The sequence below is a fragment of the Choloepus didactylus genome, chromosome 6 (genome assembly GCF_015220235.1).
Source record: "Choloepus didactylus isolate mChoDid1 chromosome 6, mChoDid1.pri, whole genome shotgun sequence".
Lineage (NCBI taxonomy): Eukaryota > Metazoa > Chordata > Mammalia > Pilosa > Megalonychidae > Choloepus > Choloepus didactylus.
Window position 1 is genome coordinate 24,689,159 of NC_051312.1, and position 72,089 is coordinate 24,761,247.

The 72,089-nt window shown below is 37.7% G+C and overlaps 2 protein-coding genes, 1 long non-coding RNA gene and 1 pseudogene across 6 annotated transcripts; 2 read left to right on the forward strand and 2 right to left on the reverse strand.

The window, feature by feature from the left end:
- The first annotated feature begins 645 nt into the window (after nucleotides 1–645).
- LOC119538510 (glycine N-phenylacetyltransferase-like) lies at nucleotides 646–4,611 on the forward strand. The gene is made up of 3 exons (XM_037841512.1): nucleotides 646–801; nucleotides 1,663–1,834; nucleotides 3,629–4,611. Exons 1-3 carry the CDS (start codon nucleotides 678–680, stop codon nucleotides 4,029–4,031), a joined length of 699 nt encoding a protein of 232 aa, XP_037697440.1. The 5' UTR covers nucleotides 646–677; the 3' UTR covers nucleotides 4,032–4,611.
- Nucleotides 4,612–13,673: 9,062 nt separating this feature from the next.
- On the reverse strand, nucleotides 13,674–17,666 carry LOC119536040. Its single transcript, XR_005217348.1, has 3 exons — nucleotides 17,263–17,666; nucleotides 14,896–15,063; nucleotides 13,674–14,741 (listed from the first exon to the last, which is right to left on the reverse strand). It is a non-coding gene; the product is annotated as an uncharacterized LOC119536040 (long non-coding RNA).
- On the forward strand, nucleotides 15,549–44,026 carry LOC119536039 (glycine N-acyltransferase-like). Of its 4 annotated transcripts, none has more exons than XM_037838497.1 (7): nucleotides 15,549–15,801; nucleotides 17,321–17,415; nucleotides 22,387–22,494; nucleotides 32,545–32,595; nucleotides 38,493–38,619; nucleotides 41,249–41,420; nucleotides 41,872–44,026. In XM_037838497.1, exons 2-7 carry the CDS (start codon nucleotides 17,338–17,340, stop codon nucleotides 42,272–42,274), a joined length of 939 nt encoding a protein of 312 aa, XP_037694425.1. In that variant the 5' UTR covers nucleotides 15,549–15,801; nucleotides 17,321–17,337; the 3' UTR covers nucleotides 42,275–44,026. The 4 variants fall into 4 exon arrangements, with proteins under 4 accessions (XP_037694425.1, XP_037694424.1, XP_037694427.1 ...); XM_037838496.1 differs by having other exon boundaries at nucleotides 15,551–15,778; XM_037838498.1 differs by lacking the exon at nucleotides 15,549–15,801 and adding an exon at nucleotides 15,948–16,146.
- A 17,885-nt stretch (nucleotides 44,027–61,911) lies between these two features.
- LOC119536738 lies at nucleotides 61,912–71,230 on the reverse strand (annotated as a pseudogene).
- Nucleotides 71,231–72,089: the final 859 nt, after the last annotated feature.

Below are 72,089 nucleotides of genomic sequence, written 5' to 3' on the forward strand. Positions count from 1 at the left end.
CTGTGAGGACATTTCAGTGCAAAATATTCCAGCTATTTTTCTCTAGTTGGGTAGTTATTCCCTGTCTCCTTCCTTCATTTTCAAATAATCCCATCTCGTTGTTGATAAATTTGAGAAGATCTTTTTCAACAAATTTCATTTTTTGATTTTGCTGGAAATGAAAACCTTTTTAAAAGACAAAAGTGCATTATAGCTCTAAATTTAAAGCAACATGTGTCTTCATTTTGTTTAGTTTCTTTATATGTAGGTGAAGATTTTAATACAAGGATACCTGTATTAATTTCAGTATTGCCCTGTTCATAAAAAATTTGTTCTGAGACTCTTTGAAATAGAGCAATATTTACTCTTGCAACAGAAGCTTGCCTTTGTCGATAAGTTTCAATTTTCTCTTGGGGAGTATGGAACTGCAGAAAAAGGGTGCACCTTTGGTTGATTTGAAATTGTAATGTAATATATAAATATCCTGTTCAGCAATTTTTTAATCATAAATTGCATAATTGAGTCCCTAACTTTATCTCATGATACAAATGATTCAGGAGTAATGATAGTACATCAAGGAAAATATCAATATTTAAGCTTGTAAAAATAGCACAGTATAATAGAATACTAAACACTAGTATTCCAATCACTGGGTATAAATAATTTGATTTATTCCGCCTTGCCCAACCAAACAGGAGATGACTGATGACTTTGATCACTACACCAATACCTACCAAATTTATTCTAAGGATCCCCAAAACTGTAAAGAATTCCTTGGCACATCAGAAGTCATCAACTGGAAACAACATTTACAGATCCAGAGTAAGAGGACTGGAATATATGCTGGGCTGGCTGCTGGGACCTCTCTTCCATGCATTCACTTTTCATCTTGAGCACATTCTGCTACAACCTTTGCTTCCTACTGCCAAACCCCAAACTCATCCTGCTGTCTATTCCTTATATTTGCTTCCACCACATCTTCAGTGGAACAGAGCACAAAGGCAGCAAATTATGGGGTTGGTATAAAGAACTGTGAATAATTTAGTTTCTTGGGAGCTGAGGGTTCATGATATACTTTGCAGACATATACAGGATCCCTTACTGTGATTGTGTGTGAGAACAGAGTTTCCTTCTGGCCTTCCATTCCTGGAATAAAAATTGCAGCTCATTCTGCATAGAACACCTTTTAAGTCACCAAGGAAATCTGTCATGTTTATAAGCATGCTTTATGTACTCAGTCTACATAGGATGGCATTCCTGCTCTGCCTTTACTTGGGTGATTTCGAGCAAGTGACTTAGTTCATCTTATTACCCAGTTTCCCATATATAAAAATGGGGGTAATAAAAATACCTAAAACATAGGATCATTATAAAGATTAAATGAGATTGTAGACCATATACTGAGGCATGTAATAGGTGCACAATCAAGGTTGGCTTCTTTTTTTTAAATACCATGTCTTTTTTGATTTCACAGAGATACAGTCAGGATTTCTAGTATTATCTCTGTTTTGCATAAGAGAAAACATGCGTAAGGAGGGACTCAGCTGTGGACACATGGTTGGTGGCAGCAGAAACCCCAGAAGCAAGATTTTCCCTACTCTATCTCCTGCATTCTTCCTTTGGGCAGCTTCTGGTAGCATCTAAATGGGCAATTACATCTCGCCTTACTTTACCCCACTCTAGGTTCACAGTCAAGCCTGGATGAGGTGATCCAAAATCTTGCAGCCACTAAACTTGTCAAGGTCAAGAAAACCCAGTGCCTTCTCTATATGATGCCTGAGACAGCAAAGAAACTGGTTCCCTCATTCCTGGAGGCAAAGAATTTATCTCCTAAATCTGTCAAGCCCAAAGCCATGTGAGTTTGATAAATGGTGCTCTGCACTAGTCACATCTTTCCCTGCTGAAATGACCTCCAAACTTTTTTCCATTTTTACCTCTTGCCTCTCCTCAATTCTTTTTCTGCACATTAACCAGGAATGTTTATTTTAGTATATAATGTGGATTTTGTCATTCACCTGCATAAAATCTGCCAATGTTCCTCAGCTCACCTTGAACAAAATCCAAACCCTTTATGAGCCTTGAAGACCCTAGTTAACCAGGCACTCATTAGCTCTTGTCCCTTTTGCTCACTCCTTTTGGTAGCTCTGGTCTGGCCGTCTTTCTGTTACTTGACATTTGCATTCACTCATTCATGATTTTGGGCCTTTGCATTTGCTGTTAATCTGCCTAAAATACCGATCCCTCTGATCTTCGCATACTTGCCTCTTTCTAGTTGTTCATACTCTCAATTGTCATTTAGTCAGAGAGCACCTATTAAAACCACCCCGTCCCATGATTCTTCATCACACCACCCAGTTTTTATTTCCTTTATTGCAATTGTCATTATCTGAAATCAATTTGTGTATTTATCTAACTATTTGTTGTTTTAATCCTCCCCTGTGATACTATGAATATCACAGGAGCAGGGACCTTCTCTGTCTTGTTCACTGATATATCCTCAGCAACTAGAACAGTGCCTGGCACATAGTAGGTGTTAATAAATATGCATTTAAGTAATGAATTCACTTCACAGAATAAAAGGTTTCCAATAAAGAGAATTTAAACAAATAATATATAATATATAATATATAATATGTGTGTGTGTGTGTGTGTGTGTGTGTGTGTGTGTATATCCCCCATGTTGATTTCCAGTCTAACACTGACTAGAATTAAAATCTAATGTGAGGATTGGATCTGTAGATGCTCAGCCCCATGGCCCTCTGGATGTTATACTCCCAGAAGAGCTTTATTCACATTGCCCAGCATGTTACCACCCAAAAAGCACCACCACATCTGTAATCTCATTTGATGCTCCTGTCCACCCTGTGAGATAGTCAGGGTAGGAGGCATTATCCTCATTTTCCTGATAGAAAGCAGGCTCAGATGACAAAACGGCTTGTTCAAGGTCAGGTGGATGTTTAATGGAAGAAGTGGGGTTTGAAGCTTGATCTTCTAGTTGCACATCCTGGGCTCTGTCCAGGACACCCCCTGAAGCCCTTTACACTGAAGAAGCCTTCAGACTTCAGTATTTTTTAACTCAGAGGCACCTGTACTCCATGTCACCATCCCTCTTTGGACTATGGCTTTCTCATTCATTCAACATGGTGGCCAAAGCCCCTTCCATCACCAACATCTTAAGATTCCATGACTCTAAGCTCTGGCTTTACTGCTTACTACTGTAAGCTTTGGGGCACTCATTTACCCATTTTCTTATCTTTGAAATGGGAATATCACCTGCACTGTCTTATGTGCAGGGTCACAATAATGTCGCGAACAATGTGACTTAATTTTTAAAGAGTTCTCATTGTTTGTGAGGCACTGTCCTAGATACTTGTCAAGAAATAGCTCTTATACTGTCCATGTCTATTTTTTGAGGGAGGTGCCATCAATATCCCCATTTTATGGAAGAAGAAATGGAGGCAGACAGTAAGTTGCCTGCCCATGATCACACAGCTAATGAGCTTACGAACCCAGGCAGCTGGGCTGCAGATCTATATTCTTACTTATACTCCTATTTTGCCTCTCAAAACAATTTGTGGGAAAGTAAAAATAATACTTGACAGTATGATCGATACTTTGGGCTCTTCTTTTTTCTTGATTCCCTCCATAGCAACCATGAGATGTTTAAACACTCATCCCTGGATGTCACTCATGCTGCCTTGGTGAATAGATTTTGGCATTTCGGTGGGAATGAGAAGAGCCAGAGATTCGTTGAGCGCTGTATCCGGACCTTCCCCACCTTCTGCTTGCTGGGACCCGAGGGGACCCCTGTGTCCTGGTCCCTGATGGACCAGACTGGAGAACTACGGATGGGAAGCACCATGCCTGAGTACCAGGCACAGGGCCTTGTCTCCAATGTCATCCATATCCAGACCCAGGCTCTGGAGAAACTCGGCTTCCTGACATATCTCCATACAGACAAAGCCAACAAAATCGTCCAGAGGATGTGTCACACTCTGCAACATGTCCCCATGCCCTGTGACTGGAACCAGTGGAACTGTGTGCCTCTGTGAAGCCGGTCCCTGAAATGAAGACAGTGTAGGATGGGCCTGGGGGTATGGCTGGAGGAACTGATGGGTAGATAGAGAAAAAGGATAAATGCAACCCATGCTAAAGGATTAGGGTCTGTTTGGGCTCTGGAGAAACAGTATGAATGATGAACAGGACCACCACCCACTCTGACCTCAAATCACTCATGGACTTCCCTTCAGCTATGCTAACATCTTCCCAGGGTGGTTTCTGGCCTTGTTCAGCTTCCTGCATGTCTGGATCTCATGCCACTTTTTACTCAGCTGTATGCTGCCCTAAGGCTTCCCTTAGAACTCCTAGCTCAAGGGTGGATTGTTGCCAGTGGGTACATCTCTTATTTTCATGACCCTGTTTTTATGTTAAGAAATACATATTTTACACATGTGTGTAGAAAAAGTTTAGAAGGCTACTATGCATTGAACTATTAATGGTGAATTATGGTGGTGAAATTTAAAACTGTTAATTATTTTCAAAATTTAGCAATTTACTTGTTACTCGTAAAATAATAAAACAATGTTTATTGTGGTAACATATGTGACATAAAGTTTGCCATTTTAAAATATATAATTCAATGGAATTAATTACATTTACAATTTCAGTGCTAATATCACCACCATCCCTTACCCAAACTTTGTCATTACCCCAAACAGAAATTCTATACCCATTAAGCAATAACTTCCCATTCACCCTCCTCACCTGGCCCCTGGTAACCTCTAATCTATTCTTTGCCTCTGTGAATTTGCTTATTCCTAAATATTTTATATGAGTGGTATCATACAATATTTGTCCCTTTTGGTCTGGCTTATTTCACTTAGCATGTTTTCAAGGTTCAACCATATCTTAACTTGTAGAAGCACTTTATTCCCTTTTATGTCCAAATAACACTCTGTTGTATGTGTATAACACATTTGGCTTATCCATTCTTCTGTTGACAGACCCTTGGATTTTTTCACCTTTTGGCTTTGTGAATAACCCTGCTATAAACATTGGTGTGTAAATATCTGTTTGAGTCCCTGCTTTCAATTATTTTGATTATATATCTCAAAATGGAATTGAATGAGCAGAGCTTACCAGTTTTGCCAAGATGAGGTACTATCTTGTGGATGGTGTAGTTATCCATCTCCCTTTTATGACCTCCTTTTATTTTAGTGTCCAGAGTTTGAGTTATTTCCCTGGTGGTCCTTTGATCTCTTTTTAATAATCATGTTAATACATTGTACACATTAATATATGAAATTAGGTGTAATTAAATGTATATGATACCTGAGAGAGTTATTAAGGGATAACATTTTTCCCATTGCCACCCCCAAGAATGTGAGACTGGAACTGTTTCTATAAAATCTGAATTGTCCTTAATCTCCACCTCCCTTAAACCCACACCACAAAGGAATTTTGTGTTTGATTGTGGGAGTTCAGCTAGAGGGTCCATGAGTTGGAGGGTGTGGTGGGTAACTTCATGTGTCAACTTGGCTAGGTTACGGTATCCATCCATTTGTCTGGTCAGATTGTTGCTGTGAGGGTATATCGTAAATGAATTTGCATCTATAGTCAGATGATTTTATCCATGGCTATTGCATCTACAATCAGCAAAGAAGGATGCCCTCAGCAATGTGTTGAGTCTCCTCGTTGAATCAGTTGGAGGTCTTAAAACACCAGAACTGAGGACTTCAAAAGTCAGAAAGAAGAATTTCTGCCTCTACTTCTGCCAGCCAACTACTCTCAGGGACTCCAACTTCACCTTCATTGGAGTTTCCAACTCGTGACCTGCCCTGCAGAATTTGGGCTTGCCAATCCCCATGGTTGTATGAGCCAATTCCTATAATAAATATTTAATTATATATATTTTGGGTATGTAATAAATAATTATACATATTCTTTCTGGAGAACCCTAATACAAGGGGCAAAAATATTCCATTATACTGATACAGCACATTTGTACAACTTTTTATCATTTCTGCATACTGAAATTTCTTTTCTTTCCCTTATTCCTTTCTGAAAATTTACTTTCTTGAGGAAAATCCCAGGGACTGGAAGTAGTGAGATCAAAAAGAGCCAAAATTCTCCTGCCTATTGATATGAATTTCTCATGCCCTTTCTCTAGGTTGGCAGCACAAAATTAATGTGTCAAATTCTCTACAATTCCCTCATTTAACAGAAGCAGCAATAAATGTTAACTGATCACTTACTATGTGATAGGCACTGTTTGAGGCATTTGGATATGTACTGAGCAAAACAAGATACGTTGTGGACCCTACATTCTAGTGACCACTTATTGACATAAAAGTAAACATATCAGTGATATTCTATCAGCACTGAGGGTGGGGAAGTGTAATAAAGTGATTGGAAGTGCATACTGTAGAGCTGGACTGCCTTGATGAAAAGGATAGATCTGCCTTTACCAGCTCTATAACTTGTTGCTAATTATTTAACTTCTCTGTGCCTCAGCTTCCTCACCTATAAAATCGGCAAAATTTAGTGAACAAATTATAGATTAATTGCAAGAATAAAATGAATAGGCAAATATGAGTGAAATAAGACCAATGTCTGGCACATAGCCAGTGCTCCATAAACATTAATTAAAATTTTTACTATTAAACACAGGTATAGGTGGGATATGGAATAAAATCTGCTATTACCTATTGTATATGTAAAGAAGTCAGGAAATCGTTAGCAAGTTGGGAAACAATAAAATTTCCAGATTAAGTCTTACAAATTATATCTAAAATAATCTGGTATCAACTTAACATCTATCACCCCATATTTAGTCACAGAAAGTCCAGACAGTGGCACCAAAAGAAAATACACATTCATCTTGGCTGGGATACCAATGTGGATGAATCTGTTGAAACCACTTTTTACCCAGCAGGCAGACACCAACTACCCCTTTCCATATTCCCCATGAAACAAAATGATTATAAAGAACAGAAGTAGTTCTTAATAAAGTAAAAGAATACCACTGCTATTTTGTGTAGTAATGCAGAAAAAACATAAACCTTTGAAATGGCAGGCAAGGACATTCGCCAGGGCCACTTGAAATTCTACATGAAGTATTTAATGCGCAGTGATACCTCCCTTACCATCCTCTGTGACCCCAAATTCAGGGGCAGATATTCTGTCTCCACCACTCAGCAATAGTACAGCTACCAACTTCTCCTGAGCCATCTTTAAACCTCCAGAGGTCACTGAAACTAGTATCAATGTTTACCAATCCTACAATCTTGGTACTACTATTACATATTAGAGTTGTCTAGATGATGGACTGCCAGAATGGGCCACTGAGAGAGGATGAGTATCCTAGCCTGTCTTTTCATCTCAGCAGTCTTTGAATACTAAGTTGGTGGCCTGAATTCTCATTCATTCATTCATTTATTCATTTATGGTGCCCATGTCAATAATGGAAAAGTTTGTATTTCTTATCTTTATCTAATTCTAATATTCAGCTGCATCCAGATCCCCAAAGATACTGTTTTTGGGAAGGCCCAGTAAGACAAAAATCTCAGAATTTAAGACTTTTTGTTATAACTGAATTACAACAAGAAGGAAGAGGAAAAGAACTTACCAGGCAAAGTCTGGGCACCATCACAGCCTATTTGCTTACCATGTAAAAGTAACAGGTGTTCATATCTATACGAGTACAAATGAACATCCTCTTTGAAGACTTCCCTGTAGTCAGAGAGGGAGGAGGACTCATAGAAGAAAAAATACCTTGTCATAATGGTTAGGAAGACACGATTTCATGACTTTTATGAGCAGGGAAAGACGGGCTTTGAACTCATAAGTTACCTAATTTTAAAAAAGCTGTTTGAATGTGATGCAGATTATATGTATTTGAAAAGAGATAACTTTTTGTTCCTCAATTTTACTGAGTCTTTTTCCTTTCTAACTATGGACATGCAGCGCTGCTTTATTATGCAGCAGCTGATTTCCTTATGAGATTGATTGGCCTTCAGGAAGTCCTAGACCTGAGACACCTGATCTATGAGACTTGGCTTTTTAATGCCAGAAGTAGAGTTGATCTTGTGGGTACTTTCGGCTTCAGGGATGCTGAAACGGGTTTTGTAGAGGTGAAAGCCCCACCAAAGTCCATCTCAATCTAGTTACATTGTGCTCATCTCAGTGAGTCAAGAGGCAAAGCTGGGAACATGGGAAGTGACAGCAACAGAAGATAAAGGCAGATTTTACCAGACCATTTGGATTAAATCTTTCTTCTTTTCAAACTCAAGCACATAAAGCCATAAATTTTCCTCTCAGGACTGATTTAGCTACATTCCACAAATTTCATGTTTATATTATTATTCAGATCATAATATTTTCCAACTTATTCTTTCAACCATATGTTTGTTTTGCTTAATTTTCAAATATTTGATGATTTTACATATTTTTGTAAAATTAGATAATTTCTAATTTAGCTTTTTGTGGTCAGAAAATACACTCTGTAGGTCTTCAATAATTTTAAATTTGTTAAAATCTGCATTATGGCCCACAATATAGTCTATCTGTTCCATGTGCCCTTAAAAAGAATATAAATCTGTAGTTGTTGAGCATGGTGTTCCATAAATTTCAATTAGTATACTTCGATTGACAGTATTGGTCAAACCTTCTATATCCTTGCTGATTATGTCTATTTGTTTTATCAATTACTGACAGGAGTATTAAAGTCCCTAAATTATAAATTTTGGATTTTTTCCATTTCTCCATTTAATTTGATGTTTACTTGTAGTTTTAAATTCTATTATTATATCAGTGTATACCCATTTAGGATTATATCTTGATGAATTGACCCTAATATCACAATGAAATATCCCTTGTTCCCCTGGTAATGCTCCTCATCTTAAAGTGAAGTTGCCTGATATTAACAGTCATACAGCTTTTTAAATGATCAGTGCTTGTATGAGTTTCCTTTTCCATCCTTTTACTTTTTAATTACTTGTGTTTTCATACTTAGAGTATCTTTTAAATTGGATATAATCAGGTCTTATTTTACTTATTTTACTATATGCCTTTTAATTTGTGTGCTTAGTCCATTTATATTTAATGCAATTATTGATCTGATTGCTCTCTCATCTTGCTATTTGTTTTCTATTTTTCTCTTCTGTTCCTTTTCCTTCCTTCCCTGTCTTAATTTAGATTAATGGAAATTTTTTAGTGTTCTGTTTCATCCCCTTTATTGTTTTATTACCCAAACCTCTTAATTTTATTGTTTTAGTGGTTGCTCTCAGGATTAAAGCATGCCTCTTTAACAGTCTACTATGAACTAATATTATACAACTTATCTTACAATGTTAACACCTTAAAACAATACAGTGCCATTTAGTCCCTTTCAGTCCTTTGTGTTATTGTCAAAAGTTTTTTTTTCTTTCTTATACCTAAATATGCTATAAATCCTACAGTGTATTCTCATTATTTTTTGCCTTAAAGCATCAATTAATTTGTAAAGGAAGTTTAAAAAATTTGAAACAATATTTTCGTTTACCATTTCCAGCTCTCATATTCCTTTAAGTAGATTGATTTTCCGTTATATCATTTTCCTTCAGTCTGAAGTACTTGTTTTAATAGTTCCTTACAGTGTAGCTCGACTGTTGACAAATTATGTTTGTTGTTTATTTTTATCTGAAATTGGCTTTATTTTGCCTTACTTTGAAGGATATTTTCACCAGATATAGAATTCTCAGATGACTCTTTTTCCTGCAACAATTTTAACAATGTTATTCCATAGCATATTGACTTGTATTGGTAATGGCGAGAGGGCAGTCATAGTTCTTATCTTTTTGTTCCCCTGTATGAAATGTGTCTTTTTTCTCTGGTTGCTTTTAAGATTTTCCTTTTATTTTGATTTTCATCAGTTTCATTAGCATATTCCTAGAATATTCTTATTTTGTGTTTATCCAATTTAGGATTTGTTGAGCTTCTTGGATTGTAGTTGGATACTTTTCCATCAAATTTGCAAATTTTTGGCTACTATATTTTAAAAATGTTTTGCTCCAATCTCTCTCTACTCTTCCTGGGAATTTAATTACAGATATATTAAATTATTTGACATTATGCTTCATGCTACTGGACCTCTGTTCCTTTTGTATTCAGAATTTTAGAATATTAAAACTGGAATTAGCTAAATTATGAGATATTCATGAACCCACTTGGCCTATAGCTTTCAGGTCCTTCATTACTCTCCTCCAGAAAGTCATATGGTATCTCCTACTAGCTAGTTCTAACATCAAAGGAATGAGCTATCGTTCCTTCTTGACTATATAATCGACCCCTACATCACCTGAAACCTGGTGACTTCGTGTTCTGGAGAAGACATCTGAAAAATACTGTCATGGAACATTGACAGTGGCCTTTTCAGGATAATCTTGTCTATGAGTACAGCTGTTAAACTGCAAAGAAATAATATTCTGATACATGTTTCTAAACTAAAATGGCATGACTCATCCTTAATTTAAAATATTTGGACCATTACATTCATTAGAAATCTTAAAATGAAGTTTTCCAGAGAACCTCTTGTCTTAGTTTGCCAGAGCTGCTGACAAATACCATATAATGGATTAGCTTAAACAACAAGAATTTACTGGTTCACTAGAGGCTAGAAATCAAAAATCAAGATGTCAGCAAGGCCATGCTTTCTCTCAGAGTCTGAAGCATTCTGATGATGGCAGTCTTCCATCGCATTGCAATGTCTTTGGTCTCCTCCTGTGTGTTTCTCTGACTTCTGGATCCTTTTTATAAGGCCTCTGGTGATAAGGATTAAGACCCACACTGATTTAGTTGGCCATACCCAAACAGGGTCTTCAGAGATCCCAATGATAAATGAGTCAACACCTTGGTTCGCTTGGACATATTTAAAAATGCATTTACAAATGGGTTTACAACCACATCGATTAAGACTTATTCATATCTTTTGTGAGGTATGTGATTCAATCCCCAACACCTCTGAAAGAGGACAGTCCATAGAAATTGATTGCAGATCCAAGACACCTACAACGTGCAGGTGAGCTAGAGAGACTCCACCCAGAACTAGATTATTCCAGGTGCCTGGAACCACTGATTGTCATAGTCTCCTTTCACACTTCTGGTTTTTATCCTTTAAGTCTTTTTTCCTCTTTTATGGGTTTAGCATTACGCAATTCTAATTTATCTTCTAATGTTACTCTCACTAATATTAATGACCTTGATATAGCTAGTCTATAATTTAGATATCCAAAGCTATTGCTATTAAAGCAAATTTAGAGAATTATTAAAAACCTGTATTAATGCCAAACCTACAATAGATGCTTTTAAAATGAATTTTGATCAAGGATATTGTACTAAAAAATTGTCTTTGGATAATTATAGATACAGATTCTGGGTAGGGTTGCTACCACTCCACATATGTAAAGACTATGATTCAACCTTAACATATGAATCAATCCAACTTCAAAATATATTTCCCTTTTGTCAGTTGTCAATAATGGTTTCTTTTTAGTAATACTATACATCAAATAACAAAGAGACTCAAACGTTTGAAACCATGAATTATTCCTAACAAAATAAAAAGATGTTCAACAATTTAGGCACATAGAAAACTGGGGATTGGATAATGGTGTATTACACGCATATCATCAAAATGTTACTTCTTGTAATTAATATATTAATGAAGCAAACATCCTTGTGCTGAAATTGGGAGACACACATATTCTTGGGCTATAACTAAGACTATTACTATGTCAAAACCCAGACAAAATAAATCTACAGCTCTACTAAAATTTATCACACCTCTTGTGGAGTTCCTGGCTTCATTCCCTTGTGGGAATCTGACTCTTTTGCACCAATCAAGGATGAAGGTTACTTGCCCTTTGGGGATGTTATTTACACCATTCTAAGTCTTTGGCTCTCCTACACCCTTTAGTGGACTATTTCTCCTTAAAAAGAAGCTGAAGTGAAAAACCTTTCTGGGGTTATAAGTTAAAACTGGTGGAATGGATAATTTACAATGGGTGATGCTACCCATAGGAGATGGTCATGTAAGATGGTCATGTTATAATTATCTTTCAACTTAATTGGCATAAGTAACTCAGGCCATACCCTGGGAGCCAAAAAAATCAGTTTAAATTATTCAATACAAGTAGTTATGTAATGGAACTGTCTTGAATTTTCTTTCGACTGATCATTGCTAACACTTCCTGTTTTATCTAGGTTAGCACCAAAAGTGAGGCGGAACAATGTATATCTATTAAATTAAGAAAAGGCAACCTTAGTTTTTCTTTTGCCTACAATTTAAAAAGCTGGAAAGAGCATTACTTCCACCCTAATGATGAGGAAAAGATGGAAAAATGACAAAATCATAAATTTTCTTTAACTCATTAGAAATCTGAGATTACAGAGCAACCAAGAAGCCTGAATTCCAAGAACAGACTGACCTGTTCAAGGTAAGAAAGAACACACCAACTGTCTCACCTGTAGCAGAGCACAGAAGGAACAAGGTGGCTCCCAGACCAGCAAGTTAGAAGAAATCAGTTTAAATTTGATAGAATCGATAAGGTTGAGTGTGACCTTGTATGACAATATAGAATCCCTGAGAGCCCCAGACACAAAAGGAGTTCAATTGATTCACAGGCTCATTTCCATGCCTCTCTCTGGTGCTCACAATAAAGATTGGGAGCAGGGCAGAAGATCAGAAAGCCCCTTCCTTAGTCATGCAGAGACCGTCACTGCAGGCAAGACATGACCCCCCACCCCTGCCTGGACTCTCTTCTCCAGTGGAACAAAACCCATAAGCTGTTGGGAGAGGGGCAACAAATCCTGCCACTCTCATGGCATGAGTAAAGAGTCCCTGTTGCAGGGAAAGGGTTAAATTTTAAAAGCCCTCTGTTTCTGCAGAGGAGCAGAAAACTGTGCTGAGTCCAGGATCCTAGTCAATGATTATTAAATGTAAACAATCACCGCAGGAATGTAGAGTGGTAGTTAACACTCTTCCATACAACTGCTATATGGACAAGGCTGAGGTGGGCTGCCGTGGGGACAAGGAGCAGAGATGCTGAGAAAGCCCCTTCCCTAAGGCACACGGACCTGCCTAAGAGGGAAGTCACACCAGGGCAAGAGAGAATTGTACATCTCCCGCTCCATCAACCTGATAAGCACCACACAAGTAACAAATAACACGGTTTTGTTTCAGATTCTAATTTGTGACAACTTCCTTCAACAAGTCTTCAAGAAACAAGAATTTTGGAGACTCATTTTTCTCACTTTCAAGGTTAGAACTCTTATCTCTCCAGCAAAGAAGGGAAAATATTTTTGAATATTTTGAAGAAGCAATCCTGTTCTATTTTTCTCATTTCTATTGATTTCCACAGGTAATACTGGCTTGTACAATAGGAATACCTTCCACTTCAAAATCTGATTCCTGAGAAGATGGAGGTGTTTTGCCTCAATCCCTTTTTCCTTCTGTCAGGCATATGTTGGTATTTGGCTATCTGGCTACATTTTGATAATATTTCACTTTAGGGTAGTACTTATTTGTATCTATCTGGGGGTAATAGGAGTCCCAAACTGAGGCAAACTTCACCTAACACTGTGACATAAGTATGTATAGGATTATAGGATAAACTAAAGTCATGAAAAGTCCAAACTGAGTTAAAATGAGTAACAGATTTAATGAGGGTTTTTTGGTGGAAGATACACACTGTAGTATCATCTACTATCCATGCAGTAAGACAACACGGAATATTTTAAAGAAATCATTCTTTCCATCTTATGAGTATAAACCTTATGGAAAGAGACTGGACCTAAAACCCCAGGGAAATAGCTTTTTCCATCAAATATTTTTACATATACATTTGTATGTACAAAATACCCTACATAAGATAATTCCTGATTTGTTTAATAAAATATTTATATATGCTTACCATATACCAGGAACTTAGCTAAACAATTCAAAAATAACTCATTTTCCCCTCAAAACACTACAAAGTAAATAATATTACCTACAGCCCTTTACAGACACAGAAACTGAGGCATGGAAAGATGAAATGATTTCCCAAGGTCACAGAGTACGTAAGTGGCACATTCAGGATCCTAACCCTATTGGTTTGGCCCTATTGTTCACACTCTGAGCTAATAGGCTATGGGGCTTTACCAACATTATGGATATCTCGATCCATACTCTGCAGGACGGCACTTAGAATAAAGGCTGATGCCAGTGCTTCTGGATCTTTTCCCTTGTATGTGATCCCAAAGTATTCTAGAAGCTTTAATTCTGTTATCTCATATAAAACAACAAGAATAATAACCACAAAGTCAAAGAAGAGCAGGAAAAATCCTTGGTTACCTGTATGGTGCACTCTTTTTACAGCGGGGGAGATTTCCCACAGTGGTTAAGAGACTACTCCAAGATAAAAGGGGGACAGAGACACCTGAATCCAGATCTTCTACTCCAAGACCTGAGGCCAGTACAACGTTTTGTGCCTGACTGAGTGCGGGGCTGAAGGAAGGAGGGGAGTAGGGGTCTGTTCTCTGCAATCAGGGCACAAGAGGATCCTTTTTTGTTGCAGTCATCCTTCGTGAGAAATGAACCCTTTTGGGGCCAAGGGATCCACTGTGATGAAGTGACAACACAACCCCCAAGGCCTTTGGCTTTGGAGAAAGGGTAATGAGGATCCTGATAACTTCAACCCCAGGAGGAAAGATTGAGCATTAATGTTCTAGGTGAGCCAAGACACCTGGAGAGGACATAGAAAAATATGTGCTAACTGTTGTGCACTGGTCCATTGATTGGAGAGCACATATGCTTTTGCAACTTTCTATCTAGCTGCTAGCTGCCCCTGTCTGATTTCAGGGTTACTTCTTCCCTCCAAAATGGACTTACGGACTAACCTGGTAAACAAGGCAAAAGGACATGATGGAAAGATCAAAGGCCTGGACACAACAGACTTCCCTCCTGGGTGTTTTCAAAGTAGAGTTGGGACTCAAAATATCTTTTCCTGTAATCCTCCTTTTTTGTCCAGGGATGGTACAGCAAGTGTTAATGTAGGATAGTAGGCACTGTGGAATGAAAAGGCTCTGGGTTAAAATATGGTCTTATTCAGCCCCAGTGAGCTCAGTTTCCTCATCTAAAAAAGTGAGACTAAGAAGTGTCCTCATCGAATAATGTTTGTGTTATTTAACTGCAGCCTCACGATGGGCAGGGAAAAGGGTGCAAGTTAACCTAAAGAAGGAGACCCTAACAGCTTCAGTCACTCTATGTAACCAATTGCATATGTGTCAGAAAATAGATCAGATTCTCCAAATCAGATCTCATCTGAATCCTTAGCCACTGTCTTTCTCCCTTTATAGGAACTTGAAAAGAGGAAGGGGTGGAAAGGGTGTTGCTTATGCAATCTGCCCCTCCTTCCCACTCTCTGGCCTCCTGGTGTCCCATGACTCTGGTTTGCATAGAATTGGCAGGGCCTATGAGGGCGGAGAGCAGAGGGCACACTGCCAGCCTCTCAAACTTGCAGAACCAGCTTCCCGAACACAAAATTCAGAGGTGAACCACTGGATTCCGGTAGACCTGACATTCAGGAGTTTTGCCAGCTTAGTGCAAAGTCCACATTATAACCTTGCCTCAGCAATTTCTGGAGAAGATATACCAAAATGTATTCTGGTAAGACCCTGCTGAGCTGACTGCATCAGAGGGAGATTACGTCTTCTGAAAGTTTGCTGCTCTTCATTTGTTTCTCAGAATATATGTGAATATTCGTTGGAGACAGCTTTCCAGGTGAGGACTCATCTTGAAAAAGGGTAATTTATGACACCCACTCCAAAATAGACAAATCAAAATGCTCTTATTGATTTATACTAAAGAATATGCCTGCAAATATTCCGAAAGTAAAGAAATAACTCCAATTTTAGAAACATAAATCTAGCATCTCCTCTGAGGAGGGCACTTTGTTAGATGTTATGAAAAATTCTTGGAGGTTTCCACCCTGAATCATATATTAATATGGAGGAATTATGTGCTTTTTGAAAGCTGATATGTGAACAGAGAAGGAAGGAGGCTGGTCCAAGTAACATTTATTTAGCACATACTGTGTGGAGACACTATGCAAGCATGATCTTAATTAATCCTTCTGGTTACATCTAAAGGTAGGTGCTTTGTTCCTGAATGACTGATAAGCAATCAAGTCAAGCTTAAAGTCAGAGAGGGAATAAGTACATGAATAAGGACAAAAATACAACCAGATTTATAGCTTATTTAAATCATATAAAAATTTATTTTGAAGATTTCATTTATACTACTATTACCCCAACCTGCTTATTTTTGTATTTTGCTGTGTTCTCTTTTATTTATGTTTATATATGTGGTATAGATGAACTGCTTTACTCCCTACCTTTTCTGATTTGATTTTAATGCTCTCCCACCTCTCTACATATACAGGTATTGTATTAGTGCCTTGGAGTTGCAGCAGCATCATAGATTTTGTGCCAGACACATAGATTAACAATATAATCATTACTGGTGGCTTTTGAGAGTTGGGTGCAGTGGGAAATAGGAGAGAAAAATAGGATAATGTGGATACAGAGGATAATGGAGGGTGAAGAAGGAGGAGAATAAAAAGAGGAGAATTTATGTCCATGCACACATACTCGAGGATCATTTCACGGCTCAATTCCAGAGGGTACTGTTCATTGTGGAAGTTAAAGATATATCCCATTCCTTCAATACAGAAGAATTGCAAGCCAATGGACTGATTTAAATCACAGTGTGGTTGACAGTCACTGAAGATGTTAATAGAAGGAGGAGTGGAAGTAGTGAAAAGTAATATATGTTTAGTGTTTACTGTATGGAAGATGCTCTTCAAAGCACTTTGCATTTTTAATTCATTTAATCCTAACAAAAATTCTGTGAGTTAGATAGCGCCATTATCCCATCCACTTAAGAGGAAATCAAGGTACACAGAGGATAAGCAGCTTGCCCAAGGTTGTATAGCTTGCTGCCAGTGGAGCCAGGGAGTCACTGATAACAGCTTTAATTTCAAAAAATGCTATATATAATTTTAAGATGTGCTTGTTAATCTAAAAGAGAAAGTAATAGCTGAAATTCATCAAATGTAATATAGGGAACTGAAAAATTCAGAAAGAGACTCCTGTGCTTTCTGCCAGTCTCATTCTTCCTTGGCGTTGGTGAAGACTTCAGTGAAGATGATCTAGTGAAGAGATACTTAAAAAGGCCTGGTCATAAGCATAGATGATGCTACTCACGTTTCTAAATCTCCTCCATCTCTTCTCATTCCTGCCTGTTTCTTGGTCATCTCTCTAGGTAAGGTGTCCTTCAAAATGTTCTCATTGCAAGGTGCCAAGATGCTGCAGATGCTGGAGAAATCCTTGCAGAATAGCCTTCCTGAATCCTTAAAGGTGAGAATGGAAAATTCCGAGGGGAGTAAGGAACAACAGCTTCCTGTGAAAGAGGAGGAAAAGAGTCTAATATTTCTTGAGCATCTGTTCTGTGCCAGGCACTATTTCATGTTTTCTCTCATTTAATTTACATTATGTCTCTGTAAGGTGTTTGCAGAATATGGAGAAAACGGAGGGTCATTGAGTGATTTGCCCAGAATTTCACAAATAGTGAGCTGCAGTGCTCTGAGATGGCTAGAAATATGCTGAGACAACACTGCTTTTTGTTCTGAGCTGACTCACAAACAAGTCCCTTGTTTCTTTACCAGAAATATTTCACAATAAACTAGAAATCTGTCCAGAGCTCAAAGTTGAGTGAGAGTACATATTAATGTTTAGCTTATTTTCCCTGAAAGAACCCTGTCCAGGTGAGAGATTAACCATCACAAGACTGCTAGAAATGTGGTAATGGGTCAAATTCTATTTCATCAATCTTCAAAGGATTGTGCTTTATAAATATGTCGCTTAAGGAGACTTCCAAGTGATTACAAAGTGCAGTTCTTTTCATTGCAACGATATGAGTTGCAAGGGGCTGGATTCATGCACAGGTGGAGTGTGTTTGTGTATGGGGGCGTGCATGTGCATGCATATGCATGTGTGTGTGTTTGTGTGTCAGCATTACCAGGGACACCAGCTTATTTGAAGTGCCTTCTTCAGCTAATGAAAATAGATGACTTTTCACAACTAACTACCCAGCTCCAAAACCAACCAGCTTCAGGTCCAGGGATAGCAGTCATGAAGAAGAAGTGGTAATATTGGCAAACATTTATTGCATAATACGTGGTTTCAGATACTGTACTAAGTGCCTTATATTCATTAGCTTATATAAGCATCAAGCCCTACAATGTGGGTACTACTCCAGTCCCCTGTGTTAAAGATGATGGATCTGAGGGTTAGAAAACTTGAATAACTTGTCCAGTTGCTCACTGCTGGGCCAAGAATATAAACTAGAAAGCACATTTCAACTCTTTGCATACCTTACTGTTTTGAACAAAATGAGAATCAATATCAGGACCTATAAATTTTTAAACACTTATACTTGGAGTGGATGATCAACAGGAACAGATAGAAATGGCATAATCATTCTTTTAGTCCACCTGTGTCACCATTCTGGGAGGTTCTCTTGGTCTGGGCACTCCCTTTATAATAAATGTTACCAGTTCTCTTGTACTGGAGTTTGACAATGAGGTGGTCTCCCACTTTTCAGGATATCTTATTTTTAGGGAGAATTCCTGAGGGGTTGAATTGGGCTTACCAGCATATAAATATCCCATGTCTGAGACCGGAGCTTAGACCTTTCATGGAGTCTCACATGAAGACCCTTGTCTTTCACAACAAAGTGAGCTTCTTGGCCACATTCCCAAGGCAATTATTTAAAAAGTGGATGATGAATTTTCTGTACATATTTCCTTCTATGAGTGTTTAGATGCTATTCATTTAACAAGACCAATTTAATAAGAGAACAAATGAAGACGTTTCTCTCTATTATGAGCATACTGATGAATACATAATTGTCTCTGATCTATGATATAGTTTCAGCCAAATCATATTATCTGGCCTCTGAACTTCAGTATGATCGATGATTTTATTTTTCATAGGAAGGAAAATGATGACAATAAGCCTCAATCCAGTACAGAAGCCATGCCCTTTGCCACTCTACTTTGATTTCCCTCACATAGTCTAATCCTTCCAAGCATGCTAATCTTTGATGGAGATGCACATAGATTATGAAAGGAAATCTGAACCTTCTAAAATTAATTCATCAATTGAGGTGTTACCTTACAGCGTCAGAATGTAGGCATTATGTGGGCAGGGATCTTTGTTTAGTTCTCAAGTTGTTCCAAGCACTCAGTCCCTGGAACACAATAGGGACTCAATAAATAAGTATTGAATTTTGAATAAAATCCATGTATAGACTTTCCTTTTTTCATTTCCTTGGAAGTAACTTTCCTCTATTCAGTCAGAAGCACCCACTCCACTAGAGAACAACTAAAATTATTACTTCAAGAATCACAACAAATTAAACAAAAGAGAGACTAACATTCAGCATGTTTTCTAAAATAGTTTCATCAAATTGATTTCAGAATGTATTTGGAGTAGTCAAATCTTCTGAACCATATGGAAGAGCCAGGTTTTTTTGTAGGGGAAAAATTCATTCAACCATACACACATAGAGTACATAGCTAGAAATTTTTGTAAAGTGAGAGTTAAAGGGTCATAGAGCAGGGTGTTAAGTTTATTTCTATCATATATATATATATATATATATATGTATGTGTGTGTTGGAGGTGACATTATCCAGATGTAGTGTGAGGAGATCCAGGATTCTGTCCTCCTACAGAAAATGTCAGCAACAAATAAGAACTGGAAGAACCATCATTCTCAAAGCTCTAGAAAATAGTTAAAGTGTTGCAGTGACAGGACAAATGCCGAATCAAGAAAAAGACAACTTCAATATAGTAGTATCTCATGGCACCTTTGCTGGCCCTTCCCCTATCCTTGCACCAGCTTGGTATGGCTCTCACCCCTGCTCCCAGTATAGGTTCTTGGTTCTGGTTCTGGAGGGATCATAGTAATCCTTCTGAACATACCAGAGTGCATATATTTCTGTACCAATCTCTCTGGTTGCAGCCTGAAGGACTGAACCAGGACTCTCATCACAGACTCACCATCTCAGAACTTGCCTGCGTGTAGAGGTAGCTCATAGAACCTTCCTACAGAATGTGTAAGAAAATAGGCAAATTGCTGCTGCCTGGGACAAAATATTGCTGACTGTAGGATATATAGTGCAGCCCCTGGGACCCTGAGAAAACACTGTTTTGTTTTGTTTTGTTCTGTTTTGAGAAAGGAGACACTCAGATCCATGCAAATGGGGAAATTCCTAGGACAAGAGACATGCTCAGAAAAGAACTGGGGAAGATGTTACATTTTAGGTTGTTCTCTAAACTCATAGTTAGGCAAGTATGGTAGATTAAATTATGTACTCCACAAAGACATATTCTTATTCTAATCCATATTACTGTAAGTATGAACCCATTTGTGAATAGAACTGTTTGAAAATATAATTTTTAGTCAAAGTGGGCCCAACTGAATCAAGGTGGGCCTTAATCTGTATTAATGGAGTCCTTTACAAGCAAAAGAAATTTGGGCATAGTCAGTCAAAGAGGGGTCAGATGCTAGAAGTCAATAGAAAATGGAAGGGTAGACACAAGAGAGAGAGATCACTGTATGATGGCTATGGAACCCCAAGGATTGTGACCAGCCCACAGAAGAATGCTAGAATTCAGGGAAGATGCATGGCCTTGCTGACACCTTGGTTTTCAATTTCTAGTCTCTGCAAACATGAGACAATAAATACTTGCTGTTTAAGCCAACTCATGATATGGTATTTATCACTGCAGTATAAATAAATTATAGGCCCCAAATGCAAATGTGCAAAAAAGTAGCTTCTGTATTTTGCCCTTAACTGAATGGAATTTCCATGTAATGCCTCCTCTCATGGCTGGAAATAAAATAAATTCTTATGAATTCAGTCAAATCTAGAGAGGTTTTTTCCTCTCTTTCTCCACAGTCTAACATCAATACTTCATGTGGTATAGGGGTAGCTGGAGTGATGGATATAAGTGTATCCTTGGTTGTCATCTATCCATGGTAGCAGTCATTAAAGTGTCGGTCATTTAACTTGGGCAATGGTCATTGGTATATTTCCATTCATGCTGCCATCGGCTGAAGCCTCATATTCACAATTGTCATGAGGTCCATAATGATACATTTGCTGCATTCTTCAACTCCAAAACCTCAAGGACACTTACTACAGAGAGGCTATCTTCCTTTCTTCCTCCCTCTCCTAACTTCTCATTCCTCTTGAGGATAGAGTCTTAAACTGATACTTGAAATATTAAACAGCCAGTCCAACATGGTGGGAGTGGGGATCCAAGACTGGACCCAGTATATGGCGCTCCAAAAGCCCTTTCTCATGAGACTAGGCTGTAGTCTATGCTGCTGGTGGGAGTTCATTGAACCTTTCCAGAGGGTAATGTGGAAGTACATGTTAAAGATTTTAACTGTGTATATAGCCTTTGGATGAGTAATTGCCCTTCTAGATTTTCTAAATAAATATCAGGTGCTTATGGAGGATTTCTATTCTTAAATTGAAAACTTGGGAAGAGCTGAAATGGTTATCAATAGGTGCCTTAGTTTATCATGGATGCTATGACAAATACCACACGAGTTGGTTTAAACAATGGGAATTTATTGATACACAGCTTTGGAGGCTAGATGTTCAAAATCAAGGTCTTGACAGGTCATGCTTTTTCCCTGAATCTGTAGCATTTTGATGCTGGCTTGCCATAATTTCTGGGGTTCCTTGGCTTGCCTCTGTCACATGGCTTCTCCTTCTGTTTGATACTTCTCTTGATCAGCTGCCTGTGTCTCTGTATAGATTTACTCTCCTTATAAAACTTTAGCCCTATGAAAATAAGGCCCTCTCTGATTCCATTTAGCCACATCTAAATAGGATCTTCAAATATTCTATTCACAAATGAGTTCACACCTTAACTTATAATGACTCATCTTCAATGGTGCAATTTAGTTATGGGTTCACACACACAGGAATTCAGTTTAAACTTGAACATGTCTTTTTTGAGGGACAGGACTCAATATCAAACAACAGGCAAATGGAAAAAAAAAAAAAACTCTTACATCTACATGGTAGAATCCTATGCAGACATTAGAAAATTATGAGTTTATAATAGAAACAGGCCCACATTCAAGGGGAATAAATCAGATTTAAAAATACTATGTATCAGATATTTTTATTTTTGTAAAACTGGGTGTCTCTATGCATACAAATAAAAGAATATCTGGGAAAGATAATATTAAATCCTTCAATAAAGAGTGGCATTAACCTTCCTATTTCTTGGAATGTTACAGGTTTATGGGACCGTCTTCCACATAAATCAGGGAAACCCATTCAAGCTAAAGGTGCTGGTGGACAAGTGGCCTGATTTTAATACAGTGGTTGTCCGACCTCAGGAGCAGGTAAGATGTCAGTAATGGAATGAAGATGCTTTTATGTTTATTTGCTGAGTGTCTACCATGTGCCTTGCCATGTAATAGACAGGAATCAGGAATGAATCATGGGGAAGATAAGCAAGTCCCTGTCCTCAAAAAGCTCACAGCCTGGAGATGATATATCAACAAGGTATAATATGGTGTGAAGTATGTAAAAACAGAAGATCTACAAGATACAGAAATAGCTCAGGCATAATCTGATTAAAATCAGATGTGGACTTCTGGTTGCCCAAGATAGCAGCATAGATTCTCTAGGGTTCTTTCCCCCCATAGAATCTTTGAACAACTAGCAAAAACTGGCAGAACCATCTTCCTCAGCACTCCAGAAATGTTAAGAGCATTGTAGTTATAGGGAAAGCACTGAATCAAGAAAATGCAGCTTAAAATCATTAGAAGAACTTGTGATGCCCTGCTGCCCCTCCTTCAACTCTCCCCTGCATTGTGTACAGCTGGCCTGTGCTCTCATTGTGGAGTGCCTGTATGCTGTTGCCAGTATAACAGATGAAAACCTGAAGGACCAAACCAGAACATTCATCCCAGGCTTACCTTCCTAGAACTTGCCCTACAGGCAGAAGATCTTGTAGACAGTGAAAGTAGTTTAAGAGAAAAACAACCAAAGTGGATTGGGGTAAAGGATTTCCAGCATAAAGACATACAGTGGAACACCTGGGAGGGGAGAGAAATCTATTTCAAAGGCATTTCTGGGGACATGCAGATACTTATAAAAGGGGAATTCCTAAGTTTAAGAGTGCATGCCCATATCAGGAAGCATGTTCAGAAAAGCTATCACCTTGGTCTGATCTTTTGGTAGGAGGGCTAAACTCTGAAGAACAGAAGTCAAAAATAAGCCAATTTTCAAGGACCATGAAAGACATTTATTCCTCTGGACTATTTGTATTTGTAAGCTACTGGCACTCAAAAAAATCACTGTCACATTACTAACTGGATACAAAATTAAGAAACAGACACATCAGGGACTAAATTCAGGGGTTAATATATTAATTTATTAAAATGTACCATGTGCAACAGATTACAAAACAAAGAAACAGAAAATCATGGTCAATGCAAAGGAACAAGATAAAACTTCAGAAACCATCAATGAATAAAACCAGACTTCAGACATACCAGACCAGGATATAAAAATGATCTTCAATATGCTCAAGGAGATAAAGAGAAATACTGAGAAAGAACAAAGGTATTGGAAAAATGATGAACAAAAAATTGAGAAAATAAAAAAATAGAGAGAAATTATAAAAAGGAACCGAACAGAAATATTACAATTGAAAACCACAATAATTAAAATAAACAATTCCCAGGAGGGTTTCAACAGAAAATAGAGCTGACAGAAGAAAGAATCAGTGAATTCTAAGATTAAACAACTGAAATGATTCAGGTTGAGGAGCAGAAAGAAAAGAGAATGAAGAAGAGTGAACAAAGGCTGAGATCTGTGAGACAGCATTAAGTATTCAAATATATGCATTATGGGGGTCCTAGAAAAGAGAATATATTCATTATGGGGGTCCTAGAAAAGAGAAGGGGAGAGAGAGAGAGAGGGAGAAGCAAAGAGCAGAAGGAATATTCAAAGAAATTATGCCAGAACAGTTACCAAATTTAATGAAAGACATGAATATACACATTCAAGAATTCCAACAAACCCCCAAACATGATAAACTTGTAGAGAACTGTGCCCCAATATATTGTGGTTAAACAATCAAATGCCAAGGACAAGGAGAGTGGTCTGAAAGCTGCAGGAGAAAACCAGTATGTCATGAATGAAATAGCACCAATATGATTAAGTGCCAGTTTCTCATCAGAAACTATGAAGGCAGGGAAATGAAATATTTAAAGTGCTGAAAGAAAATAATTGCCAACCAACAATTTGGTTGACTCTCATTCAAAAAATAAGGGAGAGATTAAGACTTACCCAGATAAAAGCTAAGAAGTTTATCAGTAGTAGAGTTGCCCTACAAGCAATGATAAAGGGAGTTCTTCAAGCTGAAAGAAAAAGACATGAGAGAGTGAATTGAAATGGCATAAAGAAATAAAGAACTGTGGTAAAGGTAATCATATGGGTACTTACAAATACCAGTAGTATTGTATTGTATTTTGGTGTGCAATTCCACTTTTTACTTCTTGCTGGTCCTAAACTGCAAATGTATAAAAAGTAATGATAAATACCTGTTTTTGGACACACAATGTATAAAGACACAATTTGTAACAAGAAAAACAAAAGGTGAGGGGACAGAGGGGAATATAGGGAAATAGTTGGTGTGTAGGAACACAATTAAGTTGGTATCAAATCAAATATGATTGTCATAGATTTAGGGTTTTAAATTTAAGCCCCATAGTAACTTCAAAGAAAATATTGAAAATACACATGGAAGAAAATGAGAAGAGACTCAAAATGTATCACCACAAAGAATAAAATAAATAAGAAAGTACAGAGTAATAGACGAATTGAGGAACAAAAATGGTAGAAGACTTCCAAAAACCAAGGAGCAAAATGGAAGAAGAAAGTACTGCATTGTTAGTTACTTTAAAAGTAAATGAATTCAGCACTCCAGTCAAAAGTCAGACAGGGCAGAATGGATAAAAAGCATGATCCAACTATATATAGTTTACAAGAGACTCACTAAATTCAAACACACATTAGGTTTTAAGTGAAAGGATTGTGTTCTGGTTTGCTAATGCTACCAGAAATGGATTGGCCTTTATAAAGGGGATTTATCAGGTTACAAAGTTACAATTCTAAGGTCATAAAAGTGTCAAAACTAAGGCATCAACAAGAGGATACCTTCACTGATGAAAGGCTGATCACATCCAGAAAACCTCTGTTAGTTGGCAAGGCATGTGGTGGTGTCTGCCTTTGCTCTGGGGTTCTGGTTTCAAAATGGCTTTCTCCAAAATGTCTCTGGGGTAGCATCTCCAAATGTTTTCAAGTATCTCTAAGCATCAGCTCCCAAGCATCTCTCCAAAAGTCTCTCTCACTTGCTTTGAGTTCCTTCTCTCTGTGAGCTCTTTTATAGGACTCCAGTGATTTAGTTAAGACCCACCCTGAATGGGCAGGATGCACATCTCCATGGAAATAAATTAATCAGATATTTCCACCCTAATCAACAGACTAATCAGTCTGCCCCCACAAGATTACATTAAATAATATGGCTTTTCTGGGGGAAATAATATATCCAAACTGGCACTGATGGAAAAAAAAATATTCCACACATATAGTAATGAAAAGGAATCTAGGTTAGCTGTTTTAATATCAGAAAAATGGACTTTAACTGAAAAACAGTTGCAAAGGACAAAGAAGGATACTAAATACAGGTAAAGGGGACAATTCTACAAGAATACATAATAATTATAAATATATATGCACCTAATAGCAGAGCCCCAAAATATACAGATAAAATTCACAGATTTGAAGGGAGAGATACATAGTAATATTTTAATAGTAGGAGACATCAATACACCACTTAAAATAATGGATAGAACATGTAGACAAAGGATCAATAAGGAAATAGAAGACTTGAATGATACTCTAAACCACTAGATCTAACAGATGAATATAGAACACTTCATCCAACAGCAGAAGACTCATTCTTCTCTAGAGCATGAGTCATTCTACATGATAGCCCATATGTTAAGTCACAAAATAAGTCTCAATTTAAATTCAAATATATTGAAATCTTACAATGTATCTTCTGCAACCACAATGGAATAAAGGTAGAAGTCAAAAACAGATGGAGAACTGACAAATTCACAAATATGTGGAAACACACTCTTAAAAAGCCAATGGGTCAAGGAAGAAAACACAAAGGAAATTAGGAAATATTTTGACAGCAGAACATACCAAAAGTTATGGAATGCAGTGAAAGCAGTGCTGAGAGGGAAATTTCTATCTCTAAATGCTTACATTAAAAAAGGAGAAAGATCTCAATTCAGAGATGTAACCTCACAGCTGGAGGATCTGGAAAAAGATGATCAAATTAAACCCAAGACAAGCAAAAGGAAAGAAATATAAAGATTAGAGTGGAGATAAATGAAATAGAGAACTAAAAATAAAACAATAAGGAGAATCAACAAAACCTAAAGTTGGTTATTTGAAAAGATAAAAAAAAAAAAGACACACCTTTAACTAGACAGAGAAAGAAAAAGAAAGAGAAGGTGCAAATAACTAAAATCAGAAATGAAAAGGATTTTGAGATGATATTAACAAATGCATTCCAAAAAATTTGAAAATCTAGATGAAATGGAAAAATTCCTAGAAACACACAAACTACCAATATAGACTCAAGAAGAAATAGAAAATGTCAGCAGACCAATAACAAGTAAAGTGATAGAATGAGTAATCAAAAACCTCACAACAAAGAAAAGCCCAGGAACAGATGGCTTCACTGGTGAATTTTACCAAACATTCCAAAAAGAATTAACACCAATCCTGCTCAAGCTCTTCCAAACAAGAGGAGGTAATACTTCCTAACTAGTTCTATGAGACCAGCATCACCATTATACCAAAGCCAGGTAAGGTACCGATACCACAAAGAAAGAAAGTTACCAACCAATTTCCCTAATGAATATGGATGCAAAATCCTCAACAAAATTCTAGGAAATCAAATCCAACACACATTAAAAGCATTATACACCAGGACCAAGTGGGATTTATCCCAGGAATGCAAAGGTGTTTCAACATATGAAAATCAATTACTGTAGTTCACTGCGGAAACAGAATGAAGGCAAAAATACACACCAAAAACATATAAGTATCTCAATTGGTGCAGAAAAGGCATTTGCCAATTCCAGTACCCCTTCTTGATAAAAATCCTCAGTAAACTAGGAATAGAAGGAAATATCCTTAACATGATAAAGAGTTATATATAAAACACCCACAGCTAACATCATACTCAATGGTGAAAGACTGAAAGCTAAAAGCAGAACAAGGTAAGAACTGGCACCACTATTATTCAATATTTTTCTGGAAGTTCTAGCCAGAGCAATTAGGCAAGAAAAAGAAATTAGTCATCCAAACTGGAAAGGAAGAAGTAAAACATTCCCTATTTTGCAGATGACATGATTGTATATACAGAGAATAGTTTAAAAATCAACAACAAAGTTACTAGAGCTAAGAAATAAATTCAGCAAAGTGGCAGGGTACAAGATCAACACTGATAATTCAGTGATGTTTCTATTCATTAGTAATGAACAACCTAAAAAGTAAATCAAGGGAAAATGTTCCATTTGCAATAACATATATAGAATCAACTAACTATGGGTTAATTTACCAAGCATGTTAAGGGCTTGAACACAGAAAAATACAAAACATTGCTGAAAGCAATTAAAGATGACCTAAGTAAATGGAAGGACATTCTGTGTTTATGGATTGGAAGACTAAATATTGTTATGATGCCAGTTCTACCTAAAGTGATTTACAGAATCAATGTAATTCCAATAAAATCACAACAGTCATCTTTGCAGAAATGCAAAAGCCAATTATCAAATTCATATGGAATGATAGGGAGCCCCAAATAGCCAAAGACCACTTGATAAGTTGGAGGACCCACAAATCTCAATTTAAAAACTTGTACAAGACCCAGGAATCAAAATAGCATAGTACTGACACAAGGTCAGATATATAGGCCAATGGAATCAAATCAAGTATTCAGAAATATTCAAGAATGCCAAGTCCACCCAATCGAGAATGAATAGTCTCTTCAAAAATGGTGCTGGAAAAACTGGATATCTACAAACAAAAGAATGAAGGTGGATCTCTCCCTCACACCATATACAGCAATCCACTCAAAATGGATCAAAGACCTAAGTATAAGAACCAAAACCATAATACTCTTAGAAAAAACATAGGGAAACTTCTCTAGAGCCTCGTGTTAGGCAATGATTTCTTAGACTTTACCCCAAAACAAAAGCAACAACAGAAAAATAGAAAATTTTGACTTCAGAAAAATTAAAAACTTTTGTGTATCAAAAAGTGTCCCGGCCCGCGGGACGATCAACCGAGGCTCCAGCTCCTGCGAGGGAAGAATGGTATGGGACAAGAGACACGAAGAACGACAGCAAGACAGGTTTCTGATCAAGCTGCAAAACTTTATTGAAGAGGCAGGGTATATATACTCTAAGGTAGAGGGATTGGCTAGTACGAATGGGTGGCGGCCTAGGATTGGTGGCTGCAAAGGCGGGTGGCAGTCTAGGATTGGCTGCTGCTGTTGCTAGGGCGGATGGCAGATGTAAGACTAGCACAGGATTGGTGGCTACTGTTGCTGGGGTAGAAGGCAGATTGTAAAGCTAGCACTCTAGGCACGAATCTTAGGCACAAACGGCTATCACTTCCGTAGAAGGCTGGGGGCAACTTAAGCCGCTATTGCATCAGCCCTAGCGGTCATGTTGCATATCTCCGGCATCGCTGAGGGTGGATTTTATACATGCTACCTTAATCGTCCCCAACATCTCCTCCCTTTGTTTTTCAAAAGGATGGAGGAAGAATGCTGATCGAGCACTCTTTTGGCATTAACGTGCTGGGGGAAATAGAGGCCTCATTCCCCAAGTTGTTTGTGGCTCTGTTTTTCTGGGGAGGGGAGTTTTTGGCAGAGCAAAACCCCTATGCAAATGAGGCATATTTCTCAAAGAGCTCGAAAATGGCCTTTAATTGCTTTGGCCCTCCTTTGCAGTGCTTTGCCTCGCACCCAGCGGTACCAATCATAGCATACGCTAGAAGCATACTTTCGAATTATATGCTGCTCCCGTAGGAGGGGGTTTCTTACCCGTAAGGGTGGGTAGCAGTCAGATGATCTGGATCCAAACCCTGGTCAGCGAGGTGAAGCCGGTGATAATGCACTTGAATAGGCTTGCTTAGGGCAGAGTCAAGTTGATCCTTAACTAGCTGTATTATTCTTTTTATGGCCCAAGGAGCAAAAGATGTTATAAGAATTATGGTTATTAAGGGGCCTAATATAGGGAGGAGGTAGGGGAGGATTCCATTAAGCCCCCAGGAGATACCCCCTTGGGTTTCTCGCTCACGTTTGCGATTTTCAATTCCTTCCCTAAGTTTGGTCATGGAATCCTTAACTATGCCAGAATGGTCAGCGTAAAAGCAACATTCCTCACCTAGCACAGCACAAAGCCCTCCTTGCTTAAGGAAAACCAGATCTAAGCCTCTCCTGTTTTGGAGAACAACCTCCGATAGGGACGTAAGGGATTTTTCAAGATGGGTAATGGAGGTTTCAATGCGGGCTAAATCTTCGTCTATAGCAGCTCTTAGGTGGGAGAAGCCTTGGTTTTGGAGAACGATAGAGGCAATTCCAGTGCCTAGGCCAGTAATACCTAAAAGAGAAGCAATAGTAACAACCGTAACAAGTTCTCTTTTCTTTCTCAGCATGGCTGGAGATTGCGTGACCAAGTGGTGATAAAGGTCTTCCTCTGTATGAAAGAGGACATGGGGTAACACAGCCACTAAGAGGCACATTTCCCCTGTTTCAATTGGGGCTTTTGCTGATACGCAAGGAGTAAGCCCCGTAGAAGAGCACAGCCATTTTGCCCCTGTTGGGGGGATATAGAATTTACCAGGCGATGGAGAGGATGACTGCGCACAGACTGTTTTTAAGGAGGCAGAAATATTACCAATACAATGCCCAGAGTGAAGAACGGATTGCATAGTGAGGCCGATTTTTCTTGCATTCCAAGGGCATTGGGAAGGATTGTCTTCATTAGAAGTATTAAATGTAACATTAAGAGCTATAGCATCATAATAAGGAGGCTTGGCAGAGAAACACAGCCAACAACTATGAGTAAAATTAGGTTGGGAGGAGTTTAGAGAGAGAAAGGTGGCTTGGAGTAGTGGCCAAAGCGGGCTATCAAACGATATGAACGGGCTTGAGGACGACAATATTGGAATGTTAGTAAAAGGGGGGGTAGTGGGGTGAATTTTGGAAAGATTTGTACTGGGCGTGCTCGGGACAGGAGAGGTAGCTGGAGGCGCGAGCACTATATTTGGTCCAATGGCAGAAGGTTTTTGCTTTACTGCTTCCTTTTTTATTACAATAAGAGTTCCTGGGTCGGTTGATGAAAATAAGTAGATTCTAAAGCCCCATGTCCGACCGTTTAACCAAGAGTTATCAGTGGGGAGTTGTACTGTGAGATTTAGTTTTTCACAGTTTGAGTCACCAAATGTAGATAAGGTGGTGCGTTTACCGAGTGTGCAGCCAAGGGGGGACCATTTTAAAGTTAGGTAGTGATCAGGGGCGGAAGGTTTCCAATTGGTAGCTAATGTTTCACACCCCCAGTATGCACAATAGTACTGGTTGGGAGTATTGCAATATTGTTTTTTGGGGTTGGAGGCCGGGCACATGTAATATTGGGCTTTGTTAAGGCATGGTGTGCCGTCTGAACATTTAATTAGATCACTGGCATAAACAAGGAAGGAGGGGCGTCCTGCTGTAATTTGGGTTTGCACAATTTTGGAATCTTCCCATCGTGCTAAGGTCCATTTCCAAGGCTGGTGGGGATTGGGATCAAAGATAGCGATACTTGGCTCACTAAGCATACTTTGCAAGAGAAAATGTAAGGTGGCAACTTTAAATAGCAGTAGGCTTAACAAAGCCATACTAATAGAGGCTATTGGCTCTTCTTGTTAAGGGAGACAAGCTAGCAAGGTAATACACCCTACGACGCACAAATATGCTATAGCAAGCAGGAATCTTTCTAACGGATTCCAATCCTCCTCATAATCGGATTTCCATAACAGGAAATCACCGCCAGACAAGGCAGCTCTGGCTAGCTGGAACCAATCGTTAGGAATAAGTTCCTTTTCACTAAGGCTTTCCAGCAGGGCGAGTGTGAAGGGGGCGGTAGCGCCATAATCACTCACTGCCTTTTTTAATTTCTCTAGATATTTTAGACTAAGTTTTTTATATTTAGCTGTTGAGGTGGAACTAGCTTCCTCCTGCTCTCCTTCGCTAGAGTCGGGGGAATCTGATTTATTACTCTCCTCGCTATCGCTACTAGAATCGCCATTTTTGGAGCCGGCGACACCATTTTGGGAGCCGACGGCGCCATTTTGGGAGCTGGCAACGCCATTTTGAGAATCTTGAGTCTGACTACGCGTAACCGGAAAAGCATAGGCACGGCGAGTACAATGGAGGCGCGATGAGTGGGCGTTTTCTGGAAGCGAAAGGGCTGCAATGCTTTGAGTTGCCGACCGGAGGTCGGCGAGCAAATCGGCGGCATGCTGCCGCTCCTGTTTAAAAGTTTCTCTAAAATTATCGGCGTGTAGCCGGAGATTTTCTGTGGCTTCTTCTAAAGCGCGAAACTGAGATAAGGGTGTGACTGGATAAAAATGAGAATATGGTTTGAGAAAATCTTGTGCATAAGGGGGTGGCCGAAACGGAGGAAGGGAGTTATTTTCTAAAGAGGGAGAAATTTTAACCTCTGGTTCCTCCAAAGAGGGAGAAATTTTAGCCTTTGGGTCGATTTCGTGCTGATCGGGCGACAAACTGACTTGACTAGTTGGGGTATTTGGCCTATCCCTGTTAGAATTTTCATTTAAGGGATATTCAGGCATGTTAATAATTACTGAGCCGCACGCTGAAGCAGGGCGAGAGTGCTCTCTCAAAGCTTCCTCTCCTAATTTACAGAGGTTTTGAACGTCTGGAGCTGAAGAGTGGACTTTTAGAATTTCATTAATTAGGTTCCAATAAGAAAAGGCAGTAACCGGGACCTTTTCAGGACCAAAGGTTCGAAAATAATCTTTTAAACAATCTCTGACTCTTAGCCAGCACTGGTGGTCTATAGTACCTTCTCGAGGGAACCAAGGGCAGGTTTTTAACAGGAAATTAAAAAAGCGCGTGAGATCTTTTTTCTTTACTCGTGTTCCTCGTGCCTTGAGTGATTGCTTAACTTGACTAACATATAATTCGTGTTGGGAAATTCCTTGTCCCATGATGAGGGTGGGGGCTTACCTTTTGTTGCTTTCTTTTCTTCTTCTTCTTTCCTTTCGCCGGCACTGATCGACTGGTGAACGGATCTGTCTCGCGAGCGCGCTTCCCCGCGGCGATCCCGGGTGCGGTGAGTGTGAGAGCTCTCTCCTTGAGTGCGGCGTTCTGTCCCTCGCAAAGCTCGAGCCCCACGTTGGGCGCCAGTTGTCCCGGCCCGCGGGACGATCAACCGAGGCTCCAGCTCCTGCGAGGGAAGAATGGTATGGGACAAGAGACACGAAGAACGACAGCAAGACAGGTTTCTGATCAAGCTGCAAAACTTTATTGAAGAGGCAGGGTATATATACTCTAAGGTAGAGGGAGTGGCTAGTACGAACGAGTGGCGGCCTAGGATTGGTGGCTGCAAAGGCGGGTGGCAGTCTAGGATTGGCTGCTGCTGTTGCTAGGGCGGATGGCAGATGTAAGGCTAGCACAGGATTGGTGGCTACTGTTGCTGGGGTAGAAGGCAGGTAGTAAAGCTAGCACTCTAGGCACGAATCTTAGGCACAAACGGCTATCACTTCCGTAGAAGGCTGAGGGCAACTTAAGCCGCTATTGCATCAGCCCTAGCGGTCATGTTGCATATCTCCGGCATCGCTGAGGGTGGATTTTATACATGCTACCTTAATCGTCCCCAACAAAAAAGCTGTATCAAGGAAGTAGAAAGACAAACTACAGAATGGAGAAAATTTTGGGAAACCATATGTCTCATAAGTGTTTTAGATAGAGAATTTATAAAGAACACTTACAAATCATCAACAAACAACCCACTTAAATGGACAAAAGACTTGAATAGATATTTCTACAAAGAAGATATACAAATGGCCAATAAGCACATGAAAAGTTGTTCAACATTACTGGAATTAAGAGAATGTCATGTATTTGGAGAGGATTTAGAGAAATAAGAACCTTCATAAATTGTTGGCAGAAATGTAAAATGGTGCTGCCCTTATGGAAAACAATTTAACAGTTCCTCAGAAAGTTAAGGATAGAATTATCCTATGACTTAGTCATCCCACTTCTAGGCATATACCTGAAAGAATTGAAAGCAGGGTCTTGAACTGAAATTTGCACACTGATGCTCATAGTGGCATTTTCCAGAATTGCCAGAACCTGGAAGCAACCTAAGTGTCTATCAGCAGATGAATGGATAAAAAAATGTTGTATATACACATAATGGAATACTACTTTACTGTAAAAAGAAATGCAGTTTTTGATGCATGCAGACACATGGATGAATTCTGTACTATTTGTATGATTTTTCTGTAAACCTAAAACTGCTCTCATAAAAATAAATACATGTACACATACACGTATTCATTCTAGATGTGGTGGAGATTATGGGACATGGTGAAAGGAACTTACTGGTGGAGCTTCCATCTGAACCAATTTTGTAGATAAATATATTTTTGTCAGGCCAATAAGGAAGAGAGGACATTCTAACCAGACAATATAGCAAGGCCAAAGATGTGAAAGTGTGAATCAACTTGGTGAATGAGAGCGACCATATGGGCAAAATCATAATGTTAGAACTTCTGTATACATTTTGGATGAAGACTTAAAACAATTATTCAAACTAAATTCATAATACTTTTCAAAGACAAAATTCATATTATCACTTTAAAACACCCAGTAAAATATAAATTTATAAAAATGCAAATATCATACCAATACAAATGAATATTTAAACACACTGAATTAAACAATATTTAAAATAAAGAAATTTTTATTAATACTAAAAGCTGAAAATATTATAAAATTATGTGCTTTTTATTTTAAATGTGATCAGTGTTATTACTGACAAGTATATTTTTGTGCAACATCCTCTAACTTTTAAAATAAGTTTTCTGATTCTGTACTAATTGGGGTAATAATATTTTCCTCTGCCTCTTTCCTCCAAATAATCTGTTAATTAATAATCTGAGGGGAGCTTTCTGAATAAGTGATGTGTTCGTATTTCTGGAAATACAATTTAAGTACGGTATTTTTTAAAGAAAGCCTTTTTAATTGGGATCTTCCTTCTCTTTGGTTTCATTATGTGTAGATAGAGAATTTTATCCAGCTATTTACATAAACTTTAATCCCATTATGTTCGTAGTCAGTGTGTTCTGCAATTATTTGAAATCTAGTAAAATTTTTCCTGAAAGGTGGGGCAAGATTGTGACATACAGAGGTGTGGAATTTAGTTAGTCCTCTAGAGCAACTAGTAAATAGCCAGGAACAACTGTTGAGGGACATCTGTGACTGTCCACACATTGAACAACAGGCTGGAATGGGTGGAATGGCTGAGATCGCAGCATAAAAGTTGTAAGTAAAAACTGCAGAACTGGTGCCCCTTCCCCCCATGGCAGGCTAAGCTGCAAAACTTTGCTGCTGTGAGAGAAAGAAGCAGTCCCTGCTAGGAGCAAGTGATTATAGATCAACCATGCTCCAACTGGGATTTTTATTAACAAATGTGGACTGCTGAATACAAGCTACAAACACAGACAAACCCCTAGCAAGCAGCAAAGTACCTTGAGGTCATTCCCAGTGGAAAGGAGGTGGTGCTGACGGAAAAAAATATAGAGACTTTTGGAGACAGCTGAGTGTAGAATACTGTAAAATGGCTGTGTCCCAAGAAAAGGAGCACAGAGGACTGGGTACCATCTCTGGCCAATAGGCGAAACTGGGGGGCCTGGGACTGGCTTTGTAAAGGGGCTTTCTCTGTACTCCTTTTTTACTTTCTCAATCAGAGTGGCTCAGTGGAGAAAGCCTCAGGCATTTTCAGTTTTCAGCAGGCTGATTCAGGCAGGGGTAGAGTTAACAGAGTCAGAGAGACAAAGAAGTAATTCAAATGTAGACGATAATTCCCTAGGGGGTGTATCTTTTCTAAGAGTAAGGGGGAGGGGCCCAGCTCAAGGTGCAGCCCTTCCTCAGAGAGTTCAGACTCCAGGGCCTGGGGGATAACAAACAAACATACCAGAAACAACTTAAGCTTGGCTTCTGACATCCTCGGTTTCTGGCCATGACTGGGTCCACTGTGAATTAAAGGGACTGCACCTCTTTACACCAGTGGGGAGTGACAGGCTGACAGGAGCTATCTGCTGGGTGGGTTAGGAAAAGCACAGCAGCTAGAGGCCTCACAGGAAAGTCTGTCAATCTTCTAGGACACACCCTCAGGGAAACCTGATACTGAATACAGGCCCCTCCTGAAACCTGAGCCCATTTTGTTCTGGGAAAATCTGATTGGGGTAATCAAGGAAACCAGATGCCTAGACAACAGAAAACTATGAATCACAGTAGGAATAATGAAGATATGGCCCAGTCAAGGAACAAACTTACACTTCACCTGAAACACAGGAATTGAAACAACTAATTAAAGATCTTCAAATAAATATGGTAAATCAATTCAACAATCAATTCGACAAGTTGAGAGAAGATATGGCAAAAGAGATGAGGATATAAAGAAAACATTGGGCGAACATAAGGAAGAACCTGAAAGTCTGAAAAACAACTGGCAGAACCTATGGAAATGAAAGGCACAACATGAGCGATGAAAAACACAATGGACATACAACAGCAGATCTCAACAAGCAGATGAAAACATTCAGGAGATGGAGAACAAGACACCTGAAATCCTATACACAAAAGAACAGATGGGAAAAAAATGAAAAGTATGAGCAACATCTCAGGGAATTGAATGACAACAGGAAGTGCATGAATGTACATCTCATGGGTGTCCCAGAAGGAGAAGAGAAGGGAAAAGGGGCAGAAGCAACAATAAAGGAAATAATCACTGAAAATTTCCATCTCTTATGAAAGACATAAAATTACAGATCCAAGAAGTGCAGCATAACCCAAACAGGATAGATCTGAATAGATCTATGCCAAGACACTTAACAATCAGATTATCAAACATCAAAGACAAAGAGAATCTTGAAAAGTGATCCATCACATAGAAGGAAAACTTGATAAGACTATGTATGGGTTTCTCGGTAAAACCATGGAGGCAAGAAGGCAGTAGTGTGATATATTTAAGATACTGAAAGAGAATCACCACCAAGCAAGAATTTTTTATCTGGCAAAACTGTCCTTCAAATATGAGGGAGTGTTTAAAATAATCTCTGACAAATAGACAATGAGAGAGTTTGTGACAAGATACCTGCTCTACAGTAAATACTAAAGGGACCACTACAGACAGATAGGAAAAGAAAAGAATGAGAGGTTTGGAGCACAATTTTGGGTGATAGTGGCACAATAATGTAAGTAAACTGAACAAAGATGACCATGAGTATGGTTGAAAGAGGAAGGTTAGGAGCATGTGGGACACCAGAAGGAAAGAGGGAAGATAAAAACTGGGAAGGTATAACTCAGTGAAACCTAGAGTGTTCAACAATTGTGATAAAATGTACAAATATGTTTTTACATGAGGGAGAAAACATGAATGTCAACCTTGCAAGGTGTTAAAAATGGGGTGGTATTGGGGAAAAATATAATCAATGCAAACTATAGTTATACCAAAGCTAAATGCCTATAAGAGGGGGATATAAAGGAGGGGTATGGGATCCTTGGCATTGGTGATGTTGTCTGACTTTTTTATTGCACTTTATTTTAATTTTATCTTTTCTTTCATTGCTTTTTAGTTGTCATTTTTTTTCTTTTTTTTTTTCCTTTTCTTTTGTCTTCCTACTTTTTTTTGACTCTTCTTCTTCCTTTGTGGATAAATGACAATGCCCTTATATAGATAGTGGTGGTGGCGCTGGTTAGTGCATAACTATGTGATTATACAGGGAAACAGTGATTGTTTACTTAGGATGGAATGTATGGTGCATGAAGAAAATTGTCTTTAAAAAAACTGGTTGATGGATGAAACTTGAGGACATTATGTTGAATGAAATAAGTCAGACACAAAAAAGCAAATATTGTATGATCTTACTGATATGAAGTAATTATAATATGTAAACTTTTAGACATGAAATATAGGTTACCAGGATATAGAATGAGGCTAAAGAATGGGGAGCAGTTGCTTAATACGTGCAGAATGTTTAACTAGGTTGAACTTTAGTGTTTGAAAATGGACAGAGGTGATGGTAGGAAATTATAGTGAGAATAGTTAACACTGCTGAATGGCATGTGAATGTGGTGGAAAGGAGAAATTTAGAGTCATGCACATCACCAGAAGGAAAGTTGGAGGTTAAAACTTTGGAATGTATAACACAGTGAATCTTGTGGTGGACAATGTCCGTGATTAACTGTACAAATATCGGAAATTTCTTTAATGAACTAGAACAAGTGTATGACATTATAACTAGAAGTTAATAATAGAAGGGTATATGGGGGGAAATGTACCTATTGCAAACTACGTACTACAGTTAGTAATATTTTTATATTCTTTCATCAACAGTAACAAATGTACTATACCAATACTATGGGTCAATAAGGGAGGGAGTATTAGGGGTATGGGAGGATTCGAGTTTTCTTTTTTATTTTTATTTCTTTTCTGGATTAATGAAAATGTTCTAAAATTGACAAAAAGAATTAATTGTGGTGATGAATGCACAACTATACAATGGTACCGTGAAAATTGATTGTATAGTTTTGATGATTGCATGGTATGTGAATAATCTCAATAAAATTTAATTTAAAAAAAATTTATTATGGGAGCAGAATTTTCCCTTGTAAATTGCTTTTATCTTCCTCCTGTGAGGAGTTGTGTAAGTATAGTCAAACGATTTCTAAATGGTTTTTCATTTGACTTGAAATTTTAATGCAACACATGGTTAGAGAATAGTATTGTTCTGCAATTTTCCAACATAAATGGAATACTTGACTCTCTTATCTTTATCTTGTGATTGAATATCTGATTCAAATGATTCAGAAATAATTTTATACACCAATAAAAATACCATTATTTTAGTACTTAAAAGTATCACAGTAGAAGAGTCTAAAAATAAGCCTTGCAATCATGAAACACAAGGAATTTTATTTCCCTTTTCTTAATGCAAATAGGATATGACAGACAATCTTGATCACTACACCAATACTTACCATATCTACTCCAAGGACACCGAGAGCTGTCAGAAACTCCTTGGATCAACAGAAGTCATCAATTGGAAACAACATTTGCAGATCCAAAGTAAGAGGAGTGGGATATGCGTTAAATCTGTTCTGAGCAAGTCACTATATTATCTATACTCCCCTCCTCCAAGCTCCAGGCCCTCAGCATTCTGTCCATTTTCTGTCCGTCTTTTGATTCGGCTGCAACTATATCTGTAAAGGAAAAAAAACTCAAAGCCTGAAAAGAATGGGTTTCATAGAGGGAACTCATAAAATTACTTGGTAGTCAATAACTTATGATATATTTTGCAGACACATCCAGGATCCCTTAAGATGATTCGGTATGGGAGCAGAGCTTCCCTTTGGCTTTCCAATTCTGGGATAAGAGTGACAGCTTATTATGCATAAAGCACCTTTCAGATCACCAGGGACAATTGCTGTGGTTCTGTGCATGTCCTTTGGTGTCAGATTAACTCTTATGGGAACTTTGTTTTACCTGTCACTTGCTGCATGACCTTGGCCAAGTGACTTTTCTTCTCTGAGACTCATGTTCTTCATACATAAAAATGAGAATAGTAGTAATATCTAAAACACAGGGGCACTGAAAAGATTAAATGAAAACTTGAATAGAAACAGCTTATCACAATATCTGAATGTCTCAGTTAGCGTTTGCTGCATAGCAAACCACCCCAAAAGTTAAAACAATAATCGTCTACTAGCTCAAAAGTCTGTGAATCAGCAAGTAGGGCTGGGCTTTGCAAGACAGTTCTTTTGAAGGTTTTTCCCAGCTTTACTCTTGTAGCTGCAGTCAGCTGGTGGGTGGACTATGAGGGCTGGTTGCTGCAGCATGGCCTCACTCATGTGTCTGAATGACTGTTCTGGCTGACAGTGGAGGGCAATAGGGCCACATGCTACCAGCAGGCTAGCCTAGGCTTATTCATATGGCAGTGAAGTAGAAAGAGAGGACAAGCACCAATGCGCAAGCACGTTTAAACCTCTCCTTGCATCAATTTTTCTCTTGTCTCATTGGTAAAAACAAACCAATGGCCAAGGTTAGATTCATTGCGGGAGAGGATTAACCCAGGTGTCTTCGTTTGTCAGCACTGCTATGAAAAACACCACGAAACTCTTTTGTTTAAACAACGGGAATTTATTGGCTCACAATTTGGAGGTTAGAAGTCCAAAATCAAGGTGTCGGCAGGCCACGCCTTCTTTCTGAAAATTAGCTTGCTAGTTGTGGTTTGTTGGTAATCAGTCTGTTCCTCCATCACATGGCAATCTGTTTCATTGGTCTCTCCCTGAGGCTTTCCACTTCCACGTCCAATTTCCTTCCCTTTTAAGGACTTCAGCCATATGGTATTAAGCACCCCCCTCATTCGGTTTAGTTATATACTAAGTGATAACATAGTCAAAGATCCTATTTACAAATAGGTTCACACCCACAGGACTGGAGGTTAAGACTTGAACATGACTTTTGTGAAGGGCATGATTCAATCCCCATCACCATGTGCTATTCTTGGATCATACTTGTGCTCATAAATGTTGGCTATCTTTTTTTTTTTTTTATTTGGGGCCCTCAATAATTTTTTTTTTAATTCAGTTTTATTGAAATATATTCACAAACCATACAGTCATCCATGGTATACAATCAACTGTTCACAGTATGATCATATAGTTATGCGTTCATCACCACAATCTATTTCTGAACATTTTCCTTACATCAGAAAGAATCAGAATAAGAATAAAAAATAAAAGTGAAAAGAGAATACCCAAACCATCCCCCATCCCACCCTATTTGTCATTTAGTTTTTACTCCCATTTTTCTACTGATTTTTTTTCAATTTTTTAACTTTGTTTATCAAAAAATTAAAAACAAACAGGCAAACAACAACCAAAAAAACCTCACAACATTTCAAACAAAGCAATGGATTAAGGAAAACAAATAACCTAAAATAACTACTTTGCTTCCAATATGTTCCTACCATACCCCAAGAAAATTAATAAACCATGTCCAAACAGAGGAGTAAGAAAAACAAATAATCTAAAATAACTACATTGCTTCCAACATGTTCCTACCATACCCCAAGAAAATTAACAACCCCTAAGAAAACAAAGGAATAAGAGAAAAAAAAAACCTAAAATATCTCTATTGCTTCCAACATGATCTTACTATATCCAAGAAAGTTTACAAACCATAATCATTCCTGAGCATTCCCATAACATTGAGATTACCCTCCATAGTTTATCTGTTCTTATTAGATTATCATTCCCCCTCCACTAATTGGTATCTCTAGGTCCCCTACATTCTACAGTATAAAACATTGTACATTTTTCACAGAATTCACATTAGTGGTAACATACAATATCTCTCTTTTTGTGCCTGGCAAAATAAGCCAGGCTATCTTTTATAACTCATAATCTTGATGATCAAAACTGCTTGGTATGTGGTCTGGACAACTTGGTCCTGGTGTTGCTATTGCTACTAACAGTGTGAGCATTGCTGAATCAACCTGTGGGCATGTTTTCACTTATATGCTACAGGTGAATTTGCACAAATCCCAGCTATGTGACTATGGCCACACAGCACCAGCAGCAAGTCTGGAACTAAGGTTTTCCAACTCGAAATCCCAGACACTTCTTACTAAACTAGAGAGTGTCTACCTAGGATATACTTAAATAATGATGTCTCTCCTTATAATCCCATCTAGGTTCACAACCCTCCCTGAACGAGGTGATACAAAATCTTGCAGCCAGTAAATCCTTCCAAGTCAAGCACAAACAATGCTTTCTCTTTATGGCACCTGAGACAGTAAAGAAACTGGTTCCTTCCCTTCTGGATGAAAAGAATTTATCACCCAACAGCAGCAAACACAAAGACATGTGAGTTTGATAAAAACCACTCTGCACTACTTATATCTCTTCCTAATGAAATAGCCTCCCAATTTCTCTTCCTACTTTCACTCTAGTCGCCCTACAACCCATTTTCTGCAAAGTGGCCAGAATAATCTTTTTTAACAATGTAACTTATGCTATGTTCCTCCCCAGTTTAAGAAACTTTGTGATTTCCCTTCTCATACTGAGTAAGATCCAAATACCTCAAGGCCCTAAATCAGGCCTCTGTTTAACTCTCCGATGTAGCTTCTCTTTCCTTTTCACTCCTCCTACAACACTGGCGTTCTTTCTGCTCCTCTCTCATCACAAGCTCATCCGTACTTAAGAACTTTGCATTTGCTGTTTCCTCTGCCTACTCTCTCTCTCAGGACTACAGAGGTAAGAACAAATATAAGGCTTCATATTCATGGATTGTGCTTTTCTCTTGGCCCCTCCATAGCAACCATGAGATGTTTAAACTCTCATCCCTGGATGTCACTCATGCTGCCTTGGTGAATAAGTTTTGGTCTTTTGGTGGGAATGAGAGGAGCCAGAGATTCATCGAGCGCTGTATCCGGAACTTCCCCTCCTTCTGCCTGCTGGGCCCCGAGGGGACCCCTGTGACCTGGAACCTGATGGACCAGACTGGAGAAATGCGGATGGCAGGCACCTTGCCCGAGTACCGGGCACAGGGCCTCATCTCCCATGTCGCCCATACCCAGACCCAGGTTATGGTCAAAACTGGCTTCCCCATCTATTCTCATGTAGACAAGAGCAACAAAATTATGCAAAAACTGAGTCACACTCTGCAGCATGTCCCCATGCCCTGTGACTGGAACCAGTGGAACTGTGTGCCTCTGTGAAGTTGGTCCTGATATCAAGACAGTGTTGGGTGGGCCTGGGGGTGTGGTTGCAGCAGCTTATGGGTGGACCCAGAGAAGGAATAAACCGTAATCATTGGTAAAGGAGTGGGCCCTATTTGGGCTCTGGGGAAGCAGTGATGAATGATGAGCAGGACCACAACTATCCCTGCCCTCAAATCGCTCATGGACTTCCCTTAGGTTCCTCATTATGAAGCAGGACAGCCAACACTGCAGTGGCCCCACATTGTTTATCTCCCAAAACTTCCAAATTTCTGTGACTTTCTTTCATCAGTTACATGTTGCTCCACATTGCTTCTCCTGGAAAACCTAGTGCATGGGTTAGTAGAAACTTGCCAACGTTGCCAGGAGACAATAATATTTTCTGAGCACTATGGCTTGTTCTTTTCTCTGACTTTGGCCACATTTTTAGTGATCAGAGGGTGAACTCTCCTCAGCAGGTCTTTAGAGACTATCCTTTCCTCTTTGATTGCTGTTTTATAGGTACCTTAAATATGTTCAACACAAATGTGCATGAGGTATTAATATAAACACACACACACACACACACATATATATATATAAATATTTACATGATACAGCAGGTTAATATTACCATTTCCTTTCCCCACTTCCATTCCATGGAAAAGGATCTATTATTGTTTGTAAAGCCTGAGCTTCTAAACCCAATCCCCCATAGATAAAGTTATGTTGTGTTTTACTCCACAACTTTAAGCTAAGTGGTCCAAAAAGGGGAGGCCATGGGGTGATTGTATGGAGAGGGGAAAATGGGGGCACCAGACCCAGGAAGGTGGGTATTTATTGAGAAGAAACAGGGGTTATGGGGAAGGTGAGTACAGCATGATTAACTCCTGTTCTTCCTGACCTCAGCACACTCTTCAGAATGTCAAAACTTCATGCAGTTTGGACAATCATCTCACGGGAGGGTGTGGTTATTGGTGGAATCCATCAGCAGGGAAATTCATCTTGGTTGGGACAGGTTGGCTGCAAGTTTCCCATCCCAACACTACTGGATAAACAGCTCTCCACAGTGGCATGGGCAGCAAAGAGAGCCCAAGAAGGAAGATGACCACCCAGATTAAAAATTTGTTCCTTTCTGGTCCCGTTCAGCCTGAAAAGTAGGGAAAAGGAGCATTCTTGCTTTTGATATTACTACATCATAAATCCTGAGGTTATCAATCCTACATTTGCATGTTGTCATTAAGGATTCTTGGAGGACTTTATTCTTCAGTGCATGGTGCAGGGTTATGACTTTTGCTCTAGTCCACAGCTTAGAAAAATGGTGAAAAACAATGCATTACACCAATGCTTTCAGCTTGTGAATTCTATCATTCTACTTATAAGTTGTTTAAAAATTTCAGTTTTTAACAATTCTCCTTATTAATTTGTTCCGATTAATAAATGTAATTAAACACCTTAAAATGTTTTAAGTCGTATGTAGAAATTTGATTTCTCTTTTAAGGACTTCACTTATTATTAAATACTTAGTAATTATTATTATTATTATATATGAATGAAATATTATTAAATACTTAGTAATTCTTATAATTACAATAAAACCATATTTTAAAAATCACATGTAAGAGACCAATTTTAGATCCATAGATACAAGCATGTTGAAAGTGAAAGGATGGAAAAAGTATTTCATGCAACTAGTGAACAAAAGAGAGCTGTGATGTCTATATTAATAACAGACAAATAGACTGGATCAAAAACTGTTACATGAGACAAAAAGGACATCATATATTGATAAAAGGGTCAATTCAACAAGAATATTTAACAATATAAATACATATGTACCTAACTACAGAGTGCAAAAATATATGAAGCAAACATTGACAGAATTGAAAGAAGAAATGGTTCTACAATAATAGTTGGAGAACTATAGATATACCACTTTCAATCCTTTATAGAACTTCTATACAGAAGATTAATAAGGAAATAAAAGACATGAACAACACTATAAGCCCACTACATCTCACAGATATACACATATTGCAAATCACCCAACAACAGAATACACATTCTTCTCGAGTGCACAAAGTTCATTCTCCAGCATGGATCATATATCAGGGCACAACAGAAGTCTCAATGAATTTTAAAATATTGAACTAATAAAAAGTAACTTATCTGACTACAGTGGAATGAAGCTAGAAATTAATAACAGGAAGAAATCAGGAAATTTTACAAAGATGTGGAAATTAATCAGTCTATAGTAAACAACCAATGGCTTAGAGAAGAAATTACAAGGCAGATTAGAAAATATTTAGATATGAATGAAACAGTAGGAACAGACTGAGCACTTGATTTTGGGGCTTCCTTTTATGGAGCTTGTTTCTGCAAAGGAGAGGCTAAGTCGACATATAAGTGTGCCTAAGAGTCTCCCCCAGAGAACCTCTTTTGTTGATCAGATGTGGCCTTTCTCTCTAAGCCACCTTGACAGGTAGACTTGCTGCCTTCCCCCCTACATGGGACATGACTCCCAGGGATGAGCCTGGACCCAGCATTTTAGGATTGAGAAAGGCTTCTGGACCAAAAGGGGGAAGAGAAATGAAACAAAATAACGTTTCAGTAGCTGAGATATTTCAAATTGGGGGTTGAGAGGTCATTCTGGAGGTTATTCTTATGCATTATGCAGGTATCCCAGTTAGTTTTTAGTGTATTAGAATAGCTAGAAGGAAATGCCTGAAACTGTAGAACTGCAATCCAGTATCCTTAATTCTTGAAGATGATCATATATCTATATAGCTTACATGATGTAGCCATGTGATTGTGAAAACCTGATGCATCACACTCTGTTTTATTCAGTATTATGGACAGATGAGTAGAAAAATGGGGACAAAAATTAATGTATAAGGCGGGGAGGAGGGGTATGGGATATTTTGGGTGTTCTTTTTTACTTTTATTTTTATTCTTAATTTTATTTTTATCTTTTGGAGTAATGAAAATATTCAAAAATTGTGATGAACGAACAACTGTATGTTGATACTGTGAACAACTGATTGTACTCTTTGGGTGATTGTATGGTTATATGAATATATCTCAATAAAATTACATTAGAAAAAACAGTAGGAGCAGCTCATGGAGCCTTTGCCGACTCATCCCTCCACCTCTACCTGGTGTGGTGTGCAGCCAACTGTGATTCTATTGTGAGTCCCTTGCCCTGTACCAAAGGGAGCAGAGTAATCCCTATGCACATACCGGGGTGTCTGTGTGTCAGTGCCAATCTATCCAGTGGCAGTTAGAAAGACTGAAGAAGGAAATGTGTCTCCCTGGCCCTCTTGAACTTGTCCTGCAGGCAGAAGTGACTTGTGGACAGCTAGAGCAGTGTAAGAAACAATTAATTCAAAGTGGCCTGGTTCAAGGGATTACAAGTTTAAGACAACCCATAAAGCACCCTGAAGGGGTGACAGTCTACTACTAGGAAATATAGGTGACATTTGGATGCCAGTAAAGGGGGAATTCCTAAGCCCATGAATGAGCACAAACCAAACCCAGGACAAGTGGCAGGCCCAGAAAAAATGGAGAGGACCCTGCCCTTCACTTTTGCCTCAGTCCGTTCTGATCTTCATAAAGAAGGGCTAAAACAAAGCAAAGCACTAGCCAAAGCAGAGCCAACTTGCAAAGAATGGGAAAAGTGTTTTGTTTTGTTTTTGCATTGGTTTGTTTGTTTTTCTCAGTTCTTGGCACTCAAAGAAATCTCTGTCATATCACTACCTGGTAACAAGTTTGGGGAACAGTCAGCTCTGGAGCTAAATCCCAGAGCTAACACATTTGAATATTAAAAGGTACCGTGTGCAAAAAAAGTTCACAAGACAAATAGGAAAAGTTGACCTCTCCAAAGTAACAAGATGGAAATTCAGAAACCATCAATGAAGAACACCAGACATTGAATTTACCAGATAATGACTTCTAAAATGATCCTCAATATGCTCAAGGAGGTAAAGGAAAATACAATGAAAAAAAACTAAAGGATACCAGAAAAATGCTGAATGAACAAAATAGGACTCTCGACAAAGAGTTAGAAATTTTAAAAAGGATAAAACAAATACTGGAGTCAAAGACCACTGAATGAAAAATTCCCTAGAGGGTTTCAACAGCGTGATTGAAGCTAGCAGAAGAAAGAATCAATGAACTTGAAGACAAGATAATTGAAACAATTCAGGCTGAATAGCAGAAAGGAAAAAAGAATTTTTAAAAGTGAACATAGCAGAAGAGACCAGTGGGCCACCACCAAGCATAGCAGAATATGCATTATGGGGATTCCAGAAGGAGAAAAAGGAAGCAAGCGGCAAAAGGAATATTCAAAGACATAATGGCAGAAATCATCCCAAATTTAATGAAAGACATGACTATACACAGTCAAAAAGCTCAAAAAACCTCAAGAGGATAAACTCGAAGAGAACCAAGTGCAGACAGAGAGTGGCTAAATTTCAGAATGACAAGAATGAAGAGGAGTAGTAAAAAGCTGCAAGAGAAAAGCAATGTGTTAAGTAAAAGGGGCCCAATAAGATTAAGTGCCATTTTCTTATCAGAAATCATGGTGGCAAGAAGGCTGTAGGATAAAATATTTAAAGCGTTGAAAGAAAACAACTGTCAGCCAAGAATTTTTATCTAGTGAGACTACCTTTCAAAAAGGAGGAAAACTTAAGATATTCCCAGATAAACAAAAGCTGAGGGAATTTATCACCATTAGACCTGGTAAAGGGAATTCTTCAGACTTAAACGGGAAGGGCAGTAGACAATGGGTCAAAGTGGCATTAAAAAATGAGGCTTTCCAGTACAAGTGACCATATGGGTAATTATAAATACTCACTAGTGTATTGAGGTTTTGGTATGTAACTCCACTTTTTACTATTTAGAGTTTCTAAAATGCAAATGCATTAAAAGTATGATAAATCTGTGGTTTTGGATAAAGAACTATAAAGGTAGAATTTGTAAAATCAACATGTTGAGGGTAAAGAGCCAGGCATAAAAGGACAAATACTGTTGTATGATCTCACTGATAAGAAATAATTAGATTAAGTGAATTCATAGAGTCAGAAACTAGAATAGAGATTACCAGGGCCTAGCACAGGGGTAGGGAATGGAGAGTTAATGCTTAATTGGAACAGAGTTTCCTTTTGAGTTGGTAAAGAATTTTGGTAATGGATGGTGGTGATGGTAACAAAACATTGTGAATAAATAACAGCCCTCAGATATATATTTGAATGTGATTAATACGGGAAATTTTAAATTGTACACATGTTACTGGAATAAAACTTTTAAAATAGGACTTTACAACACAGACAGTAAATCCTAGTGTAAACTATGGACTATAGTTAATAGTACAATCATAAAAATATTCTTTCATTAATTGTAACAAAGGTACTGCACTAATGCACAATGTTAACAATGGGGAAAACTCTATATATGGGGGCAGAGGTATATGGGAACTCTGTATTTTCTGCATGATTGTTCTGTAATCCTACAACTTTTGTAATAAAAAAAACTAAATTAAATTAAAGTAGAACAATGATCACCATCTACTGAGGAAGCCATGCCAATGCAAACAGAAAGAAAGAGAGAGGAGAGAGAGAGAGAGAGAAAGCATCTGACCTGAATCAAACCTCTAGACTAGCTACCAAGTTTCAAAAGCTACAGTGGACTTAGGGGTATGTTAAATAACCCAATGGTGATGCAGTTACAAAAATTCAGATTCTGGGAAACTCTACAGGACCAAAGACCTAAATTTAAAGGAAATTAAAAAAGATATAGAGGGGCAATCCATGAACTAAAAGACATTTTAGAAACATATCAACTGATTGGAATTTGGGCCATATTTGAACCTAAGTCAAAACCCAAGAGAATAAAGTATAGGGCAATTGGGGAAATGTGGACTTTCATCAAAAATTTCATTACTTTAAGAAACTACTGTTGATTTTTTGCATGTAAGAATGGTATCATAATTATGTTTTCTAAAAAAATCACAGTTCTTATCCTAAGAGATACTTACTGAAAAGGTTATTGATGAAACTGTGTACCTGAAGTTTGATTCAAACTAATGAGTGAAGACAGAAAGAAGATGGGGATAATGATGAAATAAGAAAGGCTAAGTAAACTTCACCTTCTGTGTGAAACCAAAGGAAAAGATGTTTAATTTGTTCAAAATTTAAAATTTCTGTAGCAAATATAATCTAACTTAACCTGTCTAGCCAGTACATTTAAACAACTTAAACATTAAGAGCATAGAATAGGGAATGAGATCTTGTAATTCTGTATAGCTTAATGTAATACCCTGATCCTTTCCAGAGTATGTTGGGCAGATAATAAAAAAGTATTTTCAAGGTCCCTTGAGGGATGGAAGAAAAAATACGGCACTAATAAACTTCCCTGCCTGGAAAATTCCTGATATTATCTCAAGCATTATGGAGTCACAATTTAATAATCCAAGCCCTTGATCTTTTTTTTCTTTTTAATTTGTCCTAATTGTTGTTTTGTTTTGTTTTGTTTTGATACCCCAATCTATTTTTGAAAAATTTTCTTACACCAGAAAGAATAAGAATACAAATTTTAAAAAAAAGTAGAAAAGAACACCCAAATCATCTCCCCCATCCCACCCTATTTTTTCATTTAGTTTTTGTTCCCATTTTTCAACTCATCTATCCATACACTGGATAAAGGGAGTTTGATCCACAAGGCTTTCACAATCACACTGTCACCCCTTGTAATCTAAATTGTTATACAATCGTCTTCAAGAGATCAAGGCTACTGGGTTGGAGTTTGATAGTTTCAGGCATTTACTTCTAGCTATTCCGGTACATTAAAACCTAAAAAGGATTATCTATATAGTGCATAAGAGTGTCCACCACAGCGACCTCTTGACTCCGTTTGAAGTCTCTCAGCCAGTGAAACTTTATTCTGTTTCATTTCACATCCCCTTTTTGGTCAAGAAGATGTTCTCAATCCCACAATGCTGGGTCCAGATTCCTCCCTGGGAGTCATATTCTGCGTTGCCAGGGAGATTTACACCTCTGGGAGTCAGGTCCCACATAGGCGGGAGGCAAGCCCTTGATCTTGAGGCTTGTTCTTGCAAAACTTATTTCTGTAATGGGGAAGCTAAGCCTACCAGTAATTATGCCTAAGAGTCACTTCCAGAGAACCTCTTTTGTTGCCTAGATATGGCCTCTCTCTCTAACGCCAACTCTGCAAATAAACTCAATACCTTCCCCACTACATGGGACATGAGTTCCAGGGATGTAAGCCTCCCTGGCAATGTGGGACTTGACTGCCAGGGATGAGCCTGGCCCTGGCATCATGGGATTGACAAGCCTCTCTTGACTGAAAGGGGGAAAAGAAATGTAACAAAATAAGGTTCCAGTTGCTAAGAGTTTTCAAATAGAGTCAAGAGGCTATTCTGGAGGTTGCTCTTATGCAAGCTTCAGCCAGATATTGCATATTGCCATGGTATACCAAGTCCCAACCAACAGTATTCTTGAAAACCCTAAAGAATACCCCAGGGCTCTAGCTGAGATTCTATAAAAGTTTCGCTCACTATGTTTATTTATCAGAAACTTAAAGCCTCCAGATTGTTCCTATGCCAGATAAGTTCTGAAATTCAGAAGTACCAGTCTCTCCAAGAACATCAATCAGTTGCATCCCCCTACCTCATAATGTCAACACCCAATTTCAATATGAGGAATTTAGAATGGTCATTGCCCTAATATCTCTGAAGACTGAGAGAATGATCTAATGAGAGAAAGGAGTTGTAACAGAGAAGATAGGATTTAACAAATGATTATGACTACTGACTCATTATATAGATATTTCTTTTTAGTCCCTAATGTCTTAGAACACATAGAAGGAAATATCTGAAATCGTTGAACTGTAACCCATATTGTGCTGGTTTGAATCTATTATGTCCCTCACAAAAGCCATGTTCTTTAATGCAATCTTGTGAGGGCAGACTTATTGGTCTTTTGATTAGGGTGGGATGTTTGATTAGGTTGTTTCCATGGTGATGTGACCCACTCAACTGTAAGTGAGACCATTTGATTAGATCATTTCCATGGAGATGTGACCCTACCTTTCCATTAATTAGTTCAGTGGGGTACTTTAAGAGAGCTCACAGAGAGGAGAAGCTCAGAGATGCTGAGAAAGACATTTTGGAGAGAAGCCAAGCCTACATGGATGCTTGGAGATGCTGGGAGATGCAGACAGAAGGACATTTGGAGATGCTAAGAGATGAGGCCCAGAGTATGCCCTGGAGAAGCTAAGAGAGGACTCCCAGATGCTTAGAGAGAAATGCCCAACAAGAGCCAAGCAGGGATCTGAGAGAAGCTAAGAGAGACAGAAGCCCAGAGACATTTTGGAGAGAGCCATTCTGAAGCACAACCTGGGAACAAAGGACTAGCAGATTTCAGCCACATGCCTTCCCAGCTAACAGAGGTGTTCTGGATGCCATTGGCCTTTCTTCAGTGAAGGTATCCTATTGTTGATGCCTTACTGTGGACATTTCATGGCCTTAGAACTGTAAATTTATAACCTAATAAATCCCCTTTATAAAAGCCAATCCATTTCTGGTATTTTGCATTTTTAACAGCAGCATTAGCAAACTGGAACACATACCATCATTGAAATTTGCTCTCTAACTACTTGTTAAGCTGTATTTTATAATTTATCACTCTTCTGCATATATGTTATATTTCACAATCAAAAAAAGGTTTTTAAAAAGAGGAGGTGGGGCTGGGGAAGGATACATAACAACAATGACAACACCAAAGAATGGCCAAGTATTAAAAATTGTTGAAGCTTTGTGATGGATACATGAAGTTCACTGTAACAGTCTATTCCATAAAGGTTTTTCAAAGTAGAAGGCCGAACATGTTTTATCATATGAATGTAGAAAAGAAAATAAAACAATATTTACAATGTAAAAAATGCTTTCTACCAAAGAAAAGTCTGGAATTTGATGGCTTCACAGGTGAATTTTATCAAACATTCCAAGAAGAATTAACACCAATCCTTTTCAAACTCTTCGAAAGAATTCAAGAGGAAAGAACATTTCCTAACTCTTCCAATGTGGCCAGCATCACCCTTATACTAAAGCTTGGTAAGGATATCACCAAAAAATGTAAATTACAGATCAATTTCCCTTTTTAATATAGATTCAAAAATTCTCAACAAAATACTAGCAAAACAAATCCAATAGCATATTAAAAGAATTATACACCGTGATCAAGTGGGATTTACCCCAGCTATTTAAGGATGGTTCAACAGAAGAAAATTAATTAATGTAATACACCACATTATAGAATGAAGGGAAAAAAGAACATATCCTCTTAATTGGTACAGAAAAGGCGTTTGACAAAAACCACTGCCCTTTCTTGATAAAAACACTTAGAATAGGAATGAAAGGAAATTCTTCAACATTATATGGAGCATATATGAAAAACCCACTGCTAACATTATAATTAGTGGTGAGAGATGGAAAGCTTTCCCCCTAAGAGCAGGAAAAAGACAAGGATGTCCACTGTCACAGCTGTTATTCAACATTGCACTGAGTGTTCTAGTCAGAACAATTATGCAAGAAAACAAACTAAAAGACATCCAAATTGGAGAGGGAGAAGTAAAACTATCTCTATTTGCAGGTGACATGATCTTATATTTAGAAAATCCAAAGGAATCCACACAAAAAATTATTATAGTTAATAAGTGAGTTCAGCAAAGTGGCAGGATAAAAATTCAGTATGTAAAAATCAATTGTGTTCCTATGCACTAGCAATGAACAATCCAAAAAGGAAATTAAGAAAACAATTCCACTTACAGTAGCATCCAAAAATAAAAGATCTAGAATTAATTTAACTAAGTACAAAAGACTTTTATACCAAAAACTACAGAAAACTGGTAAAAGAAATTAAAAATGACTTAAATAAATGGCAACATCCCATATTCATGGATGGGAAGAGTTAATATTGTTCATATGTTAATATTATCCAAAACAATATACAAAGTCAATGCAAAGCCTATCAAAATGCCAGCAGCCTTTTTTGTAGAAATGGGAAAATCAGATCCACAACTATATGTGGAACTGCAAGGGGTCCTGCAAAACCAAATAGTTGTTGGAGGACTCACACCTCCTGATCTCAAATTTTAGTACAAAGCTACTGTAATCAAAAGAATGCATGCTGCCATTAACATACTCAAATATATTAATGGATCATAGTTGAAAGTCCAAAAATAGACTGACACATCTATGGCAAGAGTACAAGAGTGCTTAGTACATGCAGTGGGAAAAGAATAGTCTCTTCAACAAGTCATACTGGGAAAACTGGATATCTGTATGCAAAGGTATGAAGCTAGACCCCTACCTCACACAATATACAAAACTCAACTCAAAATGAATGAAGGACCTAAGTAGTAGAGCTAAAACTGTAAGAACTGTAGATGATAATAAAAGAGCAAATATTTATGACCTGGGATTCAACAATGGATTTTTAGATATGACACCAAAAGCACAAGCAACAAAAGAATGAACAGATGAATTTCATTTCATTAAAGTTAAAAGCTTTTATTCCTCAAAGGACATTATCAAGAAAGTGAAAAAACCTACAGAATAGGAAAAAAATGTTGCAAGCCATGTATTGGATAGGGGCTTACTATCCAGAATATATAAAGAAATTGTAAAAGTTAACAAAAAAGACAAACAACATGATTAAAAAGTGGGCAAAGGAGTTGAATAGACATTTCTCTAAAGAAGATATACAAATGGCCAATAAGCGTAGGAAAAGTTGCTGAATATTATTAGCCATTAAGGAAATGCTACTCAAAACCAAAATGAGATACTGTTTCACACCCCAAGGATGGCAATTATTTTAAAAATGGAGAATAGCAAGTGTTGGAGAGGATTCCAAAAAAGTGGAACGCTAGTGCATTATTGGTGGGAAGGTGCAATGATGCAGCCACTGTGGAAAGCAATATGGTGGCTCCTCAAAAAGTTAAATATAGAATTACCATATGACTCAGCAATTCCACTTATTGGTACATACCCAAAGAAAGTGAAAACAAGGTCTCAAATAGATACTTGTACATGTTGCATGTTGATAGCAGCATATTCACAATAGCCAAAAGCTGGAAACAACCCAAGCGAATAAACAAAATGTACATACACATTTTGGAATATAGAAGTCATGAGACATGCTGCAACATGGAAGACATTCGAAAACATTATGCTCAGTGAAATAAGCAGGGCACATAAAGATAAATATTTGTGGTATCACTTATTAGAGTTGACTTGAAATAGCAAATATACAGAGATTGAAATCAGATTTGAAGTTACTTAAGCATGGGGGACGAGGTCAGGGGAAGAGTTTTCTACACAATAATATTTTTAATTAATAAAAAAAGAATTGTCATGTATTTCATTAATCCAGATCAGTTTAAAAGCTAGTTGTTAATTTTTGGGAGGGAGTTTTTTTTTCAATAAACTATCATTTCACATGTAAGATGCAATTGCTTTTAGAACTCCCAATTCTCTCTTGAAAAACTCTCATAAGCCATGTTATTCACTAAATTTAAACTGGAATGGACCTTTGTGATCACTTATCTTCATCCAAAAACACTAGACACTTTGGTCCTTCAAATGTGAAAGAACTTTGCTTTTTCATACTTCTGTTAGTACTGCTTTGAGGGAGTCTGTACTCTGAAGAAGAAACTAGATCCTCTGAGAAAAGCTAACAAAACAAAACAAAACAAAAACTACACAGATGGAGAACATAAACTTTTATGGTTCTTCTAATACTGGGGCAGAATCTTAATAAGAATTCCAATTACAGTCACAATTCTAAATCAATTATCCAATTATGCCTTTTAAGTTAGAGTTCAAGGTTGTTATTTTTAACAGGCAAAATCTCTCGCATATTCCAAGTCTATAAAATTCTAAATAGTCATAACTTTCTCCTTAACTCAAACATATATATACAATGAGTCTCCGTTGGCCATTTTGCTCCCCAAGGATATCTGCCAATGGCTGGAGACATTTTGGTTATCACAGCTGGCAATGGAGTGCTAATGGCATCTAGGGATGTTGCTAAACATCCTACAATGCACAAGGTAGTGCTGACATTGAGAAACCCTGCTCTAAACATTTGAATATTCAATTCTAAATCTTCCAAATGCTATAAGATGCTTGTCTACTTAAAGAAGATATGTATCATCCCAGGTTATTTACTGCCAGATAATTACTTAGGCTGACTACATTATTTTTCAGGAAATTGATAAAACACGGTGAACACCAGTGTTAATGTTATGTCAAAAATTTTATAACTTCAAGGGGGAAGTGATAATTTAACCCACTTCCCTGGTTTGTTATTATTTTCATGTCTTAATTTTTCTGTCCATTCATAAAAGTCTATAACTCCTATCTTGATTGCTCAATTGCTTGGATCTTATACTTTCCAGGTTAAAACTATAGATCGGTAGACGTTTGGACTTGATGGTATCCTAAGACTTTGGTAACTGAGGGACACATATTCTTTCATATCCTTAGGACATTACGACTCCTAAGAATATTTAAAGGGATAGGCAATTGAATTTTAGAGGTTTCATATGGCTTTGGAGCTTGCAGTTACAATTTACTAGTTTAAAAATGCCTCCTTAAACAGGTCGTCAAAGTTAACATCACCAGAAATGGGTTCCGTCATGCATCTATGGATGCAATGCACTGACAGAGAACAAAACTGTCAATGTAATATTTCTACAAAAAATGCATACCCTGAATATGGTCATCAGGAAAAAAGAAGTAAAACATCAGAAACAATAAAACACACCAAATTTGATGGATATTCTACAACTGTCCTGTACACATAAAAAATATAAATGCCATAAAAGTAAAAGAAAGATTAAAGAACAATTCCAGATAAAATGAGTCTTAAAAAAAATGACAATGGAAAGCAATCTGTGTTTCTGTATTGAATGCTGGATCAGAAAATAAATTTCTATAAAGGTATCATTGGGATAATTGGAAAAATTTATATACTCTCTCTATGTAAGTAACTAATTGAATATCAATTTTAAATTTTCTAAATTTGATCAATATTGTGGTTATGTGAGAGAATGTTCTTGTACATTTGCAATGTATGCTGAAACATTTGGGGTTAATAGTCATAATACCTGCAAGCTTAAAAAATGTGAAAATTATATATGTAGATATAAAACAAATATGGCAAACTATAAATAATTGGTTAATGTATGTTAAGACTATCCAGGTGGTTTGATGTGGTATAATTGCAGTTTTTTTGTGGTTTGTAATTTTTTAAAATAAAGATTCAAATAAAAAAGAAATGGCTTCTAACTGATGTATTTAGGATTAATTTTTATATTTTTAATGAGCCAATAAACAAGCCAATAATATCGCACGACTTTTGGGGGACTTCATTTTAATTTTATCTGAGTATCTTTTCAGGTGTCTGTCATTAAGGACTCATGGCTCTTAGATTCAGCATGTTTCATTATGGTCATTACCTTGCATTATTACAACTTTGGCCAGTAGAAGCCCCTATTTAGTTGGTTTCTGTATTCTTTGAACATGACATCATTAATCTTTGAAATCTTTATTGCTTTCTGACACATAAAATGGCCCAAACTTACTTTATATCTCCCATAGGAAACATGTTACCAGTCATTTCTTCAAGTCTTGGTTACTTTTAGCAAAAAGATAGTATTAGAGATAAGGATCTCTGTGGCTTAAGATACTTCTATGTGGAATGAGAAGAACAGTACATATTGAATGAATTGGTAGGATTAAATGCAATGATTCATTTAAAGTGCTGTGCATATTGTCTGGCCCACAGTAGATAATAAGTGTTACCTACCATTGTTCTATTACTAAAATGGAAAAGAAAATGTAATGGATTATCTGATTATTCCAATTCTACTTCCAGAATTGGCAAGAAGTTTGTTGACCTCTGGTTAGTTTAATAACTGTAGAGAAAGCTCAGGCCACTTATCCACAGCAGTCATTGTTTTTATTCCCCACCAAGCTCCTCTCACATTTTTAATATTTGTTTAGTTTTCCCTGAACTGGAGTTCCCTACAAAGTTACACATTTTATGTGTCTCATGGATACTGAACACAAAGGAATTTCTTAAAAAGGAATTTCTTAAAAAAGGAGCAGCCCAGTGTCCTCAAAGATTGAGTTAAGATATTTTATGAAAAATAAAATTTCCAGACTTTGGTGAGTTTATTTTTGTATCCTTTCAGCATGCAGATTTGCTTATTTTTAAATACATTTATTTTTATTAGAGAAGTTGTAGGGTACAGAAAATCATGCAGGGAAACAGAGTTCCCATGCCCCTCTATTCTTAATGTCTTGCATTAGTGTAGTATTTTTGTTGCAATTGATGAAAGAACATTCTTGTAACTGTATTATTAACTATGGTCCATAGTTTACATTCGGGTTTACTGCTTGTGTTGTGCAATTGTAAGGTTTTGATGTTTATTTCTAATTTTAGCAACATATATGCAATCTAAAATTTCCTTTATAAACTATATTTGACTATACAATTCAGTGCTGTTAACTATGTTCACAATGTTCTGCTACTATCACCACCATCCATTACCAAAACTGTTCATTACCCCAAAAAGAAACACTGTACCAATAAAGAATTAAATCTCCTTTCTCCACCCCAGCACCTGGTAACTTCCATTCTAGTTTCCGATTCTATGAATTTGCATATTCTAATTATTTTGTATCAGTGAGATCATACCATATTTGTTACTTTATGTCTAGCTTATTTCACTAAACATGAAGATTTCACAGTTCATCCATGCTGTTGCATGTTTCAGAACTTCATTCCTTTTTATGGGTAAAAAATATTCCATTATATGTACACCACATTTTGTTTATTCTTTCAACTGTTGATAGGAACTTGGGTTGCTTCCATCTTTTGACATCTGTGAATGACACTGCTATGAACATTGGCATGCAAATGTCTGTTGCAATCCCTGCTTTCAATTATTTTGGGTATATACATAGAAATGGGTCATATGGTAATGCTGATGAACCACCAAACTACTTCCACAGAAGTCCACCAATAATGAAAGAATATTCCCATTTCTCCACATCTTACCCAGAACTCGTTATCTGCTATTTTTTTGTTGTTGTTTTTTTTAAGTAGCCATTCTAGTGGGAGTGAAATTGTGGTTCTGACTTACATTTCCATAATGGCTAACAAATGATGTTGAGCATCTTTTCATGTGCTTTTTACCCATTTTAAAAATTGGGTTGCTTCTCATTTTGTTCTTCAATTGTAAGATTTCATTATATATTCTGGATATTAAAGCCTTTTTGGATATGTGGGTACCATATTTTCTCCCATTGTATGGGTCATGTTTTTACTTTCAGGATGAAATCTTTTGAATCACAAAAGATTTTAATTTTGATGAGGTAACATTTATCTGTTAAGTTTCCTTGCTTTTAGTGTAAAGTCTAAGAAATCATTGCCTAACACAAGGTCCTGCAGGTGCTTCCTTGTTTTCTTCTAGAATTTATAGTTTTGGTTTTTATATTTAAGTCTTTAATTCACTTTGAGTTCATTTTCTGTATATGGTGTGAGGCAGGGATCCACTTTGTTCTTTTGCATATGGATATCTAGTTTTCAAAGTACCATTTATTGAAGAGACTATTCTTTCCCTTTTGGGCAGACTAGGCACCCTTATGGAAAATCAGTTGGCTATAGATGTAAGGGTTTATTTATGAACTCATAATTCTGTTACCTTGGCCTTTATGTCTGTCCTTGTGACAGTACCATGCTGTTTTGAATGCTGTGTCTTTGTAATAAGTTATGCAATCAAGAAATGTGAGTCCTCCAAATTCATTCTTCTTTTTCAAGATGGCTTTGGCTATACAGGACCCTTTATCCTTCCATATAAATTTCATGATTGATTTGCAAAGAAATCCGCTGGAATTTTCTTTGGGATTGTGCTGAATCTGTAAATCTCTGGGTAGAACTGACATCTTAACAATATTTAGACTTCCAGTCCATGAACACAGAATATCCTTCCATTTATTTAGGGTTTCTTTGATTTTTTTTAGCAATGTTTTGTAGTTTTCCATGTACAAGTCCCTTATCCCCTTGACTAAATTTATTCCCAGACATTTTATTCTTTAAGTTTCTATTGTAAATGGGTTTTTTTCCTTACTTCCTCTTTTGATTGTTCATTACTAGTGTATAGAAATGTTCCTGGTTTTTGTGCATTGATCTTGTACCCAGACACTTCTCTGAATTCATTTATTAGCTCGACTTAAAATGTCAATAGTCCCTAGGCTGAGAAATCCTGACTTACTCTAGAGTTTTGAACTCATCCATGCTGTTGCATATATCAGAGTAGTTCCTTTTCATTGCTGATTGGTATTCTGATGAATAGATTACCTCCTCCTGTTAGTGAGGATAGCACGTTTTAAGTCTCTGCCTTACAGTTAAGAAAGGTGAAGTTTACATACCAAAAGACCTCTACTAGGAATCAGTTATAGTTTAGAGAAAGACTCTGCTGTTTGTCTGTCTCAGCATCTTCTCACTTAAGCATTTGTGGGGTTGTAGAAAGTGTTCTGGGCTAAGAGCCAGAAGATGTCCTCTCCATTCCTGGGTTTGCCTCAGAAGAAAGGATGTAACGGGATGGTTGAATGTCCCTCTTCTCTCTGCACCCCACTCACCAAACACCACAGTCAAGGATACCTGGGAGTTGCCCCTGGATTGAATTTCTTACCCAAACCTTGCCCTGAACTCATAATGAATGAGGAATGCTGCTATGTTGCCAGTTCCTGTGTAATGTAAGGAGAACATCCTGAGCAACCATTGTGGATGCCGAGATTGATTATTATATGATCTATAATTAATACAAACCAGCTGCACTGAGGATGGGAACTAGTCACACACCCTGAAGAGCTACATGACTAGCAAGGGATACAGTTGAGAGCACAGACATGTAGCAGCTTCCCTGTCCTGAGGTGGTGTACACCCTTGTCGCCGTCAACCAAGTGCACCCCTTGCTGTGGCTGGGCCTTGAAGTTGTCCCTGGGTCATTGCAGACTCCTGATGAGAAAGCATATGCTCTGCCAACTCTTTACAGTCTTTAAAGTTGGGTTAAAACCTCTTTTTATCCAGTGATTTCAATCATTAATTCCCATCTGAAACTCTCATTGCTAGTCATCAGCTTCCTATAAGCTGTGTGACCTCGGACAGGTTACCTAATTTCTTTTAGCCTCAGTTTCCTCTCATGTAAAATGGCGAAAATAAAATTCATTCATCCTAAAATGTGGGGTCACAGGGCATCATTCCTCTGTGAGGGTCAAAGAAAGATTTTTGTGGATCCAGAAGACTTCAGAAACTATATCACTAACACACTTCTATGTGGAAAATACTGGAGAAAGAATTCTAGCCAAACAACAAATAAATAGGAACAGAGATATTCAGCAAGAGCAGAAAAACAGGAAAGAGTGGTGAGCAAAATAATCTGGCAAGTTTTTATGTGCATAGTTAAATGGAAATGGAAAGGGATTGACTCTCTGAGAATGTGCGATAAAAATTTTAAAGAAATATACTTTAAAATGAATTGAAGCACTGCAAGGGAAATTCTACTGATACCTGGAACTGAAACCCCCTGCTTTAGGCTCAGGGAAACAGGGGTAGCGGAATAGAAACATTTTGTCTCACTCATAACACTCAACTGAGTGTAAGGAAGGAGTAGAATTGGGAAGCAAATCTATTGAATAGATCTCATCTTACTGGGGAGAAGGGGGAAGCAGAAGAAGAATAGCTAGTATTTTGTGGCACTTTTAAAAAATATCTTTTAAATGAGTCATAGATACACAGGGTACACTTAGAAAAGGTTTACAGGGGAAATAATTAATTAATAACTCCTTTTTTCATGTATTTTCCTGGTGACTAAGAAGTTCATGTGCATTCACAGAAGAGTTGTTGATCTGAAATGAAAAGTTTTACCTTAAATATATTCTCATGAATAGTTTTTAGGAGATCAGAGAACATGTTCAAAAAAGGATTGTCAGAGGCCCCACATCATATGAGTTTGGGGGCACAGTACATAAAAATGTAGGCTAAAGTTAGAAGAGACCAGGAGCCAAAGAAAATGGAGGTAGATGTGTGTGTGTGTGTGCATGTGTGTGTGTGTGTGTGTGTGTGTGTGTGTGTGTGTTGGGTGGAGCACGTGGGTAGCCTTTGGGGATGTCTGAGGCTGCTAGTGAGGTGCCATGATCTTCAGTTCTGAATTAGGCGATTGGGAAGACATAATCCTCTGGCAGTTGGCTGCCATTACTGGTTTTAAATGTTTTATTCATTATCCCTGGGTATCACTGTTGAATTTTTAAAATCTCACCCTGGGCACACGAGCTACTCTTGACATGCTGACAAGACTAGGCTTGGTTTCCAACTGCTTCCATTGGGCTGACCCTGATTTCTCCCTGAGAGAACAGGAACATCTTCAGGGTGAGGAAGGAAGGAGGAAAGAGATCCTCCCAACCTATCCCCTTTTCCCATTCAAACTACCCTAATAAGACACAAGATGACCTTCATGGACAGCCCATTGGGATCAGTGGAATTTTAATGCTTCCCCAACTCCTGAGTTTATGCTTTAGTGAAAGTAAAAGAGAAAACCACTTGCTTTTGTAGGGGCAAGGCCCAAGACTCAGTAATATTTCAGAGTGAGTTAATGTCCGTAGTAGACTTGGCCCTGTTTCAAATGACTACAAGGGTAACTGTGTGAGCGAACATGAAGGATCCAATGGATGGGAAATTGTCTGCTACCAGATGAACAAGAAACAAATTTAGGTGAAGGAGGAATCAAAATGGTGAACTTGTCTGTCTTCTTACCAATAATTATGTGGAGAAATGGAAAAGATAAAAACAAACATAACAAAATATATCTGTAATTTCACAGAAAAAAAAATAGTGCTCTCTTTGGGCCAGAAATTTTAAGCAGGCACATGAAACTGGAGGAAACCCCAGTCCACTTGAGGGAGAAGACTGTCGTGGTGACAGGAACCATTAAAGAAACCTTCCAAGTTTGGGGATGACAGAAGCAAGAAGTGGGTGGGAGGCAGCCTAGGACATGCATTTGTTGTGGTCAGTCTTGTCAAGTCCTCACCCCCACATCGTCCACACTTGCTTTTGTCCTGACATGACATGCTGTGGCATTTATCCACAGGCTAAACTGATGAGTCTCAGCACCAGGACTGGAAACGCAGCGCCTGCCCCAATAAACTATCAGGTTATAATGGTATCGCTTAAATCTCAATTGTCTTCATTTTTTATCTACTTGATCTGTTGCTTTCGGAGGGCATGATCTGAATTCTCCCACCATCATTGTGGATTTGCCAATCTCTCTTTGTGTGTCTATCAGGTGTCACTATATGTATTTTGTAGTTGTGCTGTGTTGTTAGGAAGATTCATGACATATCTGGTGAGAGGATTTTATATTTATCACATGTTCCTTACCTGCAATTCATTTGACTGAAATTGATGGCATTACCTTGCTTTCAGTTTAACATTTACCTAGTATTTCTCTCTCCAACCTTTTAATCCTCTCCTGTTGTTCGCTTCAAATGTGCTTCTTGAACTTTCTTTTCAACTCAATATAAGATAGAGATATTTTAACAGGACAAATAACCTGTTTGCTTTTTTTAAGTATAATGATAAAAGCTACCCTTTATTGAACCATTTTTCATGTTTGCTACTCTGAAAAATTACCTCTAATGCATCAACTCATTTATTCTTCACAATTCTATGAGGTAGGGGCTATTATCCTAATGTTATAGAAGAGAAAATTGTGGCTTAGGGATGTTATATTTGTTGTCCCAGTTTATACAATAGTAAGTAGATCCCTGGATTCAAACCCAAGTTCATCTGACTCCAAAGTCCATGTTCTTTTACATATATCCGTAGACATGGATGACAATAAATTGGCTTCAAAGTTGGTTCCATGGAGAAATGTGTTGAGAAGGATTCGGTGGCTCAATGAGATCTTACCTAGATGACCAGGAGTGAGAAAGTGTTTTGGATGACTGGACTAATCTTCCATGAATACAGAGGGAATGGAATGCCAAAACTTGGGTCAAGTGTTTGTCTTCTCTGGTATATTATCTCTGTTTCATAAAATGAACCATTGGGGATGGCTTTCCCTGGAGATATTAATACATTGCATTGATAATATATATAGCACTCTATTCATTTTTATTGTTGTTGTTAATTTTGGACTTAATTTTGCTGTCTCCTTAAAAATCGTTTCCTATTTCCTTTGTTTTCTTGGTGTTTCTTTAGAACAGCCACATGACCTAATAAGATTAGGAATCATTATTTTAATGAAGCAATACAGGATTGGGTAAAGGAACCTGACTTGCACTCAAAGAATGGGCAAAGAAGGTGAAGGCGCTAGCTGGACTCTTCTAAGCGGTCTGTGCCTCAAACCCTGGATAAGTATCTTCTTCTGGATATGGGACCTGCCTGAGGCATATTTTGAAATAGGCAAATTTAGTTTGTTTTTTCTTTCACTTTCTGCATTTGCCCTTGCATTTTGAGTGCCAGATTATGTTGTTTTTACACAACCCTAAAGTTCTGCTTTTAATTTTATCCAAATCCCAATGTGGAAACCACCTCTGGCTTCCCAGTTACGGGGTTACTGTTAACCCTTTCTAGTCCAGCAGCACTTGTCATATGAATTGAAAGACTGCATTATCCTCCCCTAGATTGTAAGCTTTTCAGGTGTCTGGTTGTGTCTATTTTAACATTGTATCTCCATGCCAGAAGAGTTCCTGGCACATCATAAATGCCCAATAAACATTTGTGAATGAAAGAATGGTATTTTGTGACTTCTTCAATATTACGAGGGAGCTTGCCCTAGATGGCAAAAAAAGTTTCATTGTTTCAACAAATGGAGCTGAATTTCTGTGGGTAGCATGTCCACTGGTGCCATACACATGGGACCACAGAGAATCCACTTTGTGCCACAGATCTGTGGGATTTTTCATTATTTTCCAACACAGAGAGGTAAAATGAAATATTCCCCTAAGGCGAAGGTTTCTTGTAGTGAATTATCAGCTGTCTCAGGAGGCTGTTGGTGTTTGGTATCCATCCAGAGTGCAGGCCATTCACACTTCACTACTGGGTTCCCTGGTGGCCCCAGGGGATGCCCTGGGCCCAGCAGACAGCATGCTGGCGGGGTCTAATGCAGCACTGGATGTCGTGCAGGCTCCTCTCGTTCTTACCCCAGTCCCAGGTGTCATTCACCAGCTCAGAATGAGAGGTGTCCAGTTGGGAAAACTTAAAAGTTGGGATCCTCACTGTGAAAAGAAAACAAGCAACTTTCATCCCTACTCCTATAATTTCCAGATACCATCTCACTCCAGTGCTCTCAGGCAGCCTTCTCAATTACTTAGGCACCATTGAAAAGTGGCTTATTTTGAATATACTTAAGTATATATATACATACACATATGCATATATACACCTATATGTGTATATATACACAGTATGTATAATATAATAAATATTATTTTATTTATTATATATGATATTTACAATAATAGTTACAGATAAGTATCACTATTATATGACATAAAATATAGCTTGGAGTATACTTTATTTATATCAATGAATGAATTCATCCTTTCCTTATTCTAAAACTTAAGTGAATTACAAAATTATAAGAAATAATATCAAAGAAAAGCTGCAGGATAGATTGGCACATGCTTTGTGTACTGCCTAAACTCATTTGGATGCCCTGCCTCACACCAGTTTCTGGCTTGCTCTTACTGGAGGCATTGAGCTTCAGGATGTCTTCTGTTATACAGAGGCATGAGTTCAGGTATTCCACTTGGACTGACTTTAAAGATGCAACCTTTCTTAGTCTCTCACCCAAACTGCCTTGACAACTTGGAGAGAGAGGTGAGAAATACTCTCAGGGATTTAGGGTTCACTGCATCTGCTGTTCCCACATGATTAATAAATCGATACAGTCGCTTAGTGGTTCTTCAGCTTGGGCGTATGTCAGCGTCACCTGGAGCACTGGTTACCGCACAGATTGCTGCCTCCCTCTGGTCCCCTCCCGCAGAGTTTCTGATTCCAGTAGGCCTGAGAATTTGCATTTCTAACAAGCTCCAAGCGATGCTGGCAGTGTTAGTTGCGAACTCATTTTGAGAAGCAGTGATGTTGTCCATTGTCTCTGCCTTGCTACCTTGGATTTGGACATTTATGTCCTTTTGATGGCCCCACAGTTTTCCAGAACTTCTTGTAAGTTTTGAGGCTCTTTAGAAAATAGAAGATATGCATTGATCCGTGTTATCAGTCATCTCCTGTATGGGATGGTGAAGAGTCAGATCCTTCCCTGGACCTTTTTCTTCAACTTTCATTTATTGAGAATCCACAGTGTTTAGAGCTTGGGAGAGATACTCTACTGGGTACAACCATGAGACATTGTTCCTTCCCAGATTAATAGTAAGACTTTATTCAAACCAAAAAGCCTGCAAAGAGAATAAAGTATTCAGAATTTTGAATACTAATCTGTGTAACCTGATGTAGTATTATTCTCACTGACTTGGAAGAAAGAGACTTGGAATCTCCCTTCTGGCAAGCCACAAAGTCCCTGAGAATGTAAGATAGGAACACAGAAGGAATCTCTTTCTGAGGGAAAAAAAAGCAGCAATACATGTCAAAGTTTTAGCAGTGAGTGTATTATATTGGAAATTGTATTATTAAAGATTGAAAATAAAATAGTGTGACTATTTTTAAAATATTCTGGAACTTGAGTGTGCTTGTATAAATTCAGTTCCTGAACATGACTAAAATCAAAACTTTAAAGAATTCTAAATAGTAATATTTTGAGGTCTGATTTTTAAAAGAATGACTTAAAATAGACAAAGTTTAACTATTCAGGAAATTATAAAAAGAATGCCAAAATGAACCAAAAGAAAACAATGGCAACAATTATACAAAAAAAAAAAAAAACAGAACTGAAAATAATGAAAGGAGAACAATACATCATGCAAAGGATATGTAAAGCTTAAAAGCTTATTTTTAAATGTCCAATAAAAAAATTAAACCTCTGATTTTTAAGGAAAAATGAGACAAAGAGAAAAAGGAAAAAAAGCCTGCAGAAGGAAACAGAGAAAACGAATAAAAGAATAATAGGAGAAGGTTGTACCAATTAGAAGAAATGAATGATTTCTCTCAAAAAATAAACTATCAAAATTGACCTTCAAAGAAATAGGGAATCTGAACAGACTAATAGAAAATACTATAAGTGAAATTAAATGTCTACTATTTAAAAAGTGTCAGGGTCAGTCAGGTTATTTTATGTTAATAAAATAAAATAAAGCAAAACCAGATAAGTGACAGATGGAAACAGAAAGAAAGAACAAAAGGAACAAAAGAGATTCACTGACCATCTTCATTTATGAATGCAGGTGCAATGATTCTGAATAAAATATTCACTAGTGTATCAAAAGAATAGTACACAAGAACAAGTTGAGTTTATTTTTGGAAGGCAAGACTACTTTAGAATCAGAAAATCATTCAGTATAATGAATTAAAGGAGGAAAAACTACATGATTATATCAATTGCCAAAAGGAAAAGAAAAGAAATAAACAAAACCAAAATAACATGAAATCCTGTCATTATTCTAAATATAAAATTCAAGAAAATAGGAATAGTAGAAAAATAAACACGTGAAGACAGACTCATATATAATTCCGAATGTGCGTTGTTAAACCATTTCATTAAAATCAGGAATGAGACAAGGAGGGAGCTATTTAGTCAGTATTGTTTTCTTAGATGCTACAGTATGCAATAAGGCAAGAAACTAAAAACCAATACATATATTGGGAAAAAAAAAAAAGAAGCAGAAAATTGTCTTTGTTTGTAGATCAGTATTATATATTTAGAAAATCCAAGACACGTTCTCTCTCACACACACGCACATACACAAACACTCCAACAGAAAACAAAAATAGAATTTTGAAGAATCTTCTGACATAGTTGGAAATTAAGAACTTAAAATTTTTCAGTAGCTAAGTAGTAACAGTCAGATATGGAAAAGGAAAAATAATTCCATTAAAAGTTATGATAAATACCATAAATACCTGAAAAGTTTAATGAGAAAATCATAGGGCTTACCCAACATAAACACTAAAATTTCACCAAACGGTGTAAAACAAACTGAGTGAATAGAGATACATACCAGATTTCCAGATGAAAAGGTTTCATATGCCCAGAATATCAATCCTTCCACAATTGTTTTAAAAAAAAAAAAGGTAAATCCAATGCCACTCACAATTGCAACAGTAGTATGAATAGTTGGTGGAAAAATAGTTTAAGTCCATATAGCTCATAAGTCCATAAGAAGGAAAAGAAAATGAAAAAGAAGAATACCGGAAGGACATTTGCTTTATTGGATGTTAAAACTTACTATAAAGGCATTGAAATAGCATAAGACTAGAAATAGATACAGAAATGGATCTAAAAATACACAGATGCTTAATTTGTAAAAAGACATTTAAGTTTCAGTAGAATGTTTTATTTAACCACAGTACAGCAAATTAGGTAGCAATATAGAGGAAAGAAATTTAAAAAATCTTAATTCTTGGTATTCAAAAATGTATTCCAGATGAAATGAAGATTGAAATTAAAAAGTAATAATCAACATATTATAAGAAAAGTTAGGAAAATATTGCATAACTTTGGAGTGTGAAAGATGTTCCTAATCAAAAAAGAAACTCAGAAGTCATGATGAAAAATACAACCTATTTGAGTTCACAAATAAAAACTGAAGTTTTCCTTATGTCAAGCCTCCATCAATAAAATAAGAATAATTATAAATTACGAAGCAAAGTTGTAGCATACACGAAAGTGTTATTTATTGCAAACACTGTTACAGAACTTTAAGAGTGACAAAAAAAACAAGTACAAAAATGGTCAAAGGATATGAACAGCAAATTCAGGAGTAAACCCCAAATGACTGATAAATATATGAAAATAAGTTCAATCTCACCAGTAGTTATGTAAATTCAAATTAAATCTACATTGAGATGTCATTTATCATCCATGAGTTTGTCACAAATTAAAAAGAGGAATAACATCCGTTGTTGATAAGAATGGGGAAAGAGTTCTTCCTTTTACTGCTAATGGAAATAAAATTTGGGCAATCTTTTTCTAAAAGTAATCTGGCAGAGCCTATCAGATTTTGAAATACACATATCCTTTGACTTGGTAATACCACTTTTAGAAATCAATCCTATTGAGAACATGCTCCAGGTTGTAAAAATATGTGTAGATGGATGTTTCCTGAAGCACTGTCTGTATTGGCAAAGAACTGTGAACAATTTGAATTAAACAATAGGAAATTGGTTGACTAAATTATATATATAGTTATTTTAAAAAGGAATTAATGCTATATTGATTGATCCAAAGGGATGTCCATGATATGTTAAAGGCAAATTGCAAAGTTATAAAAGAACATATACAGATACTCCTAAAAGTGTTAGTGTGAACAAGGACACATTACCTCAAGGGATAGGAGTGGGGGAGAATAGGGGAAGTGAGAGGAAGTTATTAACTTCAAAAAACAACATGGATTGCTCCATTTGTGTGATCAGCATTTATTACTTATGTTATTAAAAATTAACAAAGAAAAACTTAAATCTCATCTAGATAAATTATCCTGCATCCCACCCTACAGGTTCTTATTCAACACGTCTTATTCAACACATCTGGATAAGACATTAAAATCTCTAGTTTAGATAATCATCCCACTGAACTTGGATGCAGGGTGAACTCCCTCCCATCCAGTTTCTAAATAAGGAAACTGAAGTTCAGTGGAGAGATGGTGACTTTCCCAAGGTGTACTAGTAAATGGCCAAGTTAGATATGGAACTCTAGATCAATGTTATTCCCACTTTTTCTGACTACCATGTCAAAGGTATGAAGAGGTTAACAGACATTTTAGTTCTTATTTTATTTTTAATGTGTTTTTTAACATTTTATAGTGGCAAATTTAAAAGAACACAAAGGTAGAGAGAAAGTATAGTGAACCCCCATGACCCAGCTACAACAACTATCAACATATGACAAATCTTGTTTCATCTGCACTGTCCCACACCCACTCCCACTGATGGAGTAGTTCATCCTTAAATACCTCCACTGTCAATCAAAGTTTGAAATTGTTTTGGATGACAGCCCTGACATTTGTGGAACATTTATTTCTGCACGTGAATTTGAATTTTTGGTAACATCACAAAGTAATGTGGAACCCAGTCAGGTGCATAAAGGAAGGTCAATCTTCAAAATACCATTTGGGATCAAAAGTTAGGGTTAAAAGTGACAAGAGAACAGTAATCAAAGTGATTTCCTGTGTTGTCGATACTTGGATGGAAATTTTAAGGAACAGTAAAAGCTGGTTTGGTTGGAAAAAAAAGAAATGGGTCATGATTCCAGGACAATTGGATTGACTTTTAATACTGGAAGGAGCAGGGTATGCTGTGGAATCAGGCTAGGTGAATATATTTCAATCTGAATTCTACTGTTATACAATCTTCCCAATTTTCATATATGCATACCATGGTGCTTTTATAGATTTAATGTTTTTATTTATTGACTCACCTTTTTGAAGGTAGCCTTGATCAAAGCAATGAAGGTATGAATGGTATAGTTACATTGCTCCAATACACATAATAAATAAAAAGTTATTGAAATACAAAGAAATATTTGACCCTGTGTTATTTAGCTTAGCATACTTCGAGGAAATCAAGCTATGGAATTTGATAAACTGAGTGTTACTCACAAAATCCTTACTGTCGGGAAGCCAGGAGATCTAATGAACACCCCTATGGAAAGTGGGAAGAAGGAAGATGTGGCAGTGTGCAGCTCAGCCTGGTTCCCAACCTGTGTGCCCCTCTCTCCTCAAACGGGGTCCACTCATTATTTGCTGTACCCCAGTCCCGATCCAGTTTGAAAGCTAATATTTACCTGGAGCAGTTTCTTATTTGGGGATTCAACTTCTGTACCCGTAAGGAAGATGGACAGGCCCCAAGTTTCAGTTTGCTGACTGGATATCCATGGAAAAGGGAAGGTTCATAGTCTTTGGGGCAAAAATAGAATAGGTTTGCATTTCAGTTTAATCACTTGTTCCTTGTGTGGCCTCAGGCAATAATGATGGTAATCAATATTTACAATTGCATGCTGTGTACTAAGTTGTTTATATATAGTATCTCTTTTAAACCTTATGTAATCCTATGAGGAAGATACTTTCATTGTCCCTGTTTTATAGAGGACAAAACTGAGTCTTAGAGAAGTGCCTGTGGTCACATAGCTAGTAAAATTGGCCGAGTTGAACTTGAATTCAGGTCATATTAGTCAAAGACAAAGACAGTGCTGTAACATTGTGGTCTCCTGCAGCCACAAGACTTAATATCTCTCAGCCACAGTTCTCTCATCCTGATAGCTGGATAAGTAGAAAATACTCAGTATAATTATTTAGCTGGAAAATGCTTTGTATTGTCTTCAATAGCCAATAGGAGTAAAAACTATTAAGGTCACTTCATTCAAGCAGCCTTGAGTTATTCTGACCATGAAAAGCCCTTGTTAACATAACTTGCTGTTGTTCTAATCTCGACAACAAAAAAACTTGCTCTCTGCTCCCAGGAACTTTCCCAGCATTGCCCACAGGAGGAAACCACCATATGATTTGATAAGGAACTGGCTTTTTGAAAAACAAACCTGAATGAGGGGAGGACTTCAGGACTTCAAGATAACAAGGAAATGCTGACAGAACAGCTTTCTCTCTTCTATTATTTTTTCCCTTTATGCTTTCTTCTGGCTTCTGGCCATTTCTTCATCTGTTTGGAGTTATAAAAGCCTAACCAATTCTTCTCACTTTGAACTGGGCTTGCAAGGTTTTTCTTTCCTCCAGTTCCTTGTTGATGCATCTTCAATAAACTCACCTTCTCACTAAAGAAAGAGACTTGTTTCTCTGATGAGGGATCAGGTGGGCCTGACTACCTGGGACCGTGTTTTCTACCGGTAACAATCCCTAACAGAGATATTAATGCTTATTTGACAAGGTTGTTCTGAGGACTATATTCTCTAACAGGTGAAGTGCCTCCACATAGTTGACACACAGTAATTATGAATCCCTGCCCTGATCACTGAGAGGCAGTTTAACTAGTGATTTCTACACATTTCTTGCTTCTAAGTCACTGTTCTGATGTCTGAGGCACACAACTTTCCTTCTATTTTTTTTCAGCACCTTTCCCTCTAGATTGGCTTTTAGTCCCTGCCACTGACTCCTGCCACCCCAACAGCCCTTAATTTCCATTAGATCAGAGCTGAAGGTCCATGTCAGCCTTGCCCTTCTCCTCCTTCTCCTTCCTTCTTGCCCTTGCCCAGATGAGTCCTTGGCTTTGACGGGAAGTTTGAGGATTTGGAACTAATCAGAGGAACCAAGTATTGAAGAAGTGTCTTTAAAGTTCTCCAACTTTTCTTCCACCCTATATGCATCCCAGGTTGGGCTGACCAGGGCCAGTTCCTCAGGCCCTCTGGAGATGACTGACTCAACCCATCTTGTTCTGTGTGCCCACCTGTTTCTGAGGCCAGATTATTACCATCTGATACTCAGGCCAGGAGTCCACCAGCACCTCCATATTGAAGGGGTTTCCATGGTTGATGTGATAAATAGAGCTGTACATCTGAAGAAGGAGCAGACCAGAGGAGGTCAGGAAGTTTGCACTGTCATCCCAGAGATGAGAGTCTGTATTCAGTGAGCAAGAGAGAAATGGAGGCTAATAGAGAGTACCAGGGACCAAGTCAGTGATGGGAGTTAGATGAGAGTGTCTTTAAGGTTCTATCAGTGGACACGGAGTCACCAGCAAACAGGTAGAAGAACTCATAGGCATACTTGCGATAACAGATAACCAGTATGCACTAACTGAGCTCTTGCTATATTTAAGCACTTATTGTATGAACTTTACTTAGTGCTCACAGCAACTTTAAGAAGTAGGTGTTACTATTATCCCCAGTTCACAGATGAAGAGACCAAGGCACAGAAAAGTAAATAACATGCCCAAGGCCACACAACCAGAAAGCAGCAAACTTGGAATGCAAACCCATTCAGTGCACCTCCCAAACCCATGCTTTTAGCCACAACTGTTCATTGCCTCTCCAAGTGAATGACAAAGTCAGTGAAATGGGCCCAGGCATACCTTGTTTTATTGCACTTCACGGATACATTTTTTACAATTTGAAGGTTTGTGACTCTGCATTGAGCAAGTCCTTCAGTGCCATTTTCCCAACAGCATGTGCTCAGTGTCTCTGTGTCACATTTTGATAATTTTTTCAATATCTCAAACTTTTTCATTATTATTATATCTGTATGATGATCTGTGATCAGTGATCTTTGATGTCACTATTGTGATTGTTTCGGGGTGCCAGGAACCATGCCCATATAAGATGGTGAACTTAATTGATAAATGTTGTGTGTGTTCCAACTGCTCCACTGACTGGCCATTCCCCCATCTCTCTCCCTCTCCCAAAGCCTCCCTATTCCCTGAGACAAAAATTGAAATTAGGGCCATTAATAATCCTACAATGGCCTCTAAGTGCTCAAGAGAAAGAAGAGTCACAAGTCTCACTTTAAATCAAAAGCTAGAAATGATTAAGCTTAGTGAGGAAGGCATGATGAAAGCCAAGATAGCCCGAAAGCTATGACTCCTGTGCCAAACAGATGGCCAAGTTACAAATGCAAAGGAAAAGTTATTGAAGG

What these genes read in the sequence shown, in the direction of transcription:
- LOC119538510 (XM_037841512.1), top strand. Translation starts at nt 678, where the DNA reads ATGACTGATGACTTTGATCACTACACCAATACCTACCAAATTTATTCT. An exon ending in ACAACATTTACAGATCCAGA is followed by an intron (nt 802 to 1,662) that starts GTAAGAGGACTG and finishes ACCCCACTCTAG; the next exon opens with GTTCACAGTCAAGCCTGGAT. An exon ending in TCTGTCAAGCCCAAAGCCAT is followed by an intron (nt 1,835 to 3,628) that starts GTGAGTTTGATA and finishes TTCCCTCCATAG; the next exon opens with CAACCATGAGATGTTTAAAC.
- LOC119536039 (XM_037838497.1), top strand. Translation starts at nt 17,338, where the DNA reads ATGTTCTCATTGCAAGGTGCCAAGATGCTGCAGATGCTGGAGAAATCC. An exon ending in CCGCGGCGATCCCGGGTGCG is followed by an intron (nt 32,596 to 38,492) that starts GTGAGTGTGAGA and finishes TAATGCAAATAG; the next exon opens with GATATGACAGACAATCTTGA. An exon ending in AGCAGCAAACACAAAGACAT is followed by an intron (nt 41,421 to 41,871) that starts GTGAGTTTGATA and finishes GCCCCTCCATAG; the next exon opens with CAACCATGAGATGTTTAAAC.